This window comes from Myodes glareolus, chromosome 8 (genome assembly GCF_982192425.1).
Source record: "Myodes glareolus chromosome 8, mMyoGla1.1, whole genome shotgun sequence".
NCBI lineage: Eukaryota > Metazoa > Chordata > Mammalia > Rodentia > Cricetidae > Myodes > Myodes glareolus.
In genome coordinates this window covers 248077-320165 of record NC_142033.1, presented here as the reverse complement: position 1 = coordinate 320165, position 72089 = coordinate 248077, and the positions used below count along the sequence as shown (strand labels likewise).

The 72089-nt window shown below is 37.5% G+C and overlaps 2 protein-coding genes and 4 pseudogenes across 3 annotated transcripts; 5 read left to right on the top strand and 1 right to left on the bottom strand.

Moving 5' to 3' along the window:
- Nucleotides 1-5459: 5459 nt before the first annotated feature.
- LOC148121071 (olfactory receptor 4C12-like) lies at nt 5460-12835 on the top strand (annotated as a pseudogene).
- Nucleotides 12836-26671: 13836 nt separating this feature from the next.
- Nucleotides 26672-27600, bottom strand: LOC148121070 (olfactory receptor 4C46-like; annotated as a pseudogene).
- Nucleotides 27601-38169: 10569 nt separating this feature from the next.
- LOC148121069 (olfactory receptor 4C45-like) lies at nt 38170-40488 on the top strand (annotated as a pseudogene).
- Nucleotides 39417-40488, top strand: LOC125393177 (olfactory receptor 4C45-like; annotated as a pseudogene).
- Nucleotides 40489-45912: 5424 nt separating this feature from the next.
- Nucleotides 45913-48134, top strand: LOC148121068 (olfactory receptor 4C12-like). The gene is made up of 2 exons (XM_087909471.1): nt 45913-46815; nt 48093-48134. The coding sequence occupies exons 1-2, from the start codon at nt 45925-45927 to the stop codon at nt 48132-48134; spliced, it is 933 nt and encodes a 310-aa protein (XP_087765597.1). The 5' UTR covers nt 45913-45924.
- A 3194-nt stretch (nt 48135-51328) lies between these two features.
- Nucleotides 51329-55131, top strand: LOC125396531 (olfactory receptor 4A47-like). Of its 2 annotated transcripts, XM_087908721.1 has the most exons (2): nt 51329-51340; nt 54214-55131. In XM_087908721.1, exons 1-2 carry the CDS (start codon nt 51329-51331, stop codon nt 55129-55131), a joined length of 930 nt encoding a protein of 309 aa, XP_087764847.1. The 2 variants fall into 2 exon arrangements, with proteins under 2 accessions (XP_087764847.1, XP_048284426.3); XM_048428469.3 differs by lacking the exon at nt 51329-51340 and having other exon boundaries at nt 54202-55131.
- Nucleotides 55132-72089: the final 16958 nt, after the last annotated feature.

Genomic DNA, 72089 nt, shown 5'->3' with positions numbered 1-72089 from the left:
TCTCAATCTTGAATATCTATGCCCCTAATATAAAGGCACCCACATATGTAAAAGAAACTCTTCTAGAACTCAAGGCAGTCATCAAACCACACACACTAATAGTAGGAGACTTCAACACTCCTCTCTCACCAATGGACAGGTCAATCAGACAGAAACCTAACAGAGAAATAAGAGATTTACTGGAGGTACTGAATCAAATGGACTTAACAGACATCTATAGAACACTCCACCCAAATAGGAAAGAGTATACCTTCTTCTCTGCAGCTCATGGAACCTTCTCGAAAATTGACCACATACTTGGTAACAAAGCAAACTTCCACAGATACAAAAAAATATTAGTGACCACCTGTGTCTTGTCAGATCACCATGGATTAAAATTAGAATTCAACAACAATGGTACCCCCATGAAGCCAACAAACTCATGGAAGTTGAACAGTCAACTACTAAATCACCCCTGGGTCAAGGAAGAAATAAAGAAAGAAATTAAAGTCTTCCTTGAATATAATGAAAACAAAGACACAACGTATTCAAACCTATGGGACACAATGAAAGCAGTGCTAAGAGGAAAGTTCATAGCACTAAGTGCCCACCTAAAGAAAACAGAGAAAGCACACATTGGAGACTTAACAACACACTTGAAAGCTCTAGAAAAAAAAGAAGCTGATTTACCCAGGAGGAGTAGAAGACTGGAAATAATCAAACTGAGGGCTGAAATCAACAAAATAGAAACACAGAGAACAATTCAAAGAATCAATGAAGCAAAAAGCTGGTTCTTGGAGAAAATTAACAAGATTGACAAACCCCTATCCAAACTAATCAAACGGCAGAGAGAGAACTTGCAAATTAATAGGATCAGAAATGAAAAGGGGGACATAACCACAGACACAGAGGAAATACAGAGAATTATTAGATCTTACTACGAAAGTTTATATGCCACAAAGTTGGAAAATGTAAAAGAAATGGACATTTTTTTAGATAAGTACCATATACCAAAGTTGAACCAAGACCAGGTGAACAATCTAAATAGACCTGTTAGTCGTGAAGAACTAGAAGCTGTTATCAAAAATCTCCCTACCAAAAAAAGCCCAGGACCAGATGGTTTCAATGCAGAATTCTACCAGAACTTCCAGGAAGAGCTAATACCTATACTCCTTAATGTATTCCACAATATAGAAAAAGAAAAGTCACTGCCAAACTCCTTTTATGAAGCTACAGTCACCCTAATACCAAAACCACACAAAGACACAACCAAGAAAGAGAATTACAGGCCAATCTCACTCATGAACATCGATGCGAAAATTCTCAATAAAATACTGGCAAACCGAATCCAAGAACACATTAGAAAAATCATCCATTATGATCAAGTAGGCTTCATCCCAGAGATGCAGGGATGGTTCAACATACACAAATCTATCAATGTAATCCATCATATAAATAAACGGAAAGAAAAAAATCATATGATCATTTCATTGGATGCTGAAAAAGCGTTTGACAAAATTCAACACCCTTTTATGATAAAGGTGTTGGAGAGACTGGGGATACAAGGATCATACCTAAATATAATAAAAGCAATATACAGCAAGCCGACAGCTAACATCAAATTGAATGGAGAGAAACTCAAAGCCTTTCCACTAAAATCAGGAACACGACAAGGCTGTCCACTCTCTCCATACCTCTTCAATATAGTGCTTGAAGTTCTAGCAATAGCAATAAGACAACATAAGGGGATCAAGGGGATTCGAATTGGAAAGGATGAAGTGAAACTTTCGTTATTTGCAGACGATATGATAGTGTACATAAGCGACCCCAAAACCTCTACCAAAGAACTCCTACAGCTGATAAACACCTTTAGTAACGTGGCAGGATACAAGATCAACTCCAAAAAATCAGTGGCACTCCTATACACAAAGGATAAAGAAACGGAGAGGGAAATCAGAGAAACATCACCTTTCATGATAGCCACAAACACCATAAAATATCTTGGGGTTACTCTAACCAAGGATGTGAAAGACCTATTTGACAAGAACTTTAAGCCTTTGAAAAGAGAAATTGAGGAGGATACCAGAAAATGGAAAGACCTCCCCTGCTCTTGGATTGGGAGAATCAACATAGTAAAAATGGCAATTCTACCAAAAGCAATCTACAGATTCAATGCAATCCCCATCAAAATCCCATCAAACTTCTTGACAGACCTTGAGAGAACAATAATTAAGTTTATATGGAAAAACAAAAAACCCAGGATAGCCAAAACAATCTTATACAATAAAGGAACTTCTGGAGGCATTACTATCCCTGACTTCAAACTCTATTACAGAGCTACAGTATTGAAAACAGCTTGGTATTGGCATAAGAACAGAGAAGTCGACCTATGGAATCGAATAGAAGACCCAGATACTAACCCTCAAACCTACGAACACCTAATTTTTGACAAGGGAGCTAAAGGTATACAATGGAAGAAGGAAAGCGTCTTTAACAAATGGTGCTGGCATAACTGGATGTCAACCTGTAGAAGAATGAAAATAGATCCATATCTATCACCTTGCACAAAACTCAAGTCCAAATGGATTAAAGACATCAACATCAATCTGTCCACTTTGAACCTGATAGAAGAGAAAGTGGGAAGTAGTCTACAAGATATAGGCACAGGAGGCCACTTCCTAAGTAGGACCCCAGCAGCACAGACAATAAGAGAAACAATGAATAAATGGGACCTGCTGAAACTGAGAAGCTTCTGTAAAGAAAAGGACACTGTCAGTAGGACAAAAAGGCTGCCTTCTGACTGGGAGAAGATCTTCACCAACCCCTCATCAGACAAAGGTCTTATCTCCAGAATATACAAAGAACTCAAGAAACTCGACACTAGTTCCATCCAGAGGGCCTTCCGAGTGATCCTGCATCTGACGAAGGACGGCGATACAGTCGGTGACCCATATTGCAGCACCGGACTGAGCCCCCCGAGGTCCAAATGAGGAGCAGAAGGAGGAAGAACATGAAAAACGAAATCAGTACTGCGAGGGATGCTATCACCCACTGATACAAGGGAACGGATCTGATGAGAGTTTACCAAGGCCAGTTGGACTGGGACTGAAAGAGGACGTGATCTAACCAGACTCTCCGAATTTGGCCGGATTCTCTGACTGTGGCTGACCCGAAGTCTTTCTGAAAAGCCATTGACTATGACACTGGGACCTGTTTCCTCTACATATAATGGATTTTGGGGATCCAGTCTGTTTGGACACTCACCTTCCTGGACCTGGAGGGAGGGGGAAGGAACTGGAACTTCCCACAGGGCAGGAAACCCTGACTGCCCTGGGGGACGAAGAGGGAGGAGGAGGGGGAGTAGGGGGAGTGGGAGGGTGTTGGGAGGGGGGGTGGAAATGGAAACTTTTATAATTTAATAAAATTTACTAAAAAAAAAGAAACTAGACACTAAAACTCTAATTAACCCAATTAAAAAATGGGGTACTGATCTGAACAGAGAATTCACAACAGATGAACTTCGAATGGCCAGAAGACACTTAAGGTCATGCTCAACCTCCTTAGCGATCAGGGAAATGCAAATCAAAACCACTTTGAGATACCATCTTACACCTGTCAGAATAGCTAAAGTTAAAAACACCAATGATAACCTATGCTGGAGGGGATGTGGAATGAGGGGAACACTCATCCATTGTTGGTGGGAATGCAAACTTGTGCAGCCACTTTGGAAATCAGTGTGGAGGTTTCTCAGGAAACTGGGAGTCAACCTCCCTCAGGACCCAGCAATTCCTCTCTTGGGAATATACCCTAGAGATGCCCAAACATACTACAAAAGCGTTTGTTCAACTATGTTCATAGCAGCACTATTTGTAATAGCCAGAACCTGGAAACAGCCTAGGTGCCCCTCAATAGAAGAATGGTTAAAAAAGGTGTGGAACATATACACATTAGAGTTTTACTCAGCGGTAAAAAATAATGACATTTTGAATTTTGCATGCAAATGGATGGACATAGAAAACGCTTTACTGAGTGAGGTAAGCCAGACCCAAAAAGAGGAACACGGTATGTATTCACTCATAAGTGGATTCTAACCATAATTAAAGGTCTTTGAGCCTATTATTCGTGATCCTAGAGAAGCTAAATAAGAAGACGAACCTGATGAAGATTATTTACCTATCTGCCAGGAGGTAGGAAATAGTCAAGAGTCCCAGGTAACCTTGGGTGCATGGGGGGTGGGTGGGAGGGTTGATGGAAGGGGAGAGGGTTAGAGAGAAGGGAGTAGGGGAGGAATGGAGAAAGCTCGGTTGACCGGGATGGGGGGAAGGGAGGAAGGATGAATGTGGGATCAGGGAAGAATATATTTCAACTAAGGGAGTCATATTAGAGTTTACAGGAAACTTGATTATATATGGGATCCCAGGTCCAAGGAGAGATCCCCAGATTGTTCTCTGGACAGAGGAGGGGGTGCCTGAACCGGCCTTGGCCCGTGACCATACTGATGAATATTTTGCTTATCACCATAGATCCCTCATCTGGCGTTGGATGACGATACAGATGGAGGCCCGCGTTGGAGCACCGAACTGAGCCCCCCAAGATCCAAACGAGGAGCAAAAGGAGGAAGAAAATGACGAAGGACTGCGAGGGATACTATCACCCACTGATACAAGGGGTCGGATCTAATGAGAGTTTACCAAGGCCAGATGGACCGTGACTGAACGAGCATGTGATCCAACCAGATTCTCTGAATGTGGCCGGATTTTCTGAATGTGGCTGGCCTGCAGTCTTTCCGAGAAGCCAAATACAATGATACTGGGACTGGTTTCCTCTGCATATACTGGATTTTTGGGATCCAGTCTGTTTGGATGCTCACCTTCCTGGACCTGGAGTGAGGGGGGAGGAACTTGGACTTCCCACAGGGCAGGAGACCCTGACTTCCCTAGGGGACAAAGAGGGAGGAGGAGAGGGAGGGGGGGAGTGGGAGGGCGTTGGGAGGAGGGGCGTAAATGGAAACTTTTTATAATTTAATAAAATTACAAAAAAAAAGAATCCAGTTATTCGAGAGAATATATATGGCATTAATATTTGACTTATTTCAATTAAAATTTCCTCCATTTCTGCAAAGATGTGAAGAAAGGGGAACAAATATACTTGTGTTTTAACATCAATGAATCATAGTCTATATAAAATTTTATGTGAAACTTCAAAAACTAAGTTTATTCCTGAATTACACATATTAGTATTTGAATAGAGTTTTCAAATATTAATTACATAGTTATTATCACTAACTTTTTACTTTTATTAAATTTTCTTAACTAGAACTGGTGTTTAAGTACTATATCATGTTTGTAAATTACCTTATTCCACATATATAAATTTATATATGGGATATATTTATATGTATATATGTATATATAAGATATAAGATATATGTGTCATATATATATATATATGTCTTGTTAACCTCCAAAATTTTGCTGCTAATGATTGCTCTGTTCTATTATTCTGATGTAAAAGTGAAGTTTGTAATTGCTTTCCTGACTGCAGAAATGAGATTCTTTCTTCAGTGTATTCTTTGTCTTTTAAGAATTCTAGAATTTGTCATGTAAGAATTGTACATGGTAACAATTTCAGGCAACCTGCTCATTGTGGTCACCATCATCCATAGCCGGGCTCTGAGTTCCCCCATGTACTTCTTCCTGAGCCACCTTTCCTTGATAGATATGATTTACACTTCCTCTTCTGCTCCAAAGTTGATTGTGGACTCCTTTCAAGAAAACAAAGTCATCTCCTTCAATGGATGCATAGCACATGTCTATGCAGAGCACATTTTTGGTGCAACTGAGATCATTCTCTTGACAGTGATGGGCTATGACCACTATGTGGCCATCTGCAAACCTCTGCACTATATGACCATCATGAGCTACAAGCTATGCTTTCTCCTGGTGGGTGTGGCCTGGACCGGAGGGTTTCTCCATGCAGCTATTCAGATCTGCTTTACAGTCTGGCTGCCCTTCTGTGGCCCCAACATCATGGACCATTTTTTTTATTATTATTTTTTATTTGTTTGTTTATAAAAATTTCCATTTCCTCCCCTCCTCCCCATACCCTCCCATTCCCCCCACTCCCTCTCCTCCCCCCCCACTCCCTTTCCTCCTCCCTCTCCAGTCCAAAGAGCAGTCAGGGATTTCTGCCCTGTGGGAAGTTCAAGTTCCTCCCCCCTCCCTCCAGGCCTAGGAAGGTGAGCATCCAAACAGACTAGGATCACAAAAAGCCAGTACATGCACATGAAACAAGACCCAGTGCCATTGTCAATGGCTTCTCAGTCAGCCCCCATGTCAGCCACATTCAGAGAATCTGGTTTGATCACATGCTTGTTCAGTCCCAGTCCAGCTGGCCTTGGTGAGCTCTCATTCGATCAGTCCCCTTGTATCAGTGGGTGAACGCACCCCTCGTGGTCCTGATTTCCTTTTTCATGGTCTCCCTCCTTCTGCTCCTCTTTTGGACCTTGGGGGGCTCAGTCCGGTGCTCCAATGTGGGGCTCCGTCTGTATCGCCATCAATCTTCGGATGAAGGTTCCCACTGGTCCTGCCTATCTTGCTCACATTTTCCCTCCTTCTGCTTCTCATTTGGATCTAGGGAGTTAAGTCCAGTGTTCCAATATGTGTCTCTGTCTCTATCTCCATCCATCACCAGATGAAGGTTCTATGGTGATATGCACAATATTCGTCAGTATGGTTATGGGCCAAGGACAGTTCAGGCACCCTCTCCTCTGCTACCCAGGGAACAATCTGGGGACCTCTCCTTGGGCCTGAGAACCCCTCCAGAAACAAGTCTGTTGCCAACCCTAAAATGGCTCCCTTAGTTGAGATATATACTTGCCTGCTCCCATATCCATCCTTCCTCCCCCCTCATTTCATTCCCCCATGCCATCCCCAATTCTCCCCCTCTCCCTTCTCTCTAACCATCTCCCCTTACTCCCCCCCCACCCCGTGCACCCAAGATTGCCTTGAAATCTTGACTACTTCCAATATCCAGGAGGATAACTATATGATTTTCTTCAGGTTCACCTTTTTATTTAGCTTCTCTAGGATCACGAATTATAGGCTCAAAGACCTTTAACTATGGCTAGAATCCACTTACGAGTGAGTACATACCATATTCCTCTTTTTGGGTCTGGGTTACCTCACTCAGTAAAGCGTTTTCTATTTCCATCCATTTGCAAGCAAAATTCAAGATGTCATTGTTTTTTTACCACTGAGTAAAACTCTAATGTGTATATGTTCCACACCTTCTTTAACCATTCTATTGAGGGGCACCTAGGTTGTTTCCATGTTCTGGCTATTACAAATAGTGCTGCTATGAACGTATTGAAGCATTGAACAAATGCTTTTGTAGTATGATAGGACATCTCTTGGGTATATTCCCAAGAGTGGAATTGCTGGGTCCTGAGGGAGGTTGACTCCCAGTTTCCTGAGAAACCGCCACACTGATTTCCACAGTGGCTGCACAAGTTTGCATTCCCACCAACAATGGATAAGTGTTCCCCTCACTCCACATCCTCTCCATCATAGGCCATCTTTGGTGTTTTTAAGTTTAGCTATTCTGACAGGTATAAGATGTTATCTCAAAGTTGTTTTGATTTGCATTTCCCTGATCGCTAAGGAGGTTGAGCATGATCTTAAGTGTCTTTTGGCCATTCGAAGTTCCTCTGTTGTGAATTCTCTGTTCAGTTCAGTACCCCATTTTTTAATTGGGTTAATTAGAGTTTTAGTATCTAGCTTCTTGAGTTCGTTGTATATTTTGGAGATCAGACCTTTGTCTGTTGAGGGGTTGGTGAAGACCTTCTCCCAGTCAGAAAGTAGTCTTTTTGTCTTACTGACAGTGTCTTTTGCTTTACAGAAGCTGCTCAGTTTCAGGAGGTCCCATTTATTCATTGATTCTCTTATTGTCTGTGCTACTGGGGTTCTACTTAGAAAGTGGTCTCCTGTGCCTATATCTTGTAGACTACTTCCCACTTTCTCTTCTATCATGTTCAAAGTGGTCGGATTAATGTTGATGTCTTTAATCCATTTGGACTTGAGTTTTGTGCATGGTGATAGACATGGATCTACTTTCATTCTTCTACAGGTTAACATCCAGTTATGCCAGCACCATTTGTTAAAGATGCTTTCCTTCTTCCATTGTATACCTTTAGCTCCCTTGTCAAAAATCAGGTGTTCATAGGTTTGTGGGTTAATATCCGGGTCTTCTATTCAATTCCATATGTCGACTTCTCTGTTGTTAAGCCATTACCAAGCTGTTTTCAATACTGTCGCTCTGTAATAGAGTTTGAAGTCAGGGATGGTAATGCCTCCAGAAGTTCCTTTATTGTATAATATTGTTTTGGCTATCCTGGGTTTTTTGTTTTTCCATATAAAGTTGATTATTATTCTCTCAAGGTCTGTGAAGAAGTTTGATGGGATTTTGACGGGGTTTGCATTGAATCTATAGATTTCTTTTGGTAGAATTGCCATTTTTACTATGTTGATTCTCCCAATCCAAGAACAGGGGAGGTCTTCCCATTTTCTGGTATCCTCCTCAATATTTTTCTTCGAAAACTTAAAGTTCTTGTCAAATAGGTCTTTCACTTCCTTGGTTAGAGTTATCCCAAGATATTTTATGCTATTTGTGGCTATCGTGAAAGGTGATGTTTCTCTGATTTCCCTCTCTGCTTCTTTATCCTTTGTGTATAGGAGTGCTGATTTTTTGGAGTTGATCTTGTATCCTGCCACATTACTAAAGGTGTTTATCAGCTGTAAGAGTTCTTTGGTAGAGTTTTGGGGGTCGCTCATGTATACTATCATATCGTCTGCAAATAACGAAAGTTTAACTTCATCCTTTCCAATTTGAATCCCCTTGTTCCCCTTTTGTTGTCTTATTCCTATTGCTAGAACTTCAAGCACTATATTGAAGAGGTATGGAGAGAGTGGACAGCCTTGTCGTGTTCCTGATTTTAGTGGAATGGCTTTGAGTTTCTCTCCATTCAGTTTGATGTTAGCTGTCGGCTTACTGTATATTGCTTTTATTATATTTAGTTATGTTCCTTGTATCCCCAATCTCTCCAACACCTTTATCATAAAGGGGTGTTGAATTTTGTCAAATGCTTTTTCAGCATCCAATGAAATGATCAAGTGGTTTTTTTCTTTCAGTTTATTTATATGATGGATTACATTGATAGATTTGCGTATGTTGAACCAGCCCTGCATCTCTGGAATGAAGCCCACCTGATCATAATGAATGATTTTTCTAATGTGTTCTTGGATTCGGTTTGGCAAGATTTTGTTGAGAATTTTCGCGTCGATGTTCATGAGTGAGATTGGCCTGTAATTCTCTTTCTTGGTTGTGTCTTTGTGTGGTTTTGTTATTAGGGTAACTATAGCTTCATAGAAAGAGTTTGTCAATGACTCTTCTGTTTCTATATTGTGAAATACATTAAGGAGTGTAGGTATTAGCTCTTCTTGCAAATTCTGGTAGAATTCTGCATTGAAACCATCTGGTCCTGGGCTTTTTTAGGTAGGGAGATTTTTGATAACAGCTTCTAATTCTTCACGACTGACAGGTCTATTTAGATTGTTCACCTGGTCTTGGTTCAACTTTGGTATATGGTACTTATCTAAAAAAATGTCCATTTCTTTTACATTTTCCAATTTTGTGGCAGACAGGGTTTTGTAGTAAGATCTAATGATTCTCTGAATTTCTTCTGTGTCTGTGATTATGTCCCCCTTTTCATTTCTGATCTTATTAATTTGCATGTTCTCTCTCTGCCGTTTGATTAGTTTGGATTGGGTTTTGTCAATCTTGTTGATTTTCTCCAAGAACCAGCTTTTTGTTTCATTGATTCTTTGAATTGTTTTCTGTGTTTCTATTTTGTTGATTTCATCCCTCAGTTTTATTATTTCCAATCTTCTACTCCTCCTGGGTGAATCCACTCCTTTTTTTTCTAGAGCATCCAAGTGTGCTGTTAAGTCTCCAATATGTGCTTTCTCCGTTTTCTTTAATTGGGCACTTAGTGCTATGAACTTTCCTCTTAGCACTGCTTTCATAGTGTCCCATAGGTTTGAATATGTTGTGTCTTTATTTTCATTAAATTCAAGGAAGACTTTAATTTCTTTCTTTATTTCTTCCTTGACCCACGGGTGATTTAATAGTTGACAGTTCAACTTCCATGAGTTTGTTGGCTTCCTGGGGGTAGCGTTTTTGTTGAATTCTAACTTTAATCCATGGTGATCTGACAAGACACAGGTGGTTACTAATATTTTTTGTATCTGTGGAAGTTTGCTTTGTTATCGCGTATGTGTCAATTTTTTGAGAAGTTTCCATGGGCTGCAGAGAATAAGGTATGTTCTTTCCTATTTGGGTGGAATGTTCTATAGATATCTGTTAAGTCCATTTGATTCAATACCTCCAATAATTCTCTTATTTCTCTGTTGGTTTTCTGTCTGATTGACCTGTCCATTGATGAGAGAGGTGTGTTAAAGTCTCCTACTATTAGTGTGTGTGGTTTGATGACTGCCTTGCGTTCTAGAAGTATTTCTTTTACATAAGTGGGTGCCTTCATATTAGGGGAATAGATATTCAGGATTGAGACTTTCTCCTGATGAATTGTTCCTGTTATGAGTATGAAATGTCCATCTCTGTCTCTTCTGGTAGATTTTAGTTTGAAGTCAATTTTGTTAGATATTAGAACGGCCACACCCACTTGTTTTTTAGGTCCGTTTGCTTCGAAAACCTTTTCCCAACCCTTTTCTCTGAGTAGGTGTCTGTCTTTGTGGTTGAGGTGTGTTTCTTGTAAACAGCAGAATGTTGGATCCTGTTTTCGTATCCAATCTCTAAGTCTGTGCCTTTTTATAGGTGAATTGGGTCCATTGATATTAAGTGATATTAATGACCAGTGGTTGTTGACTCTGGTTATTTTTTTGGGGGGGGTAGTAGAGTGTATGTGTTTCCCTTCTTTGAGTTGTGCTTGTGAAGGGTCGCTAGATGTCTGAGTTATTGTAGGCGGTGTTGGGAATGTTGGATTCCTTGGGTAGTGATTTTCCTTCTAATACTTTCTGTAAGGCTGGATTTGTAGCTATGTATTTTTTAAATTTGTTTTTATCCTGGAATATTTTTTCTTCTCCGTTGATAGTGAATGATTGCTTGACTGGGTATAGTAGTCTGTGCTTGCATCCATGGTACTAGTTTCTTTAGTACCTCTATCCAGGACCTTCTGGCTTTCATGGTTTCCATAGAGAAGTCTGGTGTAAGTCTGATAGGTTTAACTTTATAAGTTACTTGACCTTTTTCCTTTGCAGCTCTTAATATTCTTTCTTTAATCTGAATGTTTTGTGTTTTGATTATTATATGGCAAGGGTTTTTTTTAAATCAAGTCTATTCGGTGTTCTGTATGCTTCTTGAACCTTCATAGGGATATCATTCTTTAGGTTGGGGAAGTTTTCTTCTATAATTTTGTGGAATATATTTTCTGGGCCTTTGATTTGCAATTCTTCTCCTTCTTCTACCCCTATTATTCTTAGATTTGGGTTTTTTTTATTGTGTCCCACATTTCCTGAATATTTTGTGATAACAATTTATTGGATTTGCGGTTTTCTTTGGTCAGTGTGTTTATTTTCTCTATGGTGTCTTCAGAGTCTGAGACTCTTTCTTCTATCTCTTGTATTCTGTTGGTTATGCTTGTTTCTGAAGTCTCTGTTTGTTTGCCTAGATTATCCATATCCAGCCGGCCCTTGGTTTGTGTTTTCTTCATTGCCTCCATTTCAGTTTTCAAATCTTGAACTTTTCCATTACCTGTTTGATTGTTTTTTCATTTCCCAGAATTTCATTTACAGATTTACTCATTTCTTCAATCTTTTTGGTATAATTCTCTTCCATTTCTTTACTCATTTCCTCAATTTTTTAATTATATTTATCTTCCATTTCTTTATGGCAGATTTTCACCTCCTGTTTAAGTTCCTCTATTATTTTCATAAAGATCCACTTAGAGTCGATTTCTTCTATTTCTTCTGGAGTAGGGTGTTCAATTCTTCTAGTTTCGTGATCCCTGGATTCTGGTTATGTCATGTTGCCTTTCAGGTTGTTGGAGGAATTCTTGCATTGGTGCCTGCCCATCTCCTCCTCTCTGGATGAAACTCCTCAGCACTCTCTTGATAGAACTCCTTCGCACTCTCTGGATAGGACTCCTCAGCACTCTCTGGATAGAACTCTTCAGCACTGAAACAGGGATAGCTGGTATTCCAAGGATCCAGGAGCCAAAAGGGCAGCAGCAGTGGGGGCAGGGAGGGGTCCCGTGGAACACCAACGACCCTGCCGCAGAAGCTGAGAGGCGAGGGGCTGTGCTCTCTTCCGGGACAGACCGCCCCGGCAAGCACCCACTCACCTCTCTGGATAGAACTTTTCCATCATGGACCATTTTATGTGTGACTTGTACCCATTGTTGGAACTTGTCTGCTTGGACACACATACCCTTGATCTCTTCGTTGCTGCCAACAGTGGGTTCATCTGTCTATTTAACTTCCTCCTCTTGATGGGATCCTATGTGGTCATCCTGCGCTCTCTAAAGAACTATAGCTTGGAGGGCAGGCGCAAAGCCCTCTCCACCTGTGTGTCTCACATCACAGTAGTGGTTTTATTCTTTATCCCATGCACATTTGTATATTTACGCCCAGTGACCACCCTGACACTTGATAAGGCTGTTACTGTCTTTTACACTGTGGTAGCTCCTATGCTGAATCCTTTAATCTATACCCTCAGGAATGCTGAGGTAAAAAATGCAATAAGGAAGCTATGGAGAAAAAAAGTGAGTACAGATAACAATTAAACATGTCATTGAACTTTACATACAGAGGCAATACATGGACTTCTGACTGAAAATTTTTGCTCTCAAGATGAGAATGTCGACTGTAATTTGATATTATTTGGATGTAGCTATTTTAGTAGAAATTTAAGCATGGGTTATTGCTCATATTTCTGTTCTCCTGTCTCATATGTCTGTCATCACAACTAATTGCTTCTAAATCAGCAAATATCTGTAAAGTGGTTGGAAATCTGAAACATCTCTAGAATCTAAAAAGTATGAGCCTAGAATGTTGGTTTGATAGTAATAACTTTATGTAATATTGAGATTGCTGATTATTAATGATGATAAAACTAACTTCTGTAGTGATCTACCTTTACTTGAGATTCTGGTATTCACATTAGTTCTTTGCTTTATGAATTTTGTTTTCTATTAGATATTGGCTATGTAGAAAAAGATATACTGCTTATTTTATACCTATAAACCTTCTATTCTTTTATATTTATCAGTTGAAATCTAATTAAGAGATAGACCACAAAGTATCCTTGACTTGAACAGATGAAATTTTCCCACAATGAATAATTTTAAGGTATTTATGATAGAGGAGTAATGATACCCTGGTATTTTATGACAAATATCTAAGAAAGATATATAAATTTTAGAATAGACTTCTCCATGAACTCTAGGATTCCAATACTTGGGAAAGGCATAGTTGGTATCCATTGAATAATGAAGTTCATTGTGTTTTCTAAGGCCTGGATAGTTCCTAGTACAAAATAAACTCCTTTACTAAGTTAACAAGCTTCAGATCTTCCCCTGGGATGATGATGATGATGATGATGATGATGATGTTTGTGTGTGTGTGTGTGTGTGTGAGAGAGAGAGAGAGAGAGAGAGAGAGAGAGAGAGAAAGAGAGAGAGAGAGAGTATGTGCATACATATGCACATACACATCACTGAGACTGATAAACAAGAAATTTGTCTTGCATTGATAGTCTAAGCTGCAGAGGACTGATACTGGCAGAACATTCTCATCACAGAGTAGACCAACAGACTTGGGAAATTGAAGGGTTCTAGTGTAATTACTGAAATCTGCCTACAGAAGTAACAAATGAACTAGTCATAACCTGCCCATGAAGATACCAATGAATTCAGTAAAATTAGTTTCAGTAGATATTTCCTCTATTGCACAAACACACAAATTGTTGGAAACTACAGTCAGAATTAAATACAAACAGAACTACACCGGGATCTGGAAGAGATATGCCATAAGTTTTTGCTTAGGCATTTTCTGGTATTTTATTAATCCTCCAGTGAAAATGCACAGACAGATGATGAACCATTATTTAGAGGTGGTTTGTAGAAGAGATGCAAATATTACACTGCACACTCAAGTGTGAAGGCTTAGTGTTCTTCATAAAACATGTTAGTAAATAAGACATGAATAAGCTGAAGTTAGAACCTGGCAACAGAAGATGAGACACTACTATACTAGGAAGAAAAGAGTAATAGGCAAATAAGATATTAATAACAGAGAGGGACAGTTAAAACCAGAATTAATAATCAGAAGTTGTTGTGGGATAATCTCTTTGTACACTGTATGAAGCTACATTACTGTTTTATTCTGATTGGTTTAATAAAGAAGTGAGTGGATAATAGCTAATAATAGCTAGGCAGGAGAGAATAGAAGCAACTTTCAGAGAGAGATAGGAACTCTCAGTGGATCTGAGGCATGGGAAATTCGCCAGCGAGGCATGCAGAAATTAGATGTACAGTAAGGAGGACAGGTAAGGAATGAGTCATGTGGCAGAATGTAAATTAATATAAATGGGTAAATTTAAGATTTAAGATCCATTTCGGAACAAGCTTAAGGCCAAGAGTTCACAATTAATAAAGAGAGTCATTTTTGGGGAGCTGGAGTCCAAAAGAAAATCTGACTACAAAAGGTGAATGAAAATCAGTCTGTCAGAAGTAAAATGTGTGTGTATGTGTGTCAAAAAAACCTACCTAACACCAGGGTGCCTAAGATATTTGAGAATGATGGGTAGAAATGCAGTCTGGGAGGTGCTGGGAACAACTCTATGCTGCTCTCAGTTTATTTTCAGGTTGTAATGAGCTAATACAGACTGTCTGTTTGGATAGAAAAGAGGTTAGTTTTAAATTTTAAAATGTTCTTATGGGTCTTTTTTATTAAATATTTTTCATACAGTATATTTTGATCATATGCTTTCTCTTCCACAACTCCTTCCAGATCCTTCCCATCTCCCTACCTACCCAACTACATGTTCTTTCTCTCTCATAGGAGCCCAAAATGCAAACAAAAATACAAAATAATCAAGCAACCAAAAAAACAAACCAAAAAGACAAACCAAACCAAACCAAAAAGCATATAAAGCATACAAAACCAAACAAAATAAAATATCGAGTGTGTTTTGTGTAGGCCAGCTGTCCCTGGGCTTGGGTTCTTCCCTGGAACATGACTGATAGACCCAGTGACACTTTATTGAAGAAAATTGATTTTCCCTTTTCCAGTAGGTATCACTTGCAAATAATTTCTTGTTTAGAAGGAGAAATTTGTGTCCTCTTCCTCTTGTCAATGGTAAAATATTTTTCTGGTTTGGTCCTGTGAGGTCTTGTGCTTCCTCTTATGGTTCTTCACTGATGTGTCTGGATGGGCCATCAGGAGACAATAATGAGATCCTTGCACTCTGCACTTACTCATGTGTGTTTGTTTGCCTTCTATTCCCCTCGGATTCTATTCTCTTGTATTTCAAGATAACTACTTCAATTTCCATTGGAAATAGCAAGCAGTAGTTTAGTAATGACTCACTGCCTTCCCCTTCCTTCCTTCCTTCCTTCCTTCCTTCCTTCCTTCCTTCCTTCCTTCCCTCCCTCCCTCCCCCCTCCTTATTTCTTAGGGTGAAAAGTTTATTGCAGCCACATTTTTTAATTAATTATTTTCCAGCCTGATCACATTTTCTTCTCCCTCCCTCTTGTTCTCCCAATCTTTCCTCTCTTCCCTCCCCCCATCCACTCCTCTTTTCTCTTAAGAAAAAGGTAGGCCTCCTATGTATATCAGCTAGTCATGGCATATCAAGTTGCGGTAAGATTAGTCATCTCCTCTCCTATTAAGGCTGGACAAGGCAACCTAGTTACAAGGTAGTTATAAGGTAGCTAAGTTCCAAGGAAGGTTCAATAGGAAAGTTACAATAGGAAAGGGTGTTAAAATCAGATAACAGAGTTAGAGACAGACCCTGCTCCCATTGTTCCGAACCCCAAGAGAAGATCAAACTACACAACTGTAACATATGTGCAGAGGGTCTAGATCAGTCCTATGCAAGTTCTCTGGTTGGCAGATCAGTCTCTATGAGCCCCTATGAGCCACAGTTAGTTGATTCTGTGGCTTTTCTTGTAGTATCCTTGGCCCTTTTGTCTCTCATAATCTTCCCCCCTCTTCCACAGGATTCCCCAAGGTTTACAGACTGTTTGGCTCTGGGTCTTTGCATCTGTTTCCATCATATAGGCCAAGTTGAACTAGGCAATGATCTAAGAGTATAGAAGAATAGTAGAATATCATTAGGAATCATTTCATTGACAGTTTACTGGTTTTGCCAGTCATGTTTGGTTCTATCCTAGGTTTCTGGCTTGTCTAGCCTCTGTAGCATGAGGGCCGGCTTGTTGGGGTTTCCGTCCCACCTGGTACCCCACAACCGGCAAATCCCCCCAAAAAAAATCACACACAGGACTCCATAAGATTATAAACTGATTGGCCCATTAGCTCAGGTTTCTTGTTAACTCTTATAACTTATATTAACCCATTATTCTCATCTATGTTAGCTATAATGGCTCAGTACCTTTTCCAGCAGGGGCAGCTTACATGTTGCTTCTTCGGTGATCTGGGCAGCAAATGGCAGAGGGAGCTTCCTGCGTCCCAGAATACTCCCAGTCTCTTTGCTCCACCCGTACTTCCTGTCTGGTTTTCCCGCCTATACTGCCTGCCTAGCCAATCAACGTTTTATTAAAATATGATTGACAGAATATAGACAATTCTCCCACACCAAGCCTCTCAGTCCTGGCCATTCTGCCATGGTATAGATTTCAACATGGATCAGTAATTGATTGGCTATTTCAAGATTTTCTGTACCACCTTTACCCCAGCATATCCTGTGGGCAGGGGAAATTGTGGGTCAAGGTTATATGGCTGAGTTGGTATCCCAGTCCCTCCACTGTAAATCTTGCCTACTTACAGTAGATGGTGGATTCAGGCTCCATATCTCCCATTGCTAGGAGACTTAGCTAGGGGTCACCATCATAGATTCCTGGGAGCTTTCACTGCCTTAGGCTTCTAGCTCATCCCTGAGATGCTCTGCTTCCAGTTGTCTTTCCTAGTACTCTCTTCTTCCACCATCCCCATAATGATTCCTCCTGTTCCAATATCCACCAACCATCCAGACTCTTCCCCCTGTCCACCTGAGATTTCTATTCTATTTCCTCTGCACAGAGATATTCGTGTGTCTCCCCTTGAACCTTCCTTGTAACTGAGCTTTTTTTGTAATGTGGTTATCTTTTATGTTACACTGATATCCATTTCTTTTGTAAGCCTGTGTATATTGAGACTTTTTTATTTATGAAAAATTTCCACTTCCTCCCATCCCCCCATTTTCCTCCCCCTCTCCCACTCCCCTTCCCCCTCTGTGCTTCCATCTCCTGATCATCTAACATGTTTTCATACTTTGAATAAAATGTTAATCATTGTCATGAGCTGTTAGAGATGCACCAAAATATGCTCAATTTTTATTTTAGGGAACAATTTGGATTTATGAAGGTAATAAATCACACTTACTAATATTTAAAATGTGTTATGTGGTGGAGGTGCATGCCTTTAATAGAAATTAGGGAATAGATATTATTTTGAGACAATATTTTCATGTACATTTGAACAAGTAATTGGACCCTCCATGGTCATTTTATTTTTAGCCTTTGTGAGGAATTTCTTCATTGTTTTCTCTAATTATATAGTCCCATAAAATTTTGAAAAGTTCTTTTTACTACTATTCCTTATAAATATTCACTATCTTTTGTCTTTTTTATTTATTTTATTGAGCTCTACATTTTTCTCTGCTCCCCTTCCTGCCTCTCTCCCCCCCTTTCAATCCTCTCCCACAGTTTCAATACTCCCATTTTACTCAAGAGATCTTGTCTTTTTCTACTTCCCATGTAGATTAGATTTATGTATGTCACTCATAGGGTCCTCATTGTTATCTCAGTTCCTTGGGATTGTGATTTGTAGGCTGGTTTTCTTTGCTTTATGTTTAAAAATCTCTTATGAGTGAGTAATGTGATAATTGTCTTTCTGGGTCTGGGTTACCTCACTCAATATGATGTTTTCTAGCTCCATTCATTTGTCTGCAAATTTCAAGATATTGTTACTTTATTCTGCTGTGTAGTACTCCTTTGTGTAAATGTACCACATTTTCCTTATCCATTCTTAGGTTGAGGGGAATTTAGGCTGTTTTCAGGTTCTGGCTATGACAAACAATGCTGCTATGAACATAGTTAAGCACATGCCCTTGTGGCACAATTGAGCATCTTTGGATATATACCCAAAAGTGGTATTGCTGGGTTTTGAGAAGGTTTTTTCTCAATTTTCTGAAAATTGCCATAATGACATCCAGAGAGACTGTACTAGCTTGCACTCCCACCAACATTGCAGGAGTGTTCCCTTTATCCCACAACCTTTCCAGCATAAGTTGTCATCAGTGTTTTTTATTTTGGCCATTCTTACAGGTGTAAGATGAAATCTCAGAGTTGTTTTGATTTGCATTTCTCTGATGACTAAGGATGATGAACATTTTCTTTAGTGTCTTTTAGCAATTTAGATTCCTCTGTTGAGAGTTCTGTTTTGGTATGTAATCTATTTTTTATTGAATTATTTGTTCTTTTGATAACTAATTTTTGAGTTCTTTGTATATTTTGGGTTTGTCTGGTGTGGGGTTTGTGAAGAGCTTTTCTCTTTCTGTAGGCTGTTATTTTGTCTTGTTGACCATGTCCTTTGCTTTATAGAAGCTTTTTAGTTTCAGGAGGTCCCATTTATTAATTGTTTCTCTCAGTGTCTGTGCTATTGGAGTTATATTTAGGAAGTAGTATCCCATGCCAATGTGTTCAAGTGTACTTTCCTCTTTCTCTTCTATGAGGTTTAGTATGTCAGTCAACAGTCATGGGTCATAGAAGGTGAGGCCTCAGACCTTAAAGCTCTTTTGAGGCCCCAGGCATCATCAAGACTCCTAGTCCTGTGGTGATAATTGTTATAGCTCTTACATGGGCCTAAGGTACTAGAACTCAGTGCTATGGTGATATCTGCTAAGCTCTTCTGTAGGACTGTAGATGTTAGGACTCAGCAGTATGGTGATAATTGTTATAGCTCTTACATAAGCCTAGAGCACTGGCATTTCATCCTCTAGTGACAAATGTTAAATCTCTTTTCGGGAGTTCAGACTCCTTAGCACTGACTACAGCTAGTGTTACAGTTCTTGAGGCTGGGTTGTTGAGATCTTTAGTTTTTAATAGTGGCTGTAACATTATGATGTCCACATCTCCTGGTTATAAGGAAAGATAGCTTTCTAGAGCTCTTATAAATGACTAATGCCTGGTTTCTCTTATATGAATCTTTACAACCTGACTTCTTCAGCTTTAGTTTTAAACTCTCTTTATTTTATGTTTTTTTTTTTTTTTGCATTCTGCCTTTCCCATTTGTGTCTTCTCTGGATGCCCTCTGTAACTCCACAGCTATATCGTGTGGCTATTGCATCTGTCATGGTGGCCGCTGTAGCTGCTGCTCTTCTGCCTCTTCCCTTGTGTTTCTAAGTCAGCATGCTTTACTAATTAAAATTGCCAGATCATCTATATCACTGATCTAATACCCCGAGTCTTCTTTGCTTTGGACAGGTCAATTTTCTCTTTGTTAGTAGCCCCTCCTCAGCCTCCTGAGTAGTTGGGATGTAGATATACACACCAGTTATTGTTCTGGGTTTTCTGATCCTCAGATGAGCTCAGTGCTTAACAATAGGACTCTTCCCAGTGCCTACACTTGGAAACCCAGTTGAGTGACATTATGCATGATTATGAATAATATTATGCTTCTCAAAAGCTAGCTTGTCATTCAGGAGGAGACACTTTTATACAAAATATCTGAACTAAATTTAAAGTTTGTAGGTGCTGAGGCTTTTTCCTGCAGTTAGAATCACTGGTCTGCCGCTGCTTTCAAGGTTGCTCGCATTCTCCAATTTACTCTAAGCTTATAGTATCATGCTTCCCGCCCCAATATAATGACCTGGCCCTGATGACCCAGCACTGAGGTTGAATTGCTTTATGTTTTTTCTTTGATTTTTCCTTTCACTTTGTCTTTGTATGTTGCTGGCATATGTTTTTTTGGTTCCAGGTATTCTGTTTTTCTCCTTGAAGTAGATTCTCCTTTGCTGTCTTAATTTCTCTCTCTGCACTAAAACTGATGCTTTTAAAAAGAAGGGCATCAAATTGGGAAGGAGATGAGATGGGAGCCCTAGGAGGGAGATAGTGGTGAATGGATATGATCAATATCTAATATAAATGTATGAAATTTTAAAGAATGAAAAAATATTTAAAAATACTAAAAGACAGACAAATGGACAGGCAGACAGACAGACAAACAGAAAAAGGCTCAGTCAGAATTACCTTTAGGAGATTTCTTACCTAGGAACTTTTAAATGAATTTGCTGATGTCTTGGTGTCTTAGTTAAGGTTACTATTGCTACGATGAAACACTATAACAAAAGCAACTGGGGGAGGAAAGGGTTTATCAACTTATTCTTCCACATCATAGTACCTCATCAAAAGATGTCAGGATAGGAACTCAAGTAAGGCAGGAGCTGATGTAGAAGACATTCATGAGTGCTGCTTTGCAGCTTTCCCCTCATGGATTGCTCAGTCATCTTTCTTATAGAACCCAGGACCAACAGCCCAAGATTGGAACTACCCATGATAGGCTGGGCCCTTTCTCATCAAATAATAATTAAGCAAATTCCTTTATAGCCTGGCCTAAAGTCAACTCTTACAGAGGCATTTTCTCAGCTGAGGTTCCCTCTTCTATGATGACTCTAGCTTTTGTTGAGTTGACATAAAACTAGCCAGTACACTTGATAATTAGATTTTCTCTCCTAAAGTTAAAATGACTTTTACTAAAAGTAATCAAAAGGCAGAGTTGTGGAGACTGAAGGATCAGGCTAGTTGCCCCTGGAGACAAATATCTGGTTGCCCCTAGAGACAAATACACAGGTCATTTTTCCAGTTGTTTCTAAATCAAGGACAGAGCTTGAAGCAACTTCAGTTTTCATGCACTCCCTACCACCAACATAGTCACCCAAATATAAGCTGAACAAGGATGACATCAATAGATGCACCAATGTGGATGGGGAAAAGGCCACAAAGCCTCAAACCTGTTCAAATAACTATGGACAACTAAAAAAATGCTGAGTGGGAAAAACACTCTTCTCTAGGAAAGAGCACACACCAATTGGCTATGCAATACCAGTCAGCTCTGAAAACATACTTATGTAACATACAGATTGTTCATCTCTTTGTCTATGCATGCCTGTATCCATCACCTTCTCTTGATTTCATGACTCTAGAAAAAACTGATGAACAGAAGACCCTGAAAAATAAAGCATATTTATTCATTATAATATGCTGCATGAAATTCATTTATTATAAGAAATGCCAATTATAGTGGTATATTATTTGGGTTTTAATAAACAAATCTTGCCTGAAGACCAGAGGCAAAGCTAAAGCCACTAGAGGTCATGTAATGGTGACACACACCTTTAATCCCAGGATTTGGGAAACAGAGGCAGATGGATCTCTGTGTGAGGCCCTGTCTTCCCTGTTCCAGAGGCCAAAGCACAGGATGCAAGAAATGTTTATGCTAACCGGCTAAGCTTCCTGCTAAGTTCTGTGCTTGCTTCTGCTCTAGCCTGGTATAATAGCCTAGGGCTCTATATCACTTTAAAATGGTAATTTCTCAACCTGCCTAGAAGAGCCCAGGCGTCAAGGTCCACCAACCCTGTCTGACACTGCCTTGCACCCTCAACCACCTGCCTGTGGAGATGTTCTCACAGGCGCCAGTTTCCCCAGCCCCCTCTGGGTGGGAGGAGTTTTTTTTAATTGTGAAAAAGGGTATATTAACCCCAGATTAAGCTGAATAAATTGGGCATTCTCTTCTTGAGGATGACTCAAACTCTCTATCTGTGTTGTGTGCATCTTGTGTTCAACCCCTAGGACAATATAGAACTCGTGGGAGGTGGGTGGTGATGCTGACCCCGTGGCGTGGAGCGACCCCCACATCTCTGTGAGTTCAAGGACATTCTGCCCTACACAAGATCAGTACAGAAACAAATCCAAGTGATGGTGGCTCACACTTTTAATAGCAGTACTACAGAGTCACATACCTTTAATCTCAGCACTAAAAGGAATACGAAATGGGAGGAGAGAGAGGCTTAGTCATATTAGCCTATGGTTGCCCAGCCTTGGTAGAATTAAGATTTCTCTAGTGGTCTGGCTACTTTGTTTTTCTGGTTTTCAAATTGAACCCCAATTTCTGTCTCTGGGTTTTTATTAATTATGCTACACTACCTCCCTCTGTCTCCGGAGTGCTGGGATTAAAAGTGTGCCCCACCACTGCCTGTGTAGAAAAGTTTCTTCTAAAACAATGATAAATATTTGAGGAGGCAGGCTGGTTTAAACATGACACAAGGTATACACGTGTCAGTACATAACATGGTACCTCAGATTTGTGTAGTTTTTTTACATATTTGTTAAAATTAAAATTTAAAAATCACAAGTTTTTTTTTTCTTTCTAGAGATAGGGTTTCTCTGTGTAACAGCCCTTGTTGTCCTGGAACAAGTTCTTGTAGACTAGGCTGGCCTCAAACTCACAGATCCTGGAACTGTAGGTGTGTGTCACCCTTACCTGACCTCTAGCAGCTTTAGTTTTGTCTCTGTTATGTCCATGTCATGGGAACCCCAAATAAGACCACCACAGAGCAAATATCTGATTCAAGCATACTGGGGTTTATTGATTACAAGTTAGCTAACTCAGACTGTAATCCAATGCACCAACACAGTGGGTGGGTGAGAACAGCCACTAGGTTTCAGGGTAGGAGGATTTTAAAGGGAAAAGCTGCAAGCAGGGCGGCACAAGCCTTGGCATTTTGGGATTGGGTAAAAGGACACAAATTTTGAATTCATTGGTTGGGGTATAGGAGACTTTTAAAACAGTGACTGTCAGCAGACAAGAACTTCAAAACAGTGATTCATCAGATACCTACAAGGACGTTTGAAACAAGCAGATGTTGTTTGGACACCATGGTGGGTCACTTTGATCAGAGCTGGCACAGTTTCTTGGGAGTGTTCATGACTTTGCTGTTCTTCATTCACTCTCCCTAGTCAGGTCCTGTCTAAAATGGAGTTCTTTCTCAAAATGGAGTTTGGTCTGCTCCTTGGCTCTGGTCTTCAGTCAAGATTTATTTATTAAAATGCGAATAATATACCACCATAGCCAATAGTGCAGTTTCAGAGTGAATGCTGGCAGGAAGAGCTGCTGTTATGGTTCAATTCAAAGACAGAAAAGAATGGCTAATGTCTCAGATGAAAGGAAGTTAGGCTAATGGGAAAATTTATTTATTGTATTGTCTTTCTGATACATTCAGACCTTTAATTGATTGAATAAGGCTTCTTTTATTGAGAAAGAAAATTTTTGTACCTTATTCATACAGATCTCTTATTCTGCAGTGATATAAACCAGAAACTGTTTTATTTATGACTTTTCTAACATTCGTCCTATATAAAGATCTTTTTCTTATAACTAGTACACATTTTATTTATTTATTATTTTTACATACCGATCCCAGTTCCCCCTTCATTCTCTCCTACTCCTCTCCCACATTTCCCTCATTTCACCCGCTCTCTGTTCCTCAGAGAGAGTAAGGCCTTCCATAGGAAAGTCTATTAAGTCTGTCTCATCAGTCCAATATTCTACTTGAGGCAGGACTAAGCTCCCCACCCATGCCTAGGCTGAGCAAGGTATCTATCCATTGAGAATGGGCTCCACGAATCAGTTCATGTGTTAGGGTGAGATCCTCATCCCACTGCCAATAGTTCCACATATTAATAAAGTCACAGCATTTTCACTCGCATTCAGGGGCCCAGTTGTCAGTTTGGAGTTAGTGAACTCCTACTAGCTCAGGTCAGCAATTTATGTGATTTCCCCATCATGGTCTTGACTCCTCTGTTCATATTATCATTTCTCCCTCTCTTTGATTGTATCCAAGAGCTCAGCCCAGTGGTTAGTTGTAGATCTCTGCATCTGCTTCCGTGTGTTTCTGAATGAGGGTTCTAGCTTCTCCAGGGTTGTTTACTGTAGGCTGGTTAATTTTTTTTCTTTATATCTGATATCTGCTTGTGAGTAAGCACATGTTATGTTCGTCTTTCTGGGTCTGGGATACCTCACTCAGGAATATTTTTTTTAGTTCTGTTCATTTTCCTGAAAATTTCAAGATGTCATTTTTTCCTGGTGAATAGTACTCCATTGTGTAAATGTACCACATTTTCTTTATCCATTCTTCAGTTGAGGGGCATCCAGGCTGTTTCAAGGTTCTGGCTATTGGGAATAATGCTGCTATGAACATAGTTGAACAAATGTCCTTGTGGTTTGAGTGTGCCTCCTTTGGGTTATGCCCCAAAGTGATATTGCTGGGTATAGAAGTAGATTGATTCCCAATTTTCTGAGAAATTGTCATACTGATTTTCGTAGTGGCTGTACAAGTTTGCACTCACATTAGCAATGGAAGTATATTCCCCTTACTCCATATCCTCTCCAGAATAAGCTCTAATCAGTGCTTTTGACCTTAACAATTCCAATTGGTGTACGATTAAATCTCAGAGTTGTTTGGATTTGCATTTCTCTGCTGGCTAAGAATGTTGAGCATTTCCCTAAGTGTCTTTTAGCCTTTGAAAGTCTTCTGCTGAGAATTATCTATTTAGATTTGAACCCCATTTTTAATTGGATTATTTGGTAGTTTGATGTCTAGTTTATTGAACTCTCTGGATATTATAGAAATCAGCTGTCAGATGTGTGATTGGTGAAGATCTCCAATTCTGTAGGTAGTTGTTTAGCTTTGTTGACCATGTCCTTTGCTTTACAGAAGCTTCTCAGTTTCAGAAGATCTCATTTATTAGTTGTTTCTCTCAGTGTCTGTGATATTGGCATTGTATTTGGAAAGAGGTTTCCTATGTTAATGCGTTCAAGGGTACTTCCCTCTTTCTCTTCTACGAGCTTCAGTTTAGTTGGATTTATGTTAAGATCTTTCATCCATTTGAACTTAAGTTTTGTGCATGGTGATAAATATGGATCAATTTACATTCTTCTACATGTCAACATCCACCATTAGTTGAATATGCTTTCTTTTTTCCATTTTATTTTAATACAATATATTATATAAATTTATTACATATATACATATATATATTTCTTGAAATATTTCAATCTATTTGTTTAGGTGGTGGTGCATAGGTGGTGGAGGTCTTGAGATCGGCATTTTGATGAAAATAAAGTGAAGGAAGAAGAACTTGAGGAAAACTGACTACAGCTGTGGGGAAGAATGTGGTCGCAACTGCATTTGGCTTCATTCTGGAGTTTTGAGAGCTTTGAAGTGTGCTACAGAGCTGATTTCCCTTGCAGACAAAGAATTAACTGTTTTTACCTCTATATTGGACATTTGGAGGCTCTGAAATCGTTATAATATTTCCCCCCATTTTGTCTCATGCATTGTCTAAAGACATGTGGGCTACGAACTGTTAGTGATCTAGACTTGTGGTACTTGGTGTATATGTGTGCTAGTCCAGCAGAACAGATTTAAGATGGATGAAACAGAATCCACCACACTCTGTATCTTCACAGCATTTGCACTTAAATCATTACAATAAGCTCATGCTTCTATTCTTGTTTCCCTCCTTCTATTGTCAAGGTGTGGTTAGAGTACATCATGGGGAACCCAGATTCAGTGGGTACATATTCATCACAGTTTCTGCCTCTGTGGCTCAAGGAATACCACAGAAAATGAGGTGGAAAGATTGTAAGAGCCAGAACCTCAAGAAGTCTGCTCTGAAACAATCTCTCATAGAAAACCTTTTGAATATTTTCCTTCTTTTTGAAATACTTTCAGATCAGCCTCATTCCTATGCTTTCTACTGATATCTGTATGTATGTGTGTTAAGTATATGTGTGTTCATATTCTGTATGTGTATAGGTACATGTGCATATATATGCATGTGTGTAAGGATACCGGGGTGAATATTAAGTGTCTTCCACCATCATTATTTCTTTCTTTTGATGCAGGATTTCTCATTGAGCCCTGAGATCACTGTTTAGCCTGACTGGATGGTCAGTGAGTGCTGAGATTCCCTGGTCTCTGCCCCATCAGTGCTGAGGTTTCAGAATCTTGCAACCTGAGCCCAGAATTTTAAAATTTTCTTTTATTTTTGAGATTAAAATATAATTACAACATTTCCCTCTTTCCTTTCATTTCTCTAAGCTCTCCCAAATATCCCTTCTTGTTCTCTTTTGAATTAATTTTCTCTATTTTTCACTGTTTACTGTTACAAACATCAATGTGTATACATGTATATTCCTAAATACATTATGACTGCAGATTTTGTAAATAAAATGCCTAACTAATTTTCTCCTTATCCAATAAATGTGCTTTCCAAAATTATAGATAGTAGCTTTTTATTTTATGATTCAATTTAATTCATGCTGTGCTCCAGGTGTGTTCATTCGTTACTTGAAAGAACTTTTTTGCTCCCCAATTTCTTAATAGGATCTTTCATCTGAGCATTTCTCAAGGTGTAGATTAAGGGATTTAGCATGGGAGTTATCATAGTATAGAACATAGCAACTGCTTTATCAATAGATAAGGTAGCTACAGGTCTCATGTACACAAATATGCAAGGCACAAAGAATAAGACAACCACTGTGATGTGTGAAATACAAGTAGAAAGGGCTTTGTGCCTTTCTTCTGCACTGTGGCTCTTTAGGGAGCGTAGAATGGCCAAGTAGGAGACCAACAGAAGGAGGAAGTTTAGCAGACAAATAAAGCCACTGTTAGCAGCAACAAAGAGCCCAAGAGTGTGAGTATCGGTGCAGACAAGGTTGAGCAAAGGATTAAGATCACACATAAAGTGATCTATGACATTAGGGCCACAGAAGGGTAATTGAAAAATGAACAGGATCTATATGGTGGCATGAAGAAAACCTCCCAACCACTACACTCCCACTAGCAGGCTACATAGTCATCGACTCATAATGGTTGCATAATGAAGGGGTTTGTAGATGGCCACATAGTGGTCATAGGCCATCACAGTTAGCAGGATGATCTCAGCACCCCCAAACAAATGCTCCCTGAAGATTTGAGTCATGCATCCGTTGAACAGGATGGTCTTCTTTTCACAGAGTGAATCTACTATCAGTTTAGGGGTGCTAACAGAGGAATAACAGGCATCAATAAAGGAAAATAGGCCAGGAAAAAGTACATGGGAGACTCTAACAATGATGTAGAAATTATGGTGACTACAATGAGCACATTTCCTGCTATAGAAGTGATGTAGATAAGAAAAAACACAGCAAATATAACTTTCTACATCTTTGGGTTCTCTGTGAGTCCCAGAAGAATAAACTCTGTCACATTGTTTTGGTTCTCCATTTTATTTCATGTGATAGCTGGTTATATCACCTGAAAAATATCAATGTAATTTTTAATCTTTTAAAAATCTCCATCTTATTAAGTTTAGTCTCAGATCTCTATTTTCTGCTTATCTGAGAATTTTTATTTATGCTCTAAGAAAGGTTCTGAATTCTTCAAGTTGCTTTTCATGTGACAACTCTCTTAGGAGATCAATATGAGGAGTTTTTATGAGTGTGCAGGGCAAAAGACAACTGATTATACGAATCCATCTATTATGACTCAGGATCTAACTTGTAGTGGATTTTATGCTAGTAGAAGCTGAACTCTAACAAAGGTATAGATGTTTATGTGTACAGGCTGTGAATGCAAAGCTAAAGCACTTTCTCTATGTCCATGTGAAACAATGAAATTTAGCAAATGTATGAATATGAGTGTAAAACAAAAGAGGACATTGAAGAAGGAGAAATATTGGATGGTAATCAGTAGAGTTGTGTGTGTGAGTTGGATGAGAAGGTCTGAGGTTGAGTACTAGAATGGAAGCCAGAGAGAGGAGTTCATACTGTATTTAGAATAGGTGACATAGATATTCCAGGGTGTAACTCCTGGGAATTTAGAGGATGCAAGTGCTGTGGTGGAAGGCATAAAGCAGGGGCAGAGTGTGAGAGAAGAGAGGAAGAGATACAGAAAAAAAAACATTTTTCCTTGATAAATGATGTAATGAATTCTGATATTTTATAGTCTAATGAAAATATGAACATTAAAAATCATGTTTATGAAATCAAATAACTTCACAATAGTACTACATACTTTCATGTGATTGAGCTTTTATGATGCTTGACACCCAGTTTCCTGTGTACATTAATGTTTCTTCATTAATGTTTATAACAAATTATGTGGTTGACATTATTTTGTCAATTTTTCAAATGAGTCAAGAATCATGAAGATTAAATGTTATTTGCCACAACAAGAAAACTTTTGCTCAAATGACTGATCAATGAGTGTATTCTGAATTTGTAGTTATTTCCCAATTTTATTCTCATTATATTCTTGAGAGATTGTATCAATAGTTATTTTTACATTATCTTAAAAATTAGAAAAAGTCTGTCACCTAATGTGAGATGCACGAGGGATCATATCCTGTCCACAACAGAAAGAATAGATTCAGAAATTATTTGCATATTCTGAAGGAGCCTTTGGCTTTAACGCAGTTTCAAAGAAGAAGATAAAAGGAAAAGTGTGTTTTGCGGTACTTAACATATCTTGTCCTTCGCTATGTAGAATTGACTTTTCTGTGTGTGATAAATACAGTTGATGTTTCTCAAAAAGTGGGCTAAAGGGAACCCTGACTGCTCTTAGGATTGTAGAGGGAGGGGGAGATAGGAGTGGGAGGGAAATGGGAGGAGGGGGAGGAGGTGGAAATTTTTAAAAATAAATAAAAAAATTAAAAAATAGAACCAATGAAATTAGCAGTTGAGTAAAAAATCAAAGAATTAATAAACAACAGTCAAATGTACATTTCAGGTTATTTTTAAATTTTAATTATTTTTCTTTAAATTCTTGATTCACATTCTATATTGTCTAAATAAGTATACTTTAATTATTTAATCTTTTAATTATGGCCCAAACAATACTATTATTTTAATACTATTTTAGAGTAAATTTCTATGGGACATAATACCCAATGCACACAATGACATTTTTCTACTCTCAAATATTAAAAAAGTTGTGGTACTGTATTTAGTGACAGAGTCTTGGAATTTTGTCTTTTTCATAGTTACACTCACCTTTACTTTACTATAATTGTGAAATGAAGGCTTTAAGATTGTCCTTCAAAATACTGAAAACCATTCAACAGTAGCAATAGGGATATTAATTTTAGAACCCCAACTTCAGATTAGAATCCTAGTTCTTCCATGTGCAATTTCTTTATCTTAGGTGCATTTCTTGGCATCTCACGCTATTATTTCCTCACCTAAAAAGTGAAAATATTAAGATACATTTATAGATTTTTATCAGAATTATTGCAAGAAATATATAGGAAAACATAACACAATCAAAACTAGAACAGTACTATAAAAAGTATTTAACCCAGCCATCCCAGCTTCCATCCAGAGGGCCTTCGGAGTGGTGAGTTGATTCGGGCCCCCGCGGGCCCAGCGAGGGGGAGCTAGGACTCTCCCCGACCCCATAGACTCCCAGGTCAGCCTGCTCTGCTGGCTCCACCCTGCTAGCTTCCCCGCCAGCCATCCCAGCTTCTATCCAGAGGGCCTTCGGAGTGGTGAATTGATTCGGGCCCACGACAGGGGCCCGGCGAGGGGGAGCTAGGACTCTCCCCGACCCCATAGACTCCCAGGTCAGCCTGCTCTGCTGGCTCCACCCTGCTAGCTTCCCCGCCAGCCATCCCAGCTTCCATCCAGAGGGCCTTCGGAGTGGTGAGTTGATTCGGGCCCATGACAGGGGCCAGGCGAGGGGGAGCTAGGACTCTCCCCGACCCCATAGACTCCCAGGTCAGCCTGCAGTGCTGTTTCCACCCTGCTAGGCTCTCCCACCTGCCATCCCAGCTTCCATCCAGGTACAAATTTCTATATTTCTCCCCTCCCACTGAGCCCATAAAATTTCCCCAGCTCAGCTGCCTTGCACACTGGGCCTGCTCTATAGGGGCATCCCGGAAAGAGGCAGTGCCTGTGGTTCAATACCCTGCTTGGGGAAAGGTAGGCATTCTATCAGTGAACTCCCTGCCCAACAAGGGAACCTGACCCGATACCAGAAGTTCCAATAGAGAGCATTTGATCGAAGAGATGGGCAGACGCCAAGGCAAGACCTCCTCCAACAATCTGAAAAACAACATGAAAATATCAGATCCCAACGACCCTACAACAGAAGGATTTGAACACTCTAACCCAGATGAAGTGGAAAAAAGTGCCATTATGAAAGCAATAGAGTCCCTTAAACAGGATATGAATAACTCCCTTAAGGAACTGGTCGAGAAGTATAACAAAAAGTTTGAAGAAATGAGTATAGAAATGGATGAGAAATATAACAAAAAGTTTGAAGAAATAAGTAAATCCGTGAGTGATACCCTGAGAAACCAAGAAAAAACAATCAAACAAGTAAAGGAAACAGTCCAAGAATTGAAAACTGAAATGGAGGCAATGAAGAAAACACAAAACGAGAACCGGCTGGATATGGAAAACCTAGGTAAACGAGCGGAGACTACAGAATCAAGCATAACCAATAGAATACAAGAGATAGAAGAACGAATCTCAGATTCTGAAGATACCATAGAGAAAATAAATGCTCTGGTCAGAGAAAACGGCAAATCCAACAAATTCTCTTCACAAAACATTCAGGAAATCTGGGACACAATAAAAAAACCAAATCTAAGAATAATAGGAGTAGAAGAAGGAGAAGAACTGCAGATCAAAGGCCCAGAAAATATATTCAACAAAATTATAGAAGAAAACTTTCCCAACCTAAAGAACGATATTCCTATGAAGGTTCAAGAAGCATACAGAACACCGAATAGATTGGATCAGAAAAAAACATCCCCGCGCCATATAATAATCAAAACACAAAACATAATTATTAAAGAAAAAATTTTAAGAGCTGCAAAGGAAAAAGGTCAAGTAACTTATAAAGGTAAACCTATCAGGCTTATACCAGATTTCTCTATGGAAACCATGAAAGCCAGAAGATCCTGGATAGAGGTACTGCAGAAACTAAGAGACCATGGATGCAAACCCAGACTACTATACCCAGCCAAGCTATTGTTCACTATCAACGGAGAAAACAAAATATTCCAGGATAAAAACAAATTTAAACAATACATAGCTACTAATCCAGCCTTACAGAGAATATTAGAAGGAAAATCACTACCGAAGGAATCCAACATTCCCAACACGATCTACAATAACTCGAACATCTAGCGACCATTCACAAGCACAAATCAAAGAAGAAAAACACATACACTCTACTACTTAAAAAAAAGAAAATGACCGGAGTCAACAACCACTGGTCATTAATATCACTTAATATCAATGGACTCAATTCACCTATAAAGAGGCACAGACTTAGAGATTGGATACGAAAACAGGATCCAACATTCTGCTGTTTACAAGAAACACACCTCAACCACAAAGACAGACACTTACTCAGAGTAAAGGGTTGGGAAAAGGTTTTCCAAGCAAATGGACCTAAGAAACAAGCGGGCGTGGCCATTCTAATATCTAACAAAATCGACTTCAAACTAAAATCAATCAGAAGAAATGGAGATGGACATTTCATACTCATAACTGGAACAATTCATCAGGAGGAAGTCTCAATCCTGAATATCTATGCTCCTAATTTAAAGGCACCCACATATGTAAAAGAAACTCTTCTAGAACTCAAGGCGGTCATCAAACCACACACACTAATAGTAGGAGACTTCAACACTCCTCTCTCACCAATGGACAGGTCAATCAGACAGAAACCAAACAGAGAATTGAGAGACCTATTGGAGGTATTGAATCAAATGGACTTAACAGACATCTATAGAACACTCCACCCAAATAGGAAAGAATATACCTTTTTCTCTGCAGCTCATGGAACCTTCTCGAAAATTGACCACATACTTGGTAACAAAGCAAACTTCCACAGATACAGAGAAATATTAGTAACTACCTGTGTCTTGTCAGATCACCATGGACTAAAATTAGAATTCAACAACAATGCTCCCTCCAGGAAGCCAACAAACTCATGGAAACTGAACAGTCAACTACTAAATCACCCCTGGGTCAAGGAAGAAATAAAGAAAGAAATTAATCTCTTCCTTGAATTTAATGAAAACAAAGACACAACATACTCAAACCTATGGGACACTATGAAAGCAGTGCTAAGAGGAAAGTTCATAGCACTAAGTGCCTATTAAAGAAAGCGGAGAAAGCACACATTGGAGACTTAACAGCACACTTGAAAGATCTAGAAAAAAAAGAAGCTGATTCACCCAGGAGGTCTAGAAGACTGGAAATAATCAAACTGAGGGCTGAAATCAACAAAATAGAAGCAGAGAAAACAATCCAAAGAATCAATGAATCAAAAAGCTGGTTCTTGGAGAAAATCAACAAGATTGACAAACCCCTATCCAAGTTAATCAAACGGCAGAGAGAGAACATGCAAATTAATAAGATCAGAAATGAAAAGGGGGACATAACCACAGACACAGAGGAAATTCAGAGAATCATTAGATCTTACTATGAAAGTTTATATGCCACAAAGTTGGAAAATGTAAAAGAAATGGACATTTTTTTAGATAAATACCATATACCAAAGTTGAACCAAGAACAGGTGAACAATCTAAATAGACCTGTTAGTCGCGAAGAGTTAGAAGCTGTTATCAAAAATCTCCCTACCAAAAAAAGCCCAGGACCAGATGGTTTCAATGCAGAATTCTACCAGAACTTCCAGGAAGAGCTAATACCTATACTCCTTAACGTATTCCACAATATAGAAACAGAAGAGTCACTGCCTAACTCCTTTTATGAAGCTACAGTTACCCTAATACCAAAACCACACAAAGACACAACCAAGAAAGAGAATTACAGGCCAATCTCACTCATGAATATCGACGCGAAAATTCTCAATAAAATACTGGCAAACCGAATCCAAGAGCACATTAGAAAAATTATCCATTATGATCAAGTCGGCTTCATTCCAGAGATGCAGGGCTGGTTCAACATACGCAAATCTATCAATGTAATCCATCATATAAATAAACTGAAAGAAAAAAACCATATGATCATCTCACTAGATGCTGAAAAAGCATTTGACAAAATTCAACACCCATTTATGATAAAGGTGTTGGAGAGATTGGGGATACAAGGATCATACCTAAATATAATAAAAGCAATATACAGCAAGCCGACAGCTAACATCAAACTGAATGGAGAGAAACTCAAAGCCTTTCCACTAAAATCAGGAACGCGACAAGGCTGTCCACTCTCTCCATACCTCTTCAATATAGTGCTTGAAGTTCTAGCAATAGCAATAAGACAACATAAGGGGATCACGGGGATTCGAATTGGAAAGGATGAAGTTAAACTTTCGTTATTTGCTGACGATATGATAGTGTACATAAGCGACCCCAAAAACTCTACCAAAGAACTCCTACAGCTGATAAACACCTTTAGTAACGTGGCAGGATACAAGATCAACTCCCAAAAATCAGTGGCCCTCCTATACACAAAGGATAAAGAAGCAGAGAGGGAAATCAGAGAAGCATCACCTTTCATGATAGCCACAAATAGCATAAAATATCTTGGGGTTACTCTAACCAAGGAAGTGAAAGACCTATTTGACAAGAACTTTAAGTCTTTGAAGAAAGAAATTGAGGAGGATACCAGAAAATGGAAAGATCTCCCCTGCTCTTGGATTGGGAGAATCAACATAGTAAAAATGGCAATTCTACCAAAAGCAATCTATAGATTCAATGCAATCCCCATCAAAATCCCATCAAACTTCTTCACAGACCTTGAGAGAACAATAATCAAGTTTATATGGCAAAACAAAAAACCCAGGATAGCCAAAACAATCTTATACAATAAAAGAACTTCTGGAGGCATTACCATCCCTGACTTCAAACTCTATTTTAGAGCTACAGTATTGAAAACAGCTTGGTATTGGCATAAGAACAGAGAAGTCGACCTATGGAATCGAATAGAAGACCCAGATATTAACCCACAAACTTATGAACACCTAATTTTCGACAAGGGAGCTAAAGGTATACAATGGAAGAAGGAAAGCATCTTTAACAAATGGTGCTGGCATAACTGGATGTCAACCTGTAAAAAAATGAAAGTAGATCCATATCTATCACCATGCACAAAAATCAAGTCCAAATGGATTAAAGACATCAACATTAATCCGTCCACTTTGAACCTGATAGAAGAGAAAGTGGGAAGTAGTCTACAAGATTTAGGCACAGAAGGCCTCTTCCTAAGTAGGACCCCAGCAGCACAGACAATAAGAGAAACAATGAATAAATGGGATCTACTGAAACTGGGAAGCTTCTGTAAAGCAAAGGACACTGTCAGTAGGACAAAAAGGCTGCCTTCTGACTGGGAGAAGATCTTCACCAACCCCTCATCAGACAGAGGTCTGATCTCCAAAATATACAAAGAACTCAAGAAACTAGGCACTAAAACTCTAATTAACCCAATTAAAAAATGGGGTACTGAACTTAACAGAGAATTCACAACAGATGAACTTCGAATGGCCAGAAGACACTTAAGGTCATGCTCAACCTCCTTAGCGATCAGGGAAATGCAAATCAAAACCACTTTGAGATACCATCTTACACCTGTCAGAATAGCTAAAGTCAAAAACACCAACGATAGCCTATGCTGGAGAGGATGTGGGGTGAGGGGAACACTCATCCATTGTTGGTGGGAATGCAAACTCTTGCAGCCACTGTGGAAATCAGTGTGGCGGTTTCTCAGGAAACTGGGAGTCAACCTCCCTCAGGACCCAGCAATACCACTCTTGGGAATATACCCTAAAGATTCCCTAACATACTACAAAAGCATTTGTTCAACTATGTTCATAGCTGCACTATTTGTAATAGCCAGAACATGGAAACAACCTAGGTGCCCCTCAATAGAAGAATGGTTAAAAAAGGTGTGGAACATATATACATTAGAGTTTTACTCGGCGGTTAAAAACAATGACATCTTGAATTTTGCATGCAAATGGATGGAAATAGAAAACGCTTTACTGAGTGAGGTAAGCCAGACCCAAAAAGAGGAACACGGTATGTATTCACTCATAAGTGGATTCTAACCATAATTAAAGGTCTTTGAGCCTATTATTCGTGATCCTAGAGAAGCTAAATAAGAAGATGAACCTGATGAAGATTATTTAGCTATCCACCAGGAGGTAGGAAATAGACAAGAGTCCCAGGTAACCTCGGGTGCATGGGGGGGTGGGAGGGTCGATGGAGGGGGAGAGGGCTAGAGAGAAGGGAGTAGGGGAGGAACAGGGAAAGCTTGGTGGCCGGGGATGGGGGGGGGAGGGAGGTAGTATGAATATGGGATCAGGGAACAATATATTTCAACTAAGGGAGCCATTTTAGGGTTTACAGGAGACTTGATTATATATGGGATCCCAGGTCCAAGGAGAAATTCCCCAGATTGCTCTCTGGACAGAGGAGAGGGTGCCTGAATCGGCCGTGGCCCATGACCATACTGATGTATATTTTGTTTATCACCATAGATCCTTTGTCTGGCGAAGGACGGCTATGCAGTCGGAGGCCCACATTGGAGCAATGGATTGAGCCCCCCGAGGTCCGGAGGGGGAGCGGAAGGAGGAGGAACATGAAAGACGAAATCAGTACTGCGAGGGATGCTATCACCCACTGATACAAGGGAACGGATCTGATGAGAATTTACCAGGGCCAGTCGGACTGGGACTGAACGAGGACGTGATCTAGCCAGATTCTCGGAATTTGGCCGGATTCTCTGACTGTGGCTGGCCCGGGGTCTTTCTGAAAAGCCATTGGCTATGACACTGGGACCTGTTTCCTCTGCATATGCTGGATTTTGGGGATCCAGTCTGTTTGGACGCTCGCCTTCCTGGACCTGGAGGGAGGGGGAGGGAGCTGGAGCTTCCCACAGGGCAGGAAACCCTGACTGCCCTGGGGGACAGAGGGGAAGGAGGGGGGGAGTGGGGGGAGTGGGAGGGTGTTGGGAGGGGGGGCGGAAATGGAAACTTTTATAATTTAATAAAATTTACTAAAAAAAAAAGAATTTAAACTTCAATTACAATGTGAGAGAAGTTTAATGCTTAAGTGTCATAGACTTAAAATGAGAGCAAAATAATATATAAATGTATTTGAAAAGCATTTAAAAATAATTATCATCATATGAGGAAAGTAAGAATCTTTTCTAGTTATCAATCCCACTATGAAACTTACCTTGTTTATCTTAGATGATTCTAATAATGTCTGGAAATATCCAAACACAATGTGATTTTCAAACTGAACTTTCATTGGAATAATTAACTTTAATGTGAAATGTACACAACAGTTAGAAACAGAATCACTTGGATAACTTGATGTGAAATCAAATGTTGAGTCTTTGTTAAATCAAATCTTCTCTTCTAAAGTCTCAAAACAATGTTACAGGAAACTCGATATTTGAATTTTAATATATTTATACAGAGAAATGATTTTCAATGCAAAACTGTTGTTTCCAAAGGGCAGAAGGCAGATAGTGTAGATGAAATAAAGTAGACAGATCACTCTTTTCTTGATGAATCCTGACCTAGAGATATTAACAGCAGAAGCTTTTTACATCTTGAACTATACTGATATTTAAAGAGGACCAACATAGGTGCAGAGGCATTGACTTGTAACTGTTGGTGTTTCACCTGGGATTAATTATATCTTTTGATGGAAAGGATTTGTCTTGGAAGCAGATATTCTGGAGAGACATCATTGGGAAAAATTGTTGAGTGGGGAATTGTATTCTCTGAATTGGAATGAAAGCTTGTGACTTTAGGAAGGCAGGATCAGAGGGAACCCTCATCCTACGATGGATGGAGATAGAGACAGAGACCCACATTGGAGCACTGGACTGAGCCCCCAATGTCCAAATGAGGAGCAGAAGGAGGGAGAACATGAAAAAGGAAATCAGCACCGCGAGGGGTGCGTTCACCCACTGATACAAGGGGATTGATCTAATGAGAGCTCACCAAGGTCAGCTGGACTGGGACTGAATGAGCATGTAATCAAACCGGAGTCTCTGCATGTGGCTGACATGGGGGCTGACTGAGAAGACATTGACAATGGCACTGGGACTTGTTATGTCTGCATGTACTGGCTTTTTGGGATCCTAGTCTGTTTGGATGCTCACCTTCCTAGACCTGGAGGGAGCGGGGAGGAACTTGCAGGAAACCCTGACTGCTCTTAGAACTGGAGAGGGAGGAGGAGAGGGAGTGGGGGGAGTAGGAGGGTAGTGGGAGGAGTGGAGAAAGTGGAAATTTTTATAAATAAATAAATAAGTAAATTTTTTTAAAAAAAGATGTTCTTTTGTCATACAGAAAGTAACTCTCCCTGTAGTTCTGTCTGTCCCTGGTTCATGTACCTCATATAGTACAGAGAAATCATACAGAAGTCTTACATCCAGTAGGGCTTTTGTTCTTTAGTGTCCCAATAAATTTCATGCACAGTGTGTTCCTAGATTTTACCATTCACATTCATGTGCAAATGTAGTTTCAAATAAGTTGAGATTCATATTTTCCCACAATATAAAAAAAACAATGAAGAAAGTCAAGTTTGAGATTATTTCTAGTTTTTTTTCCTTTTAGGTTGACACCTAATCTTCAGCTTCAGCCAACAAGCATGAGATTTTGTTTGTTTGTGGTGTTATAATAAAGTATTAGTAGTAAGCTAACCTCCTTCCCATCTTCAAAATTGCCTGCAAAGTGATATTAAGTGTAAAAGTAAATGTAGCTTTTCTATTTCAGCAGTTACAACAATGTGATAATAAAGTATTTCAGTTTAGTTTTATAATAACATTAATGGGACACTGTATCTTTTTTTCAGATGTCCATAAGGCCTCAGCCTGCACTAAACCAATGAAAGGATGAACAATGTCACAGAATTCATCCTCCTGGGCTTGACTCAAGATCCAGATCTGCAGAAACTCTTATTTATTGTATGCTTAATAATCTATTTGATCACACTGGCAGGTAACACACTCATCTCAGTCACCATCTTCATCAGCCCGGCCCTGGCTACTCCCATGTACTTTTTTCTGCCCTACTTGTCCATCATAGATGGTTTCTACTCTTCTTCCATAGCACCCAAAATGATCTATGACTTGATCTCTGAGAAGAGCAGCATATCCTTCAATGGCTGCATGACTCAGCTTTTAGATGAGCATTTTTTCACTGCAGCTTAAATCATCTTGCTGATTTCCATGGCCTCTGATCGCTATGTAGCCATCTGCAAGCCCTTGCATTACATAAACATCATGAGCCGACCTGTGTGTATATTCCTGGTGAGGGCTGCTGTAATCCTGGGATTCATTCATGGAGGAATACAGATTTTATTTATGGCCCAATTACCATTCTGTGGCCCAAATATCATCGACCACTTTATGTGTGATTTAATACCACTCCTCGAGTTGGCCTGCACTGACACTCACACTCTTGGGCCTCTGATTGCTGCCATCAGTGGGTCACTCTGTTTGCTCATTTTCTCTATGTTGGTTGCTTCCTATATAGCCGTCCTTCACTCCCTGAGGAATCACAGTTCAGAAGGTCGTCGCAAGGCCCTGCCTACCTGTGCTTCTCATGTAACTGTCGTTGTCTTATTTTTTGTACCTTGCTCATACCTGTACCTGAGGCCTATGACTTCCTTCCCCACTGACAAAGCTGTGACTGTATTTTGTACCCTGGTGACACCTATGCTGAACCCTTTAATCTATACCCTCAGAAATGAGGAGGTCAAAAAGATTATGAAGAAGCTCTGGGGTCAAATGTGCAAAGCTAGCGATGCATAAACCTGGGGATTTGTGTGTTTAAAAATAACTAGAGCTGTTTTATGGACACTTGTTCTCCTTCTTAAATGAGTAAAATGATGACAGTGAATTATATTCTATCTCTACCAAATTTTCATTGAATAGTAAGCATATCTCTGAATGGAGTTCAGTGTGACAACCTATGTAGATAATATATATGTGAAAATTATGGTGAAAAACATTTCTATCCCATTAAATGACATGGCTTCTTTGTGTTGTAAATCTTTAAGCTCTTTTCTAGTTCCTTATAAAACATATAATAAATTGTTGTGAACCATGTTCATCCCAGTGTTTAGTATGTGCTCCACTGATATACATGTATTTTGGTTCCTGTTATTCAACTTCACAATATTTCTTTGTTTTCTGTTCTCCTAGTATCTATGAGCACTATTCTACTCTCAACTCTAGTGGGATAAAACTTCATGGCTTTTGCATTTGAGTGAGAACTTCCAACATTTGGCTTTCTGTGCTTGGCTATTTCCCTTATATCACATCATCCAGTTTCACTGCTGTAATCTCGGGATTCATCCGTGGACAAATACAGATTTGATTCCTGGCTCAATTACTATTCTTTGGCCCAAATATCACTGATAACTTTATGTGTGATTTTATGTCACTTCTGGAACTGGCCTGCCCTGACACTCTCCTGGGCCACTGATTGCTGCCTATAGTGGGTCACTGTGTTTACTCACTTTTTGTATGCTTATTGCTCCTTCTGTGGTCATCCTTCATTCCTTGTTTATATTTTGAGTAATCACAATTCTGAAGGGCATTGCAAAAACCTTCTTTACCTGTGTTCATCATGTCTCTGTCGTTGTCTTATTCTTTATACTTTGCTCATATTTGTTTGCAAGGCAATGACCTCCTTTCCCATTGACAAAGTTGTGATTGTGTTTTTCACACTAGTGAAAACTCTGTTGAATCCTTTCATCTTTATTCTCATAAATGAGGAAGTCAAGAAGGTTGGTAAGAATCTCCTGGGTCAAATAAGGTCAAACATTGGTTAAAGAAGTCCAGTAATTTTCTGTATTTATATAGGAATATCTAGTGATATTTTATTTAGGTTTCTTTTCCCTAAGTAATTTAAATTGACATAGTCAATTATACTCTGCATCAGTATTAGAGTATGGATAATTTATATATTAATGCAATAGATGCAATGTAATAACACATTATATAATATGTATGATCATACAGGATGATAAGGATTTCTATGGCATTTCCTCATTTTTGGTACTTAGAATTCTGTTCTATTTTTTTTGTAATATATAAAATGAGTTATTATAAACTGTGATCACCTTAGTCTGTTTAGAATGTATTTCTCCTATTAAAACATATTTTGAAATTATTTTTAACCCAGATCTCTCTGTTCCTCCTCTTACTCACCCTTTCTAACCTGCAGTGACCTTTTCTCTACTCTCAATTTCTATGAAGTAAATGACAACTAATGTTGACCAGGATCCAGGGAAAAGGGATCCCTTATTCAACTTGGTGAAATGGTAAACTAATATAGGCACTATAGAAATAGTTTAGGGTTTGTAAAAATAAAAGATAAAAATAGAACAATATGAACTCCTGGACATTTACTCAAAGGACTCTAACCTACAACAGAGATATCTGTACATCTGTGTTAGTTGCTGTTCTATTCACTCCTAGATAAGAAATGGAATTCTCCAGTGTTTATTTGAATTTTATTCCATGATGAAAAACTGAAACTAAACAATTTTCATAGGAATGGATGAATTTAGACTGAGGTAGGTAACCCAGATCCAGAATGACAAATTTGATTTGTTCTATCTTCCATGTGGATTCTATCATTAAATTTTCATATATCTGTTAAAATTCCTTTAAGGCCCTGAAATCAAGAGAGGAATCAGATAAGCTGTGAAAAAGGAAGGGATTTGGGGAGGAGGAAACACAAAACACATATTATGTGAAAGCATGGGTGCACATACTAGGAATTGAAATGGGGAGTGGAGCAGGGATGAGGGAAAGTAGGAGTGCTGGGGAGGGATAAACAAACACTAAGATTGAGGAAAAATGATACAGAAACCTATGACTTTATGAATTAAATAAAAGGGACAAGTATATACTTGGGTCAAAGTCACTATTGTTTGATTTTTTTTGCTTAATTTTATTTTTCATTTTTGTTTCCTTTTTTAAAGATTAATCATTTTATTATTTGAGATTATAACTACACCATTTCCTCCTTTCCTTTTATCACTTCAAACCCTCCCATATAATCTCCCTTCTCTCTTTCAAATTCATGACCTTTTTTGTTATTAATTGTTGTTACATACATACATTCATATATACATACACACATACTTGTACATATATATTCTTAAATAAATACAAATTGCTCAGTCTATGTAATGATTAGTCAACAGAAAGAGTAGTAAGAACCAAAGAAAGGACAATGATGAAGGGTCACCAACATGACTGCCGAATCATGCGCCAAACAAGGGAAACCAACACTTTTGCTCTGCTGAAGGAATATAGCAATAAAAATGATTCCAAATGATATTCTGATGTAACTATAGATCTGTGCCTCTCTTACTTGTCATAAGAGAAATCTCCTCCTGCAATAGATAGAAGAGGCCAACAACTGATCAACATACAGAGAATGAGAGACCTTAGAAAACCCAGTCCTAAATGTGATGTCTTCAGGATTCAGAGAACTATGTTGCAGAGGAGGCAGGAAGATTGTTAGAGTTAGAGGGTTGGATAATATCAAAGAAGCAGTGTGTTTTCAGATATAATAGTGCATATCACATACAAACACTCAGAGACTGTGACAATACACACAGGTCTAACACAAGTACAAACCAGACAGAATCTCAGCACTCGAATGGGGAAGTTGGTACGAGCACCCATTCATCACCTAGAAGATATTTCCAATTAACAACTGCTCACGGTTATTCACCCTATATTCCAACTCTTAAAATCTTCACCTCTTCTACAATGTTTTCTGAGCCTTATAGGGGTGAAATTAATGCCTTGTTTAGTGTTTGACTAAACACATTTGTCATTCACTCTGTGTCTTGAGCAGTCATGGGTAGCTACATTCCCTGCCGTTGTAAGTGGAAGTTCTTCTGATTAAGCCTGGGAAACACTTTTGTCTATGAGTATAAATATTGGTATTTGGACAGTTTGCTTCTGTCATTTTATTTATACTTTATTTTTAAGTGTCTCACATGGGCCTACTACCTCTCAAGATTTGGACTGTTAACCAGGCTCACAGTACCAATCCTTGGTCCCCCTTCTTCCCTGAGGAGTAAGCCTGGGATTTAACCAAAGAGTAGTTGGTTATTTACACCACAGTCACTTTTAGCTATTTAAATAACATTCACTAAAGAAAAACTCGAGAGATAAATTATTCAGACTCTAATTTCAGGTTGATGATTAGCTCAGTGCTCTAGATGAATTTCTAACCAGTCTTATTCACCTTAAGAAGGATAGTAAGATGATGTGATAAGTGTTTTACATTTTGGCAACGGTTTTTTAAAATTAATTGTCCTTCCCTTGTGAAAATGGTACAGGGTGGAGTTACTGCTAGTATCAAGTTCATGTATTTATTTATGTTCTAAGAATTTAAGCCTGAAAGTGCAAGCTGCTAGGATTTCTGGGCAGAGTCCTCATCAAAGGTAGTGACTTTCCTCTCAGTCACACTCCGCAGTTGCAACTGATATCTGAGAGGAAGAAGTCTGATGCTCAAGGACCAACTATGCCACTCGGAGCTTCCCATCCATGCTCTAAGAGTCTAAGTGAGTGCTTGTAAACATTGACTGCAGGAGGGCTCTCACCCAGGGAATGCTTGCTCAGATGCTGGTACCTGAAAATCCATCTTGCTTGCTTTTTTTAATGATGACCTAGTTCCTAGTGTCCAGATTGCCAATATTGGGCAAAGCACTGGATGAAAACTAGTAAACCTTATGATTTCTCTAAGTCTCACAGAGAAATAAGTGACTCAGCGCTGCAGGAACCATCCCTGTGTTTTCAACATCAGAGGCCAAGAATTTGAAGGAGAGTGGGGTGAGGTTTATGGGAGGGTTTGGAGTGAGGGAAAGGAGGAAAAATATAACTAAGTTATAATTTCAAGAAATAAACAAAAATAAAAAACTTGTATTTAAATACAGTATCAGCATATCTACTATTTGGGACAGTGCATCATTAGCTGAAATGAGAAATCTCAGATCTGCAGGTAACATAAATATTGGTAAGTAAGATAAACATGGATTTTCTCTTCTTATTTTTAAATTATATTTTATAATTTTCTTTTACAGAAACACTGTTTTTAACAGTAAATTAACATGACAATTGCTGTGGCTGCACATATTTGACAATGAGGCAAATTCTGAAAGAGTCTGTTTTTAGCATTGCTGCATCTATGGCAAGGGTATAGTTTTCAACTCTGTATGGAATCATGCAAACTGAGCCCTTTCCCTTGATAGTCTGTAAGAATGACCAAAGATATTTATTTGCCAGTGTTTTCTTCTGTTGTTGTTTGGTGTGGGAAGTCCTTTTGTATATGTATTGTTTTCGTTGGAATAAAGAAGTTCTTGGGCCTGAGGCAGGGCAGAATACAGCTAGGCAGGAAAAATAACTGAATGATGGGAGAAAATAGGTGGAGTTAGAGAGACGCCATGTGGCTGTGGAGACAGATGCCCAGTTTACTGATAGACCACGAGCCTCGTGGTAAAATACAAAACAATGGAAATGGGTTAATTTAAGATTTAGGACCTAACTTACAATACGCTTAAGTGACTGACCAAACAGTACTGTAATTAATATAGTTTCTTTGTGATTATTTCAGGTCTGGGTGGCTGGGAATGAACAATCAGCCTCTACCAACAGTTATTAATTTTAAGGGCCATAACTATCAAGCAAATTTACTAAACTTTGGATTTAACGTTGTTTATATTTTAAAAGTTGTTTGAAATGTTACCTACTTAAAAATGCATCTAGATTGGTAAGATGAAAGTCTGGCTAGCAGAGTTGGATTCCTGGAACCCATGTAAAGGTGGAAGAGGAGTAAACTTACTCTACAACGTTGTCCTCTGGCCTCCCATGTGCACACACACACACACACACACACACACACACACACACACACACACACACTCCAATTATAAAGATTCTTCCTCAGATGATTCTATGTCCATTCTCTCCAAATTTTCCTCTTCATTTTTTCTTGTTTCCTATCAGTCTTTTATTTCCCTATTTTCTTTCTTCTTTCTTGTTCTCATTTGTTCTGTTTTGCTGTTCCCCTGTCCATACACATTACTTGCATTATCTTCAAGTGTTTACAGATTCTAGGCCAGCTCTGTAGTAACAAACACAAACTAAGCATTTATCTGATTAGTAAACTTGGTTTAAAGTAATTGTTTCCACCTTTAGCTAAAGTAGACAAGGTGGAAGAAAGGCTTTATCTATGGATTGGCATATGACTTTAACAAATGAATCCAAAAATGCATAACTTCAACATAAGTAAAAAAAAACAAATCAAATATGTTTTGTTGTGAAGGATGCTTTTGTTCCTCCTTTTAATAAGATGAACTTCCCTTTTGACATTCATTCTTTTCTGTCTTGTTCAGAAAATGGAAGATTAATCCCATGACTAGCCCCTGCTTTCATTCATATTCTTTCTCTTTTAGGCATGTTCAGAGACTATTTTAGAATAAAAAGTTTTCTTTATTAATACTTCAATGAGAACTAGAAAAATATGCAACAAAAATAAATTAGTAAATTAAACACAATTTTAATTCTAAGTTTAGGTATATTTTTCCTTAGGTTGATAGGTCTAAAACTGAAATATAAACTATTATGTGGTTAGTAATAACAGAATCAGTACTCCAAAATAAACACCTGGAGTTTTAAGATCATTGATCATTCTTTTTCTTAAATACATTTAAAATTTTTCTTTTCTTTTTCTCACTTTCTTTCTCATTTGTCCCTTTCCTTTCCCCTTCTTTCAGTAAATCCATTGAGCATTTATGTTTTTGCCAGTACTGGAACTATAGCAAAAATAAGAGAAACTACAATGCAGTAAGCAGGACCTTTGCCATTGAGGATCCTACTGTTGAGTGTCGAGGGTTGAGCATGAGACTGTGTGACAGTTGCTGTAATGGACATTTATCACAACCTCTGAACTTACATACTGAAGAAACTAAGAAGCTCCCAGACAAATAATGCAGGAAAAAGAAGGCCCATGAAAGTGTCTGTGTGTCCTTGATTCTTTTATAGGACATAAAACTAGAAAAATGATATGTTTACAAACTTTCAGCTAAGATACATGGTTTTTGTGTAGATTTTATGTGCTACATGGATTGTAGCCAATCCAGACAATGGATTGGCTATTAAAACTTTATGAATCACAGTGTTCATGGTGGACTTTAAAAATAACATTTTTGACTAAACGTAAAAAATTGAAAACATCTGAGGAAATTATAAATAAAATAAACATTACCACTGTTACATGTGTAATGTAAAAAATGAAACAGTTGTTTGGACATAGTACTTGCTTTAAGTTTTTATTCCTGAGAATTTTATACTTGTATACAATTAAATCTGATCATATTTATCTTCTTCCCATAGCCTCCTCAACAGGTTCCCGCCCAACTTTATAAATTTTTTTATTACCCACTGAGTTTAGTAGTTTTCAAATATAGGAGGGTATGGGGCCAAAAGAAACCAAAAGCAACAACTCAGTCAGAGTTTAAGTCTTGTGTCTCATTTATTTTTAGAACTTTCACCTGTCAGTTGTGTTGAATCGATAGAGAAGATGAATAATATAACTGAATTCATCCTTATCGGCTTGACTCAAAATATGCAGCTTCAGATATTTTCATTTGTTGTGTTTTTCATTGTTTATCTCCTCACCCTGGTTGGCAACATGCTTATCATCATCACTGTCAGCAGCAGCAGGGCCCTGGGATCTCCGATGTACTTCTTTCTCTCTTTCCTGTCTCTCATTGATGGCTGCTGCTCCTCATCCATGACTCCTAAGATGCTGGCTGACTCTTTCTCTGTGAGGAAAACCATTTCTTTCAGTGGATGTATGACTCAAGTCTTTGCTGAGCATTTTTTCGGTGCTACTGAGATCATTCTTCTCACAGTGATGGCTTATGATCGCTATGTGGCCATTTGTAAACCTCTGCACTATGCAATCATCATGAACAGATTTGTGTGTGGCCTCTTGGTGGGAGTGGCCTGGGCTGGAGGTTTTATTCATGCAACCATTCAGATCCTCTTCACAGTTTGGCTGCCTTTCTGTGGCCCCAATGTCATAGACCACTTTATGTGTGATCTGACCCCATTGTTGAAACTTGTCTGCATGGACACACACACCCTGGGTCTCTTTGTTGCTGCCAACAGTGGCTTCATCTGTCTACTAAACTTTGTGCTTCTGATTATCTCTTATATAGTCATCTTAAATGCTCTGAAATCTCACAGCAAGGAGAGAAGGTGCAAAGCCCTTTCCACCTGTGTCTCTCATATCACTGTGGTCATCTTATTCTTCGTGCCTTGCATATTTGTGTATCTGCGCCCAGTAACAACCTTCTCTATTGATAAAGCTGTGGCTGTATTTTATACAATGATAGCTCCTATGTTAAACCCTTTAATCTATACCCTCAGAAATGCTGAGGTAAAAAATGCTATGAAGAAATTCTGGGTCAAAAGTTGACTTAAATGGAAAAAGAATCACATAACATAAATAAATTATCTTTCAAATGGTATAGAGAAAAATTACTCTTAAGATTCTGAGTTTGGTGAACACTATATGTTAAAACATGTCATTATAATATGTCAAACATTCTGAGGAATAATTATACATTAAATTATGATTATAAAAATATCCCACTTAGATTTATTCATTGTTAATTTGCTTGCCAAACTTCAGTCTGCTGTGAGAGTTGGTTAAGGTTCTTGTTCAAGTGTATGGACTAAGGATACAGCTCTTGTAGTCTGAGGCTGCAGGGATGTTGTTGAAAGACATATCTTAATTTGTGGTAGGTTTTTCTGGATTTAACCAAGGAAATTCCCTATATATACACTTTGAGAATTAATATACTTACCTATTAAAATATCACATTGTTAAATAATCTTAGGTTATATCTTTCATAGCAAAAACACTCCTTGCCACTTCTGACGTGTGGGAGAGCTGACCTTGGGGACACAAGAAGAGAAGAGAACAGCAGTCCTGCCCTTCATCAAGTGTAGCAATCTGGAGAATGGGTCCTGCATCTAACCTGGGCAAAACAGTAACACTGGACTTGGTGTGAGTGCAGGTTAACTGAACCTGAGGGTGTGAGAGCAGAACTGATCTCACTCCTTTCTGTCTGCTACATTGGGTGAGCTAGCTAGGGAAGTGCTAGAGAGTTTGCCTGGGTGGTAACAATGAGGGGAAGGCTGGCAGGCTGACAAACTCAGCTACCATCCAGGCGCAGAATGAGGACTACAAGGTAGCCCATTCCAAAACCCACCTCATCTGTTAACTGCTGGAGCATGTGGAGGGCCAGATCTGCAGACCCAAAGTTACAGGATCTCCATGACAAAAGGCAACAATAGAATATTCAAGAGAAGTCCCAGTGAAGGCTCAGTATCAATGGTGTAGCAGAGACCTTGAACCAGACCAATGATTCATTGCAATGTATAAAGATGTATGGAATAAAGGGTATACTGTTTGATCCACTGGGCCACACTACTATTTCAATGCTGAGATTTTAAAAATTTATTTTGTTTTGTTTTTTGGTGTTTTAGTCTTTTTGTTTTCTTTCTCAATTTTGTTTTGGAGGTTTTGCAAGGACTTAGGGTGGAAATGAGGGGGTGGGAAGATGAGTGGGATCAGGATATATTATGTGAAATCCACAACGAATCAATAAAAAGTTAAAAAAGAAAGTATCTCCCTAAAAATGGTGATAATCACAAATTTGTCTTCATGAACTGTAGAATAAAAGGCTGCATCCTTACTTCTATTTATTCTATAGTTAAAGTCCTATATCTTACAGGTCTTCGAACTTTTATGTCAATCCATTCTCACTGTTTAAATCACCACATGAAACTTTAATATTTTTCAATAACATTTCACCATTGGAGGATCTTATTTGCTTTATAAGTAGGGACATTGGCTACTTCATCCACTACCATGTTTGTAATACCTAGACTTGGTATAACACAAACATTTACTGACTAAATGATCATCAAGTCCATTTGACACTGAAGAACAAATTCATTTTTAAAAAAGATATTTGATAACTGCTTTGTTTATAACATTGATCACATTTAGTTCTTTCTAATAAATAGAAATGGAGATATTAAGATCAGTTTAGTATACCATCCAGGGTTCTTATTTAATTACACAGTATCATCTATTGCAAATTTAAGTAGGAGGGGTTTATCATGTGTAACATATTTGTCTACAAAGCAGCTGTAAGGTTGGAATTGCAAAGTGAAAGAACTATCAGGAATAACTTGCTGAGGTCCATTTGGTAGACTAGGTTTTCTGGAGGATGTGTTGTTAGTGCTGAGACCTTGACCATGTGCTCACAGACATGTGTCTGAAGGTGTGCTGTTTTTCTGACCCAAGGATCACTCATCTCTATAGATTCATGCAGAACCCAACCACAGGTAATTATCTCTCAAGTCACTCACATTTAAAAAAAAACAAAGATAAAGCAAAACAAAACAAAAAATCACAAAAGATTTGGACACTCTGTGTATCTGGCATGATGTAAAGAGTTCATATATTATATTGTGTTACCATAATGCCTTGTGCTACATTTTCTTTCTTACTTTTATTAGGAAGCCACTCACATGCAATCTCTAGGTTTCAGAGAATTCGTTCATTTGTTGACTCCTAACACTCTCACTGCTCAACTCTTAGTTTCTCATACATGAAATTTAGGGGACACATTCAAACCATAGTACCCAATTCAGTATCATATATCACAATGGTTAGACTTTAAAACAATTTACCACTTCACAATAACATTATTATCATTCAATGTTCATAGTTTATATTGAGGCTCACTTGTGGTGGTGTATTTCATGGCTTTGGAAAAATGTACAATGATACACATCCTCTTTCATAGCGTAACACAGAGTACAGAGGTACATATCCACTATGTCAGTATTGTACAGAGTACAAAAAACCACACCCACTACCATAGTCATACAGAGTACAATGGTCCATATCCACTATGATAGTATAATACAGAGTACAGAAAGCACACCCACTATCATGGCATCATACACAGTACAAAATACACATCATCTGTCCTAGCATCATACAGAGTTGTTTCACTAAAGTGAACATCTCCTAAGCTACCCCAATTCACTTTCTTCTAGACTGATTTCTTCTGTTGATCTCTACTTCCTTCGAAGTTTTCCCTTTAAAAAACAGCAAGGAAATGGAGTCAGGTCAGATCATCAATGGATGAATGGATAGTGAAAATATTGTACATACACATAATGAATTTTTACTTACCCATAAAGAAAAATGAAATTATAAAACATTTATGAAAATGAACAAGAACTGTAATAAATATTGAAAGTGACTCAGTCTCAGAAAGACAAGGATCATATGTTCTCTCTTATATGCATGTCTTAGTTTCAGATATTTATATATGTGTACATGTGAGTGAGCATGGGAAAATTCCAGAAAATAGAAAGGGGTCATGAAAGCGTGGGAAAGCATACTTCAAGGGGAAAGTGATTAGGAAGATTAAGGGAAACATATGGTGCAAAATTCAAAGGGGTCTAAATGTTTTAAGCAGGGCTTTGGGAAGGCAGGAATGAAGAAAGAAAGGAAGGGAAGGTCAATAACAACTAAGAATTATATGGAAATGTCATCAGGAAACTTGCTAATTTGTAAACCAATTAAAAATATAAAAATCTAAAAATGCTAAAAGTGGACTGAGACATTTCTCTTCTCATCTTCTTTCCTCTCTTGTTCCTAGTCTTGATTTCTTTTCTTCCATTTCCTCCAATCCTCCTCTCCCTCTTCTTTGTGGCTCCCTTCTATTTTTTTCCTTTATTTATTCCTTCATGGCTGGAGATCGAAACCAATGCATTGTTCTGGTTGTTTTCAAATGCTTTACTTTGCTGTATACAAAGGCTACCAAAGCCTTTCACAATCATTGCTCTGCCAACGTATAAAAATGGTTCCCATCTCATCTATGAATTTCAGCTTAAGTATCACTTCTAAAATAATCTTTTATAATCAACTTAGCCATAGTTTACCTCACTGTTTTCTGTCATAATACTTGAATTATTTTTATTAGCATAAAACCAATCATAGATTATTGTTATATTTTAAAAGCTGCTCCTATCTTTATTTTAAGAGGCCATGACCTTGAAAGAGAGCAAGGAGAAGCATATACGAGAGTTTGAGGGAGTATTCCATTTTGGAGGTGAGAGATATAATTATATTATAATCTCAAGGATAGAATAAAAGACCCTAAATTTGGGAAATAAGAATTTAAAAAATCACAAAAAGATATAAAGATGGTACAAATAAGATGATACTTTTTAAATTTTGTCCGTCCTGGTAACTACTATATATCTTGCTAATCACATAGGATTAGAAATAAAACAGAGTCTGATAATAGCTCAAACAATTCATAGATAACAGTTAGTTTCTAAAAACAAATAAATACCTAAAAGTAATACAATTGTAAACCAATACTTGTGCAAAACTCAAATGGCTAAGTAAAAGGAAAAAACAATTGGCTCTAACAAACCATAAAAGTGATGAAAAAATTATCTTCACTAGAAACAGTGAGCTGGGCTGAAATTTTAATCTTTACTGCCAATTGCCCTACAATATTTTCTGAAAAGATTTTTTTCCTTTTTATAACCCCGTGTCTCATGTGTCTGATAAATAGGATGGAATTTTTATATGATAGATGTTCTTTTAAATATTAGTGGGAAGTCACAGCGAATTTTACTAAGAGTCAGTCTTGAATACTCTCCAGATGCTACATCCCATGACAAGTGTAGCTGTCAGGTATAAAAACTTGCTGTGTTCTGGAAAGAGGATTCTACAGTCTGTAGTCGTGATCCAGACACAGAGCAAGCAAGATGTGACTGCCTCACTGGAAAGGTACTGAGCCACGTGGGTTACTCAGGCAAGAATTATGGGCTAATGTAAGTTATAAGAATTAGTAAATAAGAAGCCTCAGCTAATGGGCCAATCAGTTTATAATTTTTTTAAAAATAAACTCCTATGATCTTTGTTTCTGCCAGGAAGAATGTGCAGTTCTCCTTGTAACTTATATAATTGCTCAGAAACACTTTCTTTTCCTAAATCATGATTTTCAAAATGCATGTGAGTGATTTCCTCCAGTTTCAAGTGGATGTATTTGTCAAGAGAAGAGGAGGTGGGTTAAATACATGGAAGGCAACTATTCTTTATTGAAGTTGTTAGAAAATAAGAAAGCAAAATCTTCCTTGTGGTGAAGGTTAGTGGGGTCTTATGTGGATGCAGGATTTACCTGAATTTATGTTATTCTAACATCAAAACATTAATTTTTTCCATCATGTAACTCATTTGAAGTAGTTCTACAATGTAGACAATGATTTTCTGAAATATTCAGAAGAGCAGAAAACAAGCCACATTGCTTCAAAAATATTTTCAAGAAATAATATAACATTTTTGCCTTCTATGTGCATGCCCAAATGGAAGAAGATATTTTATTGTGAAGTAGAAAGTCCCTTTCAAACTTCATAGAAACTCTCAAAAGTTAAGAATTCAGGAATTAGTAGGGGAAACCAGACTTTACAACTGGGTAAACTTTTCACTGAATGATTATATCAATTGAGGTGATCACAATACATTGAGAAACTTTATGCATGCAAAGAGTTACTGGGAAGATTGCACGTAACATGTGGATGAGTATAGTTTTGGAAAACAAAAGGAAATTGTTAGTTCTTGCTTCAAGTCCTTAAAAGCTACAATTTCAACTTGGAAAGTAGAAGACTCATGCTGAAAAGTGATTCCTAAGCCAATACCAAGGTTCCTTTCCTTGAGCCCCTGCTGTACACCTTGTAGATAGTGACTCTTTGTGTTGTCTGGAAGTCTATCTTGAACATTACAATGTAGTGTGTGTACTTATAGCCACTTGTCAAATGCAGGTTGTATAGCATTCATCATTATTTTAGATGGTGTGACAGGATTCTTGTCTCTAAAGTTAGTCTATCTAAAAGAATAAATGAAACTCAGGTCACATAAAGTGTTTTGGACAAGGAAAGTCAATGGGACTTCATAAAACAATGAATAAGTAACAAGTAAACAATGAAGGAGTAGAGGAAACTTTTAGAATTAGTATTGGCATGTAAAAAGATATTATTTAACTAGAGAAAATTGGAAAGAATGGATTCTTTGTGAACAGTTTTAAATTTATTTTGCAAGTACTCAATGAATATATAATTATATACAGACAGCAGTTTGAAAATGAGGGGAGAGAGAATACTGAAGACATACTATTTTGGAGCGCTTTACACATTTATATGTTGGGAACAGGAGGGATACCTAATACACAAAATGGAGTTGTCAATGATCTTGCTAGACATCTGAGGTTCTGTTAGTTCTGGACCACATATTGTGTTTCACGAAATGTTACAGTTTCATTGTTATTCCTTTCATACTTGTATACATTGAAGTCTTAACTTCCAGGAGTTCAGCATAAGACTTCATTTTGTGACAGAGTGTTGGTACAGATAACCAAGTTAAATTCATTATGAGAGATAACAACCCCTTATGATTTGATGTCTTTATTATAAAGGGAAATTTGAGTAAGCATGGTGGCACATATTTATAACTATAAAACTTGAGATCTGGATGCAGGAGGATTTGGAGTTTAAGGTAATCCTCAGATACATAGTAAGTTTGAAGTCAATCCTGGGGTCCGTGAGACTTGCCTAAAATATAAGTAAATAAAAAGGTAAGAAATTTTGGTACAGGGAGAGTACCACTGGAATGCACAGTTGGTAATGGATATGCCAGGGTAGAGTACAGAAGAAGATGGTTTCATACTGGTCTGCTGAAGGACCCATCACTGGTTCTGCTTGGTTTTGAGTTTTTAGCATGCAGGACTCTTAGATAACAAATCCCAGTTTGTGCTTATTTCAATTTTCTTTTCTTTTTTTAAAACAGAAACTATAGCAAAAGAATAATAATTCCATAACTAAAAAGGTGTTACTACAAAAGATATCTAAAGCAGCAGAAGTGGGTATTGGGAAGATGCTGGAACACTTTTGAGATTCATAAAAAAAAAACAAAAACCTGAACTCCCTGGAAGGAAGATACTGCTTGCTTATAGAAGAATGGGCACGGAAAGGTGAATTTTCTGCAGGTAGAGAACAGAAAGTGTAGAGCTTCAGAATGCAGCCATATGCACATGCACACCCCCACCCCCACTACACCCTGAACAGAATGTTCTCAGAACCATGGTTGGTAAGGTAGTTGTGGTTGAGGTCTCAAATAGAAATGAAAACTGTTCTTAGAAACTGGAAGGAAGGTATTCATTGTCTTAAAACAGCAGAGCTTTAACTAATACAGCTATTGCCCTATGTTTGTAGTTCATTCTACTTTGATATGCAAATCACCCTAGTATTCAGAATTATATTTTGTGATTTCATATATGGTGCATTTAGTTGTGGAATTCCTTTCTGTTCTCTACTGCCCTCTACCTCTCCTTTAAATCCACATAAACTTGCTTTCTCTGAGAAGTATTCCTAGAAACTGGTTTATTAGAAATACCAATACTGTGAATCTATAGTGTGGGATAAATAAATGTTTATGATGATGCTTATGAACTGGTCTTTATTAACTGACCTCACCATTGCATATCAAATCACTTAGGTCAGGGAACCTTGCTTTGAATGACTTGGAAATCAACATATTTATAACAGGGATCTTTACACAAACACACGTGTTATATATTTACTTAAATAGATGAATAAGGGAACACTGATTTTATCATACTCTAAAGATATTTTCATTGTTTTGTAGGTAAAAATCTTCTCATATATGAAATCAGAACCAATAAAAGAGTAAATGGAACCAAAGAACAATGTAACCTACTTTGTCCTCTTGGGCCTCTCAGAGAATCCAAAGGTGCAGAAAGGACTTTTTGTTCTATTCTTGCTCTCCTACATTTTGACCATGGTGGGAAATGTGCTCATTGTTATGACTGTAACTATTAGTAACAGCCTGGGCTCACCAATGTATTTCTTCCTTGCTAGCTTGTCATTTGTGGATATCATTTATTCATCAGCCATTTCTCCCAAATTAATTTCAGATTTGTTCTTTGGTCAAAATACAATATCCTTTACATTTTGTATGACTCAGCTCTTCACAGAACACTTTTTTGGTGGATCAGAGGTCTTTCTTCTGTTGGTGATGGCCTATGATCGTTATGTGGCCATCTGTAAGCCCTTGCATTATTCGACTATCATGAAGCAATGGGTTTGTGTTGTGCTGTTGATATTATCTTGGATTGGAGGATTTTTTCACTCAGTAATTCAGCTCAGTACTATTTATGGACTTCCATTCTGTGGCCCTAATATCATTGATCATTTTATGTGTGACATGTACCCATTATTAAAGCTCGTTTGTGTTGATACTTATGTAATTGGACTCTTAGTGATGGCCAATGGAGGTCTGATCTGCACGATTGTGTTTCTGCTTTTACTCATCTCTTACACTGTCATCCTGTACTCTCTAAGGAACCTTAGTAAGGAAGGGAGGTGGAAAGCTCTCTCCACTTGCGGCTCTCACATCATTGTAGTTGTCTCCTTTTTTGTTCCCTGTATTTTCATGTATGCACGGCCTGCTAAAACTTTCCCCATTGATAAAATGTTGAGCGTGTTTTATACAGTCATCACCCCCATGATGAACCCTTTGATATACACTCTGAGGAACTCAGAGATGACAAGTGCTATGAAGAAGATCTGGAGAAGAAAAGTTATTTTAGGACAGAAATAAGTGAGTCTTCTTCAAGGAAGAATGTCATCTGACTGTGATGTTGTTTCCTTATGATGCATATCTTCTGAATTCTGATGTTAACTTCCTTCATTTATAAAGCATTTCTTAAAACACAAGTGAATTAAAATGGTTTTGCTATTAATAAATTTCCATGCTATAACTTTCATAACATCTTGTTTATTATCATACCTTGACATGCATAATGCATATATAGTAGGGCACCAATGAATAAGAAGTAATGAATTAGTAAGTGAACTCTTTATGGCATTGCACTGATTTTATCTGCATTTATAGTTTACACTGCCATATCTTGTTTAATTTTTAGTCCACTTTTTACATTGATTTATTTTTATGATAGTTAAATATTTAAATACTATTAGACTCTTATCATTATTTGATTTCAATTACATTATATATAGAATTTTGGGTGTCATAATTTTAAAAAATGAAAATAGAGAGTTCAATAGAAAAAGTTAGTAGAGATAAAGCCTACAAAAGTGTTAAGAATGTAAAATCAGTTTACCTATCAGTCACCTGGATGCCTCCACTCACAGACTGTACTGTGCTTAAAGATTCCCCAAGTTAGAATGCTCATCATTCATGAAAAGGGTGAGCCTGGAGGACACAAGCTAAGTGAAAAGCAAGAAATAAGAAGACAAATAATGAAAAGTTATTTCTATGTGGAATATAAAAGTCTTACTTACAGAAGCAGAAACAAATAATGGGTGTCATGGGCTGATTACATAGAATATGTTGGGAATATGGATGTTTATTATGAAAGACTAATAATTTCCAGGGTCTAAAGTATACCACAGCATATACGGTTGATTCTAATTTATTGCATACTTGAAATTTTGTAAGAAGGAAGATCTTAAATGTTCTTATAACAATAAAACTAAGGAAAAATTTTACCATGTAAGGGGATGGACGTGTTGATCAGCTTAATTGTGTAAATTTTATATACTGCATATGAACTGCTCCCCTCTTTAACAGCTCTCATATGTTTCCAATCTCTCAGTCACACACACTGATACACTTCTGACCAGTTAAAATGCTGAATAGCTTATTTGAACGGCTTTTGTTGTTAGTTTTCTCTTTAGAACATAAGATCTCTGTTAATTTATTAATGCCCATGATAGTGATAGATTTAGCAAACCCTTTGTATGACTGCTTTATAGAAATGATTAATTGAAAATGTTACAGCAACTTTTTTATGGACACATTTTAAGTAGAATTTTGATAATATTTTCTATGATGGTTTATGTATATAAGTCCTGCCTAAATTTTAGAAAATGCATGTCATTTTCCAGCAATCATGCCAAGCATATTATTTGTGTTTATTTTCTTGTTCTGATTATGGAGCCTATTAGATTTGTAGTATTATTGAACTTACTTTTTACATGCACAAGTACTCTTTCACAAAGTTTCAAAACCCTCCTCCAAGTTCTTTATCTTGAGATACCCATGGCAGAAGCTGAGTTACAGAAGCCCAGCCTGTGTTCACACATGGTAGGTATGGTTACAAGTGGATGTTGACAAGAATTTCTGACCTACCTACCTAAATTGAGAAAATTACCTTCATTTATACATATGCACTCATGATAAAATGCAGTATGGGACTTTGGGCTCACATTTTTTTATGAAGAAAACTTTACTGGGGAAATATATGAAATGGTAAGTTGTGTAGGTCACATCAATGTTATTTCTTTAAAAATTTAAATTACATTAAATCACATTTAAATTGCATCACATTAAATTATATGTCTATCTGATTTGTAAAAAATACATATTCATTTTAAGAACTTTAATTGGGAAATATATGAAATGGTAAGTTGTGTAGATCACATCAATGTTATTTATTTAAAAATTTAAATTACATTAAATTATATTTAAATCACATTTAAATTACAGCACATTAAATTACATGTCTATCATATTTGCCAAAAATACATATTCATTTTCCATGTGCTTATATACATATCTTTTTAATTCTTAACTTTGTTAAAGACACAATTTTAACTGCCACAGAAATGGTTCAGCAGTCAAAGGCCCCTGCCACCGAGCCTTGTGGATCTGAATTAAATTCCTGGGACTCACATGGTAGAAAGAGAGAACTGACTGCCACAGGCTGTCTTTTGACCTCTCTACATACACAATGGCACATGAGCACATGTGCATATACACAAATAAATAAGTAAACAAATTTATGTAATAGAAAATACAAATGCAATGTATATAAGTAAGACAATTTATACTGACAGTTCTTGGTAAAACTTTTTGTTTCAGTTATGAAGCAGGCTGCTGTGACCTTTGCTTTACGTGAATCCAAGTGCACATAGACATGCATTTGGAAAAAAATAGCTTTCATTAAGTATTGCTATATTTTGGGATTTGTCTTTTGATATAATGACAGAAATACTATAATATATTTACTACAGCAGCATAACTTCCAGTAGCCATAGCAGGATGTTATTCTTTCATCTGTCTTTGTTAACTCTTGATTGTGGCAATATTTTAAATTGATTTTCAACTCCCTGTTTTGAAAATTAACAAAATTCTATGTCCAAATATACTTCTCAAACAGGAAAAATACTAATATTATCTACAATATTTTGAAAGAGTATAGATTGAACCTTATGTCATCCTTCATTTAAGTTTTTTGGCATAATATAAAGGAGAGAATAACAAAAATAAAAACAAATACACATACTAGGATTCTTCTTGGATACCTTTATCATGGCTTCCTACAGAATCCCATTTTGTATATTTACTTTTCGTTTCCTCTTTGTGTACCTTTACAGAGAATTCATGCACTAGCAATAAATAAATGAAATAAAAATTTGAAAAAGAAATAAAATTGATATAAGCACAACAGCTTATTGAACTTTCACCAACTGTCCCAGTAAAGTTCTCTGTGAGGCAAAAGGGAACTCAAAAGCAGCACACTGCATCTGATCGTAGGCACAGCACGGTAGGCATTCCTTTACATAAAACTGCTCCTGAACTTTTCTTTGTATCTTAACAGATGGACTTTTTTGTAGTCTATGGACCAGATATTTTGTAGAACACATTAGGCATGCGTATTCCTGTTTAGGTTTTTCTCATGTTTCCTGTGTTCAATTTTGCCTATAGAAGGAATTTCTAACAATGGAGGCTGAATTTTTCACCATATTAGGAGGTGCTGGCTGTTGATTATTAGTGAGGCTAAATTCTATCATTTTGTAATGGCAGTGTTTTCCTAATCTCTTCATTTTGCTTTAATCACTCAGAGCTTTGATATTAACTACAAAATACTTTTGCAGGAATTATTGAAATTTGTTACCACTACCTCTTTTGCTTTCTCTTACTGCTGTAGCCTTTGTAAGAGGTAGTCCATACAAAAAGCTTTGTAGATTAAACTATTTATCAGTACAGAAAATTTTCCTGTTCAGGGACAGTTTCTCAGACAAGGTGGATATATGTGGTCATCCTTACTTGGCATTGGAGGTCCTTTTATCTATGTGTTGCTTTGATTGGTTAATGAAAAAAGAAACAACTTTGTACCTATAGCAGAGCTATAGGGGAACAGAGTTAGGCAGAGAAAACTAAACAGAATGCTGGGAGAAAGAAGTCAGAGTGGGGAGATGCCATGGATCCGCTGCCAGAGATAGACGTGCTGGAACTTTGCTGGTGGGCCACGACCTCATGGTGGTACACAAATGATTAGAAATTGGTTAAATGAAGATGTAAGAGTTAGCCAATAAGAAGTTAGAGCTAATGGGCCAAGCAGCGACTTAATTAATACAATTTCTGTGTGGTTATTTCCGTTCTGGGCAGCTGGGACAAACAAGCGGCTCTCTCTCCATGCAATAATTTGGCGAACAACAAAGCACACAGGACACACCATGAAAGACCTGATTAACAAGAAGCCCAAAAATCAGGAAACAGTATGGACAAAACTATACCCATATTCTAAAATATTGTTTATAATTATTTGTTTACATTTGAAGGGGGATATGCTATAGAGATTTGCATTGGTATGAATCTTGGTTTATTGTTACAAATTTAAGGTTAATTTTGTTATATGTACATGTATTTCTGATCCTGATAAGGTCTTGTGTTTTTGTAGCTCATTTAAAAATGTAGTGTATAAGTAAGAAAAATAAGTTAATAGATACTCATCTATAATAGTTAAGCTTGTAGTCATGTTAGTTAGATTTTCTAGATGTATAGAAATATATTTCCCTTAGGTAGTTATTCTTCAAATCTTTCAAAGACCATCAGAAATGTCATTTTAATGTAATTTTAATACGACATTTAAAATGTTTTAATAACCTAGGATTTTTCAGGACAATGAGACATGTCTGCTCCTGACAGCACCAATTACTTCAAGAGGAAGACGGGCATCAAAGAGACTCAGCCATTTGTTCAAGAAACTGCTCTTGCCTGGACTGCTTAACTGAACTTGCAGAACCCACAGAGGGATGAATGCTAAACTTGCTTAAAAGTGAAATGATCCTTCAGAGTTCCTGTTTCATGAAAGAGTCTGCTATACATTTTGCAGAACACAGAAAAATGTGATGGACAAACTGCCAGTATAGGTGGGACTGTTTTTGGAATTTCCTGCTTTGTGAAAAAGTCTGCTGGATACTATGGGTCTGTAAGCTGAAGATGGATTCCCCAATGGTACAGAAGAACTTTGGGTGACTGTCCAGGTAGTGAGATGTCTCTGTTAATTCTAGAATTTTGCAAGTTGCTTACAATATGCTTCCTGTTTACTTAGTTAATATAGCCTTCTGGAGTCTTCGATGGAGTTGAAGAATTTATGGGTATAGTTATAGTTTTCCTAGGTTATGATGGAAGATAAAGTAGATATAAATATTGTAACTGTAATTCTTATTTGATACTTGTTTTATTGTATGCAATTTTACTATGTTGAAAATAAAGCCTTTCCTTTTTATTTAAACAGAAAAGGGGAGCTGATGCAGGAGTCCTCTCTGTGTGCTGAAATTACCATTAATGAATAAAGAAACTGCATTGGTCTGTTGATAGGGCAAAACTTAGGTAGGCAGGGAGGACTGGACTGAATGCTGAGAGAAAGAAGGACAGAGTCAGAGAGAAGCAATGGAGCTGCCTACAGAGTCAGACATGCTGGAACTTTGCTGGTAAGCCACTGCCATGTGGTGACACAGAGAGTAATAGAAATGGGTTAACTTAAAATGTAAGATTTAGCCAATAAAAAGTTAGAGGTAATGGGTCAAGCAATGTTTTAATGAATAAAGTTTCTATGTGGCTAATTTGAAGCTAAGCTAGCTGGGTTGCCAGGACAAACAAGTGCCTCCCTGAAGCACTTACTCCAAAGTTACAAGGAGTAAAATTTTAGTAGACATCAGTTTACCTGTATTGGAGCATCCAGAGTTTCAATTTGCGTTTTAACCTTCAGTTGGTATTTGCATAGAAAAGTTTTTAATAGGTTCTTCTGGCAGGGAATAGCAGGCTATGCAGCTGTTTTGTAATGAGCTGTTGAAGTGTTGACATATATGGTCAGAAATGCTGGGCAGTTGCAGGGCACTATGGCCATGGAGACATTCATTATGCCATCCCCATTGCTTCACCTTATTCAGTACAAATATGAAAACACCCTTAATTGATTTTAGTCTCTTAACATTGGAATTCTAATTCTGTCATTAATGAAGACTCACATGAAGAGGGAAACATTCTGCTATTGAAATGATCCAGAGATTTTATGGGTGTTGCCTTGGACATTACTGGGAGACCCAGTCTCACAGCAAATGAGCCAAAGACCATCTATCAGGTCTCAACCCTACACAAAGAAGTACAGGCAACTAAGGAATGCTGAGAGTGGGAGAAATAGTCTTTTGGAGGAAACATCATATTAATTGGTTATCCAATATCGAATGCTCTATTCTGAAAGCATACATAAAATAAACACGAAATGAGAACTTTATATTTAAAAATATGTAAGTATGCACACATCCACATATGTGTATAACAAACATTAATGGAAAAAAAGGCCATGAATTTGAAAGGGGTAAAGGAAGGGTATATGGCAGAGTTTGGAGAGAGAAAAGAGAAGGATGAGGGAAGATGTAATTATATTATAATCTCAAAAATAAAAAGAATACTTAAACAATAACCCTGGGGAAATAAAGGACATTTTAGTGTTTTACTATTAAATATGATACTGCTTTGGGTTTAAGATTTATACTTTCACACTATAATAAAATTATTCCTTTTTCTTAAAAGACAATACAGTTCAAAGAATATTATGTTTTCTGTGAAACTTAAGCATACTTTAAGGACATAACTTATCAACTGTAAATATTATTTCTCCCCTTCATGCAAACTAATTATCACTTATGCTTTCAGTGGGACAAACTGTTGCCAGCTTGTAAGTGGGACCATTAATGGCACTGGTCATTTCAAGTCTGTGAATGTGAGCACAAGGGAAATAAAATCAGAGCACCGCTTTTTGACATTGATCCATGTTATTAATTCCAGTCTCATTGTCTTTATGCATATCCTCACCCATTTCCATTGTTTGCAGGCTAACTGGTGTGTGAATTTAAAACAGAAAGTCAAGAGAGAAAGAAAATACATGAAATTAAAAGGCATGCAGAATAGCCTATATTTATTTAAAATATCAAACATATTTGAAAACAAAACTGTAAAAAGAGACATAGATGGTCATTACATTATGACAAAATGAGAAACCCTAGAAGATGCTAAGTACTCAAAATTATATAAGCATTCAACAACAGGACACCAAATATATAAAGCAAATGTTATATCCAAGGTGAAAGACTCCAAAATAATAACAGTAGCTGAGGAGTGGAATATCCTACTTTCCTCACTGGACAGGCCATATAAAGGAACAAAGGAATACAAAAATTTAGACAGAGCACAGATGAAATAGACTTATAGCACATTTGCAGAACATTTCTTCCCATAGCTACAGAATAAAATTTTTTTTTATCAGCACATAGAACAATTTTTAGGATAGAAATATGTTAGCTTGTGAAACAAATATCAAGAAATTAGCAATGAAGTCAAAACGCACTATACCTTCTTTGATTACAGAAAATAAAACATATAAATCAAGAACAAATGAATTGGAAAACTGCAAAAATACAGGAAAAGTAAGCAATATGCTAGGGAATAGTAAATAGGTGAATGAAGAAATTAATGGGGGAACTAAAAAGTAAATATAAAAATTGAAACACAAAAGGCAGATTTGGTGACACATGCCTTGAATCCCAGTACTCAGGAGACAGAAGCAGATGGGTCTCTGTGAGTATGAAGCTAGCCTGATGTACACAGTGAGGTCCAGCTCAGGCAAGGCTATATAAACATACCCTGTCTTAAAAAAATTGAAACACAACATACCAAACTTAAAGAATAGAAAGAAAACACCATGCATACAGTTCATATCAATAAACATCTATGTCTCCAAAGTAGAGCTATTTAAAATGAATAATATAATAATACAGCTCATACAGCTCAGGGAACTAAGGAAGCATGAACAAATAAAATAGATTAGTGATAAATCAATTGGTCAGGGCATAAACCAATAAAATAGGCAAACAATTATAAAACCTTTATTATGCATAAAGTTTAGAAAGATGAAGGACAATGATAGTTAAATAAATAATATTAGAGAAGAAAAGGGGGAACACTAATATTACCTTGGAAATAGAATCACCCTTCCAGTATTTTAATAAACAAACATACCACAGCAGTTTGAAAAATCTAGAACAAATGAATTAATTTCTCTTTAAACCAGATGTTTCTCTCCTGTCTGCCAGTTCCCAATTTACCATTCAGAGGCTTAATATTACCTATAAATACTCAGCTGATGGCTCAGGCTTATTATGAGCTAGCTCTTACATTTAAATTTACATATTTCTATTAATCTATGTATTGGCATATTATCCATGGCTTACTGGTGTGCTGGTATCTTGCTCCTTTGGTAGCTGATGGCATCTCCCAAACTACACCCTTTTGTATCTCTGCTTGGATTTTCTATGTGGCTCTATCTTGCCTTGATGTAGGACAAAGAAGCTTTATTTTTCAACAAATGGGGGCAACACATATTCACAGCATACAGAAAGACCATTCCACAACATTTCTCCCTTTTTCTTTAATCAAAAATGCTTTTTTAAAGTTTTTTAAAGTTTTAACTTTAAAATAGTAAAATTATATACAACAGAGCAGTTATAAAGTAAGAATCAGTTACAATATCCAATTTATTTGTATTTGCCAAAATTAAAAGAAATACTCTATCATTTATCCTATCTTTATGAATCTAAAGCTTCATATTTAATTTATCTTTTATCATAGCTAAGGAAAACTGTAGCCATATTGTCTTCAATTTTATCAGAGACCACAGATGGATATAATATTACCTGAGTAAACATGAAGTGCATTGCAAGCAATTTCCAAAACTCTAAGAATGACAGAGATATATGGCTTCCTGGACAGTCACCCAAAGTTCTGCAACATTTGGGAATCCATCTTCAGCCTATAGGCCTAGAGTATCTGGCAGACTTTTTAGTGAAGCAGGAAATTTGAAGGACTGTTCCACATATATTGGCAAAGTTCATCAGTTTCCTTTTTCTGTGTTCTGAAGAATATCTGGCACTTTCTTCTGTGAAGCAGGAATCTGAAAGATCATCTTGATCTTGTTTTGGCAAAGTTTAGTGGTCATTTTCCTGTGTGTTCTCTATGTCTGGTTTATACAGCATACTGTCAATCAATCCAGGCAAGAGCAGTTTCTTGCCCCAAATGGCTATTCTTGTCACATTGAAAGCAAACTTCAAAATGAGTTTCTTTAATGCCCATCCTTTTTGAAGTATCTGGTACTGCCAGGAGCAGACATGTCTTACTGTTGCGAATAGTCTATGTTATTAAAACATTATAGATTTGTAGATCTTTGAAGTGTTTTGATTATTACCTATATAACTGGAATGTATCTTTGCATACCTAAAAATCTGAAATAATCATGGTATAACAAGTTGCAATGAGTCTAGGCAACTTTTTTTTTATTAAGATGAAAGAGACAATCTGGTAATAGAAGGGACCACTAAAAGAGACTATATTGTCAGAGACAACCCTTGACCCCACTGTTAAGAGTCCCACAAGAAGTCCAAGAAAGTACATAAGTGTAACATATATGCAGAGAGCCTAGAACATTTTCATGCAGACTCCCTGGCTGTTGTTTATTTCTCTGTGAGCACCTATGAGTCCAGGTTGTTGATTCTATGATATTCTTGTAGTATATTTGACCATTGTTCCCTGCAATTATTCCTCCCCATCCTTCAGGATGCCTCAAGCTCCACCTAATGTTTGACTATGGTTTCTGTGTCTGTTTCCAACAGTTTCTGGGTGAAGTTTCTCTGATGATAGTTGGGCTAGGCCCCAATCTATGGGTATAGCAGAATATCATAAGAATCATTTCTTTGATTATTTTGCCAGTTGTGTTTGGATCTATCCTAGGTCTCTGGCTATCCTGCTTCTGGTACTTGCCCTTAGGGGTGCAATCTATTTCATGGTATGGACCTTAAGCTCAGCCAGTCATTGGTTTGTTTCTCCCACAATTTCTGTAACAACCTTTACCCCAGCACATCTTGTAGGCAGGACAAACTATGGGTTGAATGTTTTGTGGCTGGTTTTGTGTCCGAATCCCTCCACTAGAAATCTTCTCTGAATACAGGAGGTGGATAATTCAGACTCTGTATTCCCTATTTCTAGGAGTTTTAGCTAGGGTCACCCTTATAGATTGCTGGGAGTTCCCATTTCACTAGGATTCTAACTCATCCCACAGATGACCCCACATCCCAGTTGTCTCTCCCAGTATTCTTTCCTTTTATTCTCTCTCTAACTAATAGCTCCTGTTCCCAACCTCAACTCCCCTTCAGATGCCTCCTACTACCCAACAGCAATGTCTGTTCTATTTCCCCTTCATAGTGAGATTCATGTGTAAACCCTTCAGATTTCCTGGTTACTTAGCTTTTCTGTATGTCTCTGGAGTGTAGCGTGGTTATCGTTTGCTTTACAGCTAATAGCCACTTAAAAGTGAGTCCATTGAACATACCCACAGTTTTGTTTAGGCACAGCCACATCTCTGTTGAACATACAGAAAACTGTTATTTAGCTCACATTCATTTCCACAATATGAAATGACATTACAAGTTCTAAAAATCACATTTTTTACATTCAACTTCAAGTAATATTAATTTACTTTGAAAAAATAAGTTAATCATTAAATTTCATCCATCTAAAATGAAACCGAAAGGTAGTTAAAATGTTTCAAGACATTCTTCGTGAAACTTAAAAATACACAACAAGCGTGTGAATTAGTGTCATTTTTCCATTTGTTGGTGTCCAGATTCATTACATGATTCATCTGAGTTACAGAAGAAAGCAAAGTAGATTTGATACTTGAATTAATGATGTAAATTTAATGTTAAACATGTTTACAGCTTGAGTAGCTTTTTATACATCTCTTGGGTTGTTGTGATCTGCTTTTGTTGCATCTACTGCAGATAAGCCATTAAGACTGACCTGAAGTTGCCAGTGGACTGCAAAGATAAGCGATATGATAATATAACATATTTTAATAAAATGTTATATGTACTTTTTAATGGCTCATCCAATGTGGCAGGACCAGGAATATGGAATTCACTTCTGACCTCCTTGGGTACTAGGCATGCCTGTAATGTGCATTTAGATAAGCAGAAAAAACATTCATTCATAGAATATAATATTTCATATAATTTTGCCTGATTGTGAATTATGGATGTATATTAATTCAGATATTCCCCTTTTATCTAGATCTAAGGAAAAATATTTTATGATTCTTAAAATTTGTTTTACAACTATTAATTAGTTGCTGAATTGTTTATATTTATGGAGTTCAATGTGATGTGATCTTCGCTGTGCTGTTAATTATTGACCCCACCTGAAGTCAATGCAGGTATTGTTGTTGTGGGAATCCAAGATGTTTTAAGAAAGTAAAACTGATTTGGCAATTGATTTTAGTGCAGTGGTGGCACATGTCCTTAATTCCAGCACTCAGGAGGCACAGGCAGGTGGATCTCTGTGAATATGGGCCAGCCCAGTATGCAAAATGAGTTCCAACAGCCAGGGATACACGGAGAAACATTATATTGAAAAACCAAAATATTGATGATGATGATGATGATGATGATGATGTAAATATAGCAATTAGTTGGCTCTTTTTTATGTTTTTTTTCATTTTGTTGTTCAGTTTTTAACATGTCTATTTCTAAAACTAAGAGTCTCAAATTTAAGTCTCAAAAGCCTTAATAAAAAACAAAGCATGTTTCTCATAAAAAAAGTGAGTCCATACCATATTTGTCTTTGTGAGTCGGTGTTCTCTACTCAAGATGATCTATCTTTTCTATTTCCATCCATTTGCCAAAAATTTCATGATGTCATTGTTTTTGACAGTTGAATAATAATTATGCAAATGTACCATATATTCTGTATCCATTCTTCAGTTGAAGGGAATCTAGGTTGTTTCCAGGTTTTGGCTTTTATGAATAAAGCTGACATGAATATAGTTGTGCAATAGATCTTGTGATAGGATGAATCATCCTTTGGGTATATGTTCAGGAGTGTTGTAACTGGGCCTTAAGTTAGATTGATTTTCAATTTTCTTAGAAAGTGCCATATTTATTTCTAAAGTGGCTATACAAGTTTGTACTACCACTAGCAATGAAGGAGTTTCCCTGTTGCTCCATATCCTCACCAACAGGACAATTTTTTTAAAAAAATTATTTATTTATATGTGTATAGTGTTCTGCCTGCTTGTATGCCTGCAGGCCCGAAGAAACACCAGACCTCATTACAGATGGTTGCCAGCCACCATGTGGCTACTGGGAATTTAACTCAGGACCTCTGGAAGTGCAGCTAGTGCTCTTAACCTCTGAGCCATCTCTCCAGCTCCCCAATTTGTGTTTTTGATCTTAGCCATTCTTACAAGTGTAACATGGAATCTCAGAGTAAATTTGATTTGCATTTCCCTGATAACTAAGGGTGTTGAACATTTCTTTAAGTGACTCTCATTCATTTGAGATTCCTCTGTTGAGAATTCTGTTTATATCTGTATCCCATTTTTAATTGGATTATTTTATTTTATTTTTTGATGTCTACTCTCTTTGTCGTCCCCCTTTAGATGTGAGGTTGGTAAAAATATTTCCTCATTCTATAGATAGCTGTAAAATAAAAAAAAAACTACTTTTAAATGTATTGGTGATAGAGATACCTCTGTCTGCATTTCCTCCTAGAGCTTCACTGATATTGAGATAAACCTAGTACTTAGAGATTTATTAAGAGAAAGGGAATAGAGCTTGTTCCAAGCAAAGGTCAATCAATATGATGTTATGTTTCTCTTCAACATCTTTATGGTAATTATAACACACAGGAATTAATGTTTGTGCTCTCAGTAATAGGATCTTTTAGGTACTACAAACTTTATAATACATTATTTATAAAAAATCCTGACCAACAGGAAGTCTTAAAATTACATGAAATTAATTACTGAGTGAAAAATTTGTGCTTATATATAAATCTAAAGTTAGTTTTCTTTTTATATTGAAAAATAAAAATGTCCCTCATGGTTGACACGACCCTACACTGAAACTATACTAAGGACTCCACCAGAAAATCTTAACTATGAAATCCATTTTTAATTAAGTGACAGGTCTACAAAATCATATTTCAAAAACAAATGGAATGGGGAATGGGAGACAAAATGTTAGACAGGGCAAGGGAAAGGATAACGTCTTCCATAAATATTTAGTTGATTAATAAATTATATGTTGTTGAGTTAAAAAATATATAATTATTCTCAAGGTGCAGGGGTCATAACTAAAGAAATGGAGAGGTAGAAAGATTGCAAAAAACAGAAAAATTCAGACTGGATTGAAATTGTGTTTTCTGGTTATGAAAGAACACAAATCATGAAACTAAAAAATGTTCACATTTTAGAACAAATACCTACCACATATAAAGAAGGACTATAAAATGGAATGTTTTAGAACTCAGTTGTTAATTCAACTCTTTTTTCATTCTTACCATTCATAGTTATGCTATTTTAGTTATGCTAATAGCATTTTATATCCTATCTTTTGTAGAAATCATGTAGCTATTAGAGTCAGTGAACTTCTGCCCCCACCCATATAGATGAGAAGGGTTCTAATGACTTTTTCTCGTGTCCATTGACTTCCTGCCAAATATAAAAGAAAAATTCAGAGTTTGTAGCAGAAAGATTACAAAAGTCAGACATTTGGGAAGACAGCTGAAAACCACTACATTCTCAACATGACAGGGTCATTGCAGTAATGAACCCATAGCAGGTGGGTATGCTTGTTCAGTATCAAATCAGTCACTATTCCACTGCATATGGATGAGGACTTCATAGGCTACTTTCCTAGCTGAGGAGCTATTGAACAGTTAATAGTGTCTGGGCAAGAGGAAGCTTTCTTTAGTGTGTTCTTCCTGCTAGGTTACTTATGCTGCAGGGAATGGCCCTGGACTGACCATGTATACTGTCTCATTGAATACAATGGGTTGTAGAAAAAATAGTAAGTAAGTAAGTAAATAAATAAATAAGACATGAGGAGTATATGATGATTGGGAGGAGTTGGTTGGATGAACTGGGGGTGAACATGATCAAAATATATTGTATACATATGTGATATTATCTACAGAATATTAAAATTATTAAAATATTAAATATAAAATTAGCCATATGTTAAATATTGAAAAATATATTTAAAGTTCAAAATTTATTTTTAAAAAGCACTGAGAGTACAGATGCTGTTTATATTGAAAATAATACATTTGACATTATAGGATTTAATCCATTTGCTTTATAAAATTTAAAATGCTATTGTTTAATAATTCCATCACCTAAGAGTTGTAGCTCATATCTAGGCTTTTATGACACAGAATAACCAATATGCATCCAAATATCTGGAGTATATGTTCTATCTCTATCGATGACAGGCAAAATAAAAGATTATATTGGAAGGCCTTAGGATCTGTCAATTTTAAGAAAACATCATATTTTATCTTTTTTAATTTCATAGTGTGTAACAATTTTTAAAATACAATCTTTTCTTTATATAGTTATTCCTATTCATACTTCCTCCCCTCCTCCTGACCCACCCTTCCTCCACACCACTTACCTCATCCACTCCTCAGAAATGGTTAGACTTCCCATGGGGAGTCAACAAAATCGGGCACATCACTTTGAGGCAGTAACAAGGTCCTCCCCACTATATCTAGGTTGAGCAAGGTATCCTTCCAAAGAGAATGTGTTCCAAGATGCCAATTTAAGCAATAGGAATGAATCCTGGTCCTACTGCCAGTGGCCCCATAGACTGTCCAAGCCTCACAACTGTTCCTCACATTCAGTGGGCCTAGTTTTGTCCAAAGCAGGTTCCCCTGCTATCAGTCTAGAGTCAGTGAGTTCTCACTAGCTCAAGTCAGCTGTTTCTGTGGGTATCACCATCATGGTCTTGACTCTTCTGCTCATATTATCCCTCTCTTTGACTGGTCTCCAGAAGTTTGGCCCAGTGTTTATCTGTGGATCACTGTATCTGTTTCCTTCAGTTGCTTGGATGAAGGTTCTATGATGACAATTAAGTAGTCATCAATCTTATTACAAGGGATGTCCAGTTGAGGCATCCTCTCCATTGTTGCTTAGAGTCTTAGTTGGGGTCATCCTTGTGGATTTCTGGGAATTTCCCTAGTGCCATGCTTCTCGCTAGCCCTTTAATGGCTTCCTCAATCAAGATAGCTCTTTGGTTTCTCTCTCTCTTTGTCCTTCCCCCTTCTTGAGCAGACTCTTTCTTTATCTCCTCCTCCTCCACTTCTCCCTACTTTTCCCCTTTTACTCTCCCTTCTCCCTCCACCCCTGACTTTAAGTTTCTCAGAAAATCTTGTCTGTTTCCCCTTCCCAGGGTGATCCATGTATATCTCTCTTAAGCTTATCTTTTTTACCCAGTTACTCTGGGATTATGTACTTTAGGCTGTTTATCCTTCGCTTTACATCTAGTATTCACTAATGAGTACATACCATGTTTGTGTATCTGAATCTAGGTTACCTCACTCAGGACAGTTTTTTTCCCTAGCCATCCATTCTCATTCAAATTTCAAGAAATAATTGTTTTTACCACTAAGTAGTACTCCATTTTGTAAATGTACCACAACATTAAATTAAATGGAGAGAAACATAAAGTGATACACTAAAATTGGGAACAAGACAAGGCTGTTCACTCTTTATCTATTTAACATAATACTTGAAGTACTAGCTAGAGCAATGAGATAACAAAAGATCAAAAGCATACAAATTGGAAAGGAATAAATCAAATCTCTGCTATTTGCAATGGTATGATAGTATGCATAAGTAACTCCAGAAATTCTACAAGGGAATTCCTACAGCTGTTAAGCACCTTCAGTAATATGGCAGGATACAAGATCAACTCAAAAAATTAATAGCCCTCCTATATACAAACATTAAGGGAGCTGAGAAAGAAATCAGAAACATCACCATTTATAACAGCCACAAATAACACAAAATATCCTTGGATGGCACTAACCAGGGAGCTGAAAGACCTATATGCCAAGAACTTTAAGTTTTTGAAGAAAGAAACTGAGAAGACTTCAAAAAACAGAGAGATCGTCTATGCTCTCAGATACGTAGGATCAACATAGTAAAAATGGCAATTTTTATAGATGCTTTTTACAAAAGCAGATAGATTTGATTCAATGGAATTGAATTAAAGACCCTGATATTAAACCACATACTTATGAACACCTGATATCTGACAAAGAAGCTGAAATGATGCAGTGGAAAAAGGAAAGCACCTTCAGCAAATGGTGCTGGCATAACTGGATGTTAACATGTAGAAGAATGCAAGTAGATTCATATCTATCCCCATGCACGAAACTCAACTTCAAATTGATCAAAGACCTCAACATAAATCTAGGCACATTGAACTTCACTGAAGAGAAAGTGGGAAGTAGCCTTGAATGCACGGGCATAGGAGACCACTTCCTAAATATAACACCAGTAGCACAGACACTGAGAGCAACAATTAATTAATGGCACCTCTTGAAGCTGAGGAGCTTCTGTAAGGCAAAGAACACAGTCACTAAGACAAAATGTCAGCACACAGATTGAGAAAAGGTCTTCACTAACCCCACATTGGACAGAGGACTGGTCTTCAAAATTCCTAAAATACTCAAGAGACTAAACATCAAATTACCAAATATTCTAATAAAAAATGGTGCACAGATCTAAACAGAATTCTCGACTGAAAAATTGCAAATGACCAACAGACACTTAAGGAAATGTTCAACACCCTAGGCCATCAGAGAAATGCAATGAAAACAACTCTGAGTTTCTATCTTAAATCAGTCAGAATGGTTAAGATCAAAATCCACAATGATAGCTTAAGCTGGAGAGCATGAAGAGTAAGAGGAACACTCATCCGTTGCTGGTGGGAGTGCAAACTTGTACAGCCACTTTGGAAATCACTGTTTCTCAGAATATTGGAAATCATTCTACCTCAAGCCCCAACAATACCACTTTTGGTCGTATATCCAAAGGATGCACACTCATATCACAAGGACTTTTGCTCAACTGTGTTTATAGCAGTATTATTTGTAGTAGCCAGAATCTGGAAACAATACAGGTGCCCCTCAAACAAAGAATCATTTTTTTCTAATAGCAAAGATAGCTTAATATTGGATAGAAATTAAGGGATAAGATGAAAAGAATAAAGATCATTATGGAACTAATCATAGAGATCCAATGCTTAATTTAACAAATTTGTTTCTTCAAAAGTTAAAACACCGATTTTCAGCTCTAAGAGATGCAAAAGACTCAGTTATCAGACTTGGCAACTCAAGGCTTTCTGAAC

What these genes read in the sequence shown, in the direction of transcription:
- LOC148121068 (XM_087909471.1), top strand. Translation starts at nt 45,925, where the DNA reads ATGAATAATATAACTGAATTCATCCTTATCGGCTTGACTCAAAATATG. An exon ending in ATGCTATGAAGAAATTCTGG is followed by an intron (nt 46,816 to 48,092) that starts GTCAAAAGTTGA and finishes CATGAACTGTAG; the next exon opens with AATAAAAGGCTGCATCCTTA.